This window comes from Natator depressus, chromosome 1, assembly GCF_965152275.1.
Source record: "Natator depressus isolate rNatDep1 chromosome 1, rNatDep2.hap1, whole genome shotgun sequence".
Classification (NCBI taxonomy): Eukaryota; Metazoa; Chordata; order Testudines; family Cheloniidae; genus Natator; species Natator depressus.
Window position 1 is genome coordinate 122349913 of NC_134234.1, and position 72089 is coordinate 122422001.

Consider the following 72089-nt stretch of genomic DNA (forward strand, 5'->3'; position numbering starts at 1 on the left):
CCCAATTTTTTCAATCTTTCCTCATAGGTCATGTTTTCTAGACCTTTAACCAGTTTTGCTGTTCTCCTCTGGACTTTCTCCAATTTGTCTACATTTTTCCCCAAAGTGCAGTGCTCAGAACTGGACACAGTATTCTAGCTGAAGCGTTATCAGTGCTGAGTAAAGTGAAAGAATTATTTCTCATTTCTTGCTTACAACACTGCTGCCAATACATCCCAGAATGATGTTAACTTTTTTGCAACAATATTACATTGCTGACTCATATTTAGTTTGTGATCCACTATGACCCCCAGATCCTTTTCTGCAGTACTCCTTCCTAGGCAGTCATTTCCCTTTTTGTATTTGTGGAATTGGTTGTTACTTCCTAAGTATAGTACTTTGCATTTGTCCTTATTGAATTTCATTCTGTTTGTTTCAGACCATTTCTCCAGTTTTCAAGATCATTTTGAATTATAATCCTGTGTTCCAAAGTACTTGCAACCCCTCTCAGCTTGGTATTGTCCACAAACGTTATAAATGAACTCTCTATGCCATTATCCAAATCATTTATGAAGATATTGAATAGAACAGAACCCAGGACAGATCCCTGCAGGATCCCACTCAATATGCTCTTCCAGCTTGACTCTGAACCATTGATAACTACTCTCTGAGTATGGTTTTCCAATCAGTTGTGCACCCACCTTGTAGTTGGCTTGACTAGGCTATCCTTCCCTAGTTTGCTTATGAGCCGTCATGTGAGACAGTATCAAAAGCCTTACTAAAGTCGAGATATATCACATCTACTGCTTTCCCCCATCTACAAGGCTTGTTACCCTGTCAAAGAAGGTATTAGGTTGGTTTGACATGATTTGTTCTTGACAAATCCATATTGTCTATTACTGATCATCACCTTATTATCTTCTAGGTGCTTACAAATTTGATGATTTGATTATTTGCTCCATTATCCTTTTGGTTGCTGAAGTTAAGCTGACTGGTCTATAATTCTCTTGGTTGTCCTTATTCCCCTTTTTATAGGTAGGCACCATATTTGCCCTTTTCCAGTCTTCTGGGATCTCTCCCATCCTCCGTGAGTTCTCAAAGATAATTGCTAATAGCTCAGCGATCTCTTCAGCCAGTTCCTTTAGTATTCTAGTAGGTGTTCCGTGAAGCCCTGCTGACTCGAAGATGTCTAACTTGTCTAAGTAATTCTTAACTAGTTCTTCCCTTATTTTAGCCGTATGTCCTACACCGTTTACACTGATGTTCATTATGTTAGTCATCTGAGGGCTGCTAATCTTTTTGGTGGAAAATGAAACAAAAAAGGCATTTAATACTTTGGATATTGATGCGTTTTGGTTATAATCTTTCCATCCTCAGTGAATAATGGGCCTACTCTGTCTATGATTTTCCTCTTGCTTCTAATGTATTTGTAAATGCTTTCTTGTTAGCCCATATGTCCCTAGATTTGTGCCTTGGCCTTTCTCATTTTGTCTTTAGTGCTTGGTTTTTTTTTATATATTAATCCTTTGTAATTTGACTTATTTTCCATGTTTTATATGACATTTTTGAGTTACAGGTTGTTGAAGATCTCCTGCTTAAGCCAGGGTGGTCTCATACCATACTTCCTATCTTTCCTATGCATTGGAATAGGTTGCTCTAGTGCCCTTAATGTCCCTTTAAAAACTGCCAACTCTCCTGCACTCTTTTCCCCTTCGACTTGCTTTCCATGTGATCTTACCTACCTATTCTCTGAGTATGCTAAAGTCTGCCTTCTTGAAGTCTATTGTCTTTATTCTACTGTTTTCCTTCCTACCATTCCTTAGAATCATGAACTCTTATCATTTCATGATCCCTTTCACTCACACTGCTTTCCACCTTCAAATTCTTAACCAGTTCCTCCCTATTTATCAGCATCAAATCTAGAACAGCCTCTCCTCTAGTCGCTTTCTCCACCTTCTGTAATAAAAATGTTGTCCTCCGTGCATTCCAAGAACTTGTTGGATGATCTATGTCTTGCTATATTATTTTCTCAACAGATGCCTGGATATTTGAAATCCCCCAGCACCACCTAATTCTGTGCTTGGGATGATTTTGTTAGTTGTTTAAAAAAAAGCCTCATCCACATAAGAACATAAGAATGGCCACACTGGGTCAGACCAATGGTCCATCCAGCCCAGTATCCTGTGTTCCGACAGTGGCCACTGCCAGGTGCTTCAGAGGGAATGAACGGAATCACCTCTTTTTCCTCATTAGATGGTCCATAGAATGACATCACCCTCATTTTTTACCCCTTTTATCATTACCCAGAGACTTCCAGCAGGTCTGCCTCCCACTTCTATCTCAACCTTGGTCAAGTGTATACATCTTTGATATACAAAGCAATAATTCCTCTCTTTTTTCCCTGATGGTTCTTTCTTCAAGCTGTACCCTTATATTCCTAAACAAGCTGTACCCTTATATTCCAGTATTTGAGTCTTGTGAATTATCCCACCAGTCTCTGATGCCCATTATGTCATAATTGTGATTAGTCACTAGTAATTCTAATTCTTCCTATTTATTCCCCATACTTTTTGAATTAGTATACAGCCATCTAAGATGTTCATTAGATTTCCCCACTATATTCCCTCTTGTCTCTCCTTTGTCCCTGCTGTGATTGCCCATGTTCTCTCCAGATTCCAACGCTTCTCTCAAGTGTACGGTGTAGTACACTGCATGGTGAGAATGGGCGGAACTCAGTGTAGCCTAATACAAAACCCACTGAAGACAATGGGAGTCATTCTATTAATTGCAATAGGCTTTGGATCAGGCCTCAAGTGAAGTGATGAGCACCCTGAACTCCCATTCACTTCAATGGAGTTTAATGTTGAGCAACAGTTTGCAGGATCCAAGCCTACAATCATGGGCGGCAGGTATCATAGACGAGAGAAGGCTGTGCCTCCCCAAACAGCCAGGCTTAAACCCGCCCATTCTCTGCCCCCAGCCCCGCTCCTGCTTCCCACTCTGTGGCTTACCCTGTGTTGGCTCGGACCTGGGCCCCGCCACCCACCCTCCCGGCGCTGGGGAGGCTGTGGCCGCACTGCCTGCCCTCCCGGGGCTCCGGGGCTGGGAGCGCTACCCTGGGGCAGGGGCTGGCGGCCACAGTGGGGGGGCTCTGGGCTCCAGTGAGGGGGGAGGCAGAAGGGGCAGGGCTGTGGGTGGAAGGGGCAGGGCTGGGGACTAGCCTCCCACAGCCGGCAGTTCACATGCTGCCCATGCCTACTATGACTGAATAGAGGGATGCACACTTTGTAGACAGTTTGGTTCAGTAAAATGCAAAAGAAATAAAAGAGAACAGAATGGGAGAAAACCACTGGAACTGTGCAATAGTGTTGTCATTTGATGCAAGAAAACTGCAGAATGGCAAAAGATAACAAATTCCTTCTCTTTCGTTTTTGTTGCTCCAAAATTATTAGCTTTAGGACAAATAAACTATGTGGAATATATCTTAACATATATTTGACTTTGTTACTTCTTATTTATAATGGTGAACCAGTTCTCTTTTTCACAGCTTCAAAGCCATGATTGCAGAAGTAAACAAAAAATGAGCAATCAATTTTAAACTGATTTAAACTTAAAACTAAACAGTCAGAAATTTCACTGAATAAATAAATAAGATACACTGAGGTTATTGGATGAGAGCAAAATGGGGAAAAGCTAACTTTTGTGCTTTTCAAGCACTTCTAATTAAAATAGTAGGGTTTATTGGGTTTTTTGTTACCCACTTATTAAATAGTAGTGTGTGTATATATGTATGATATATGCAGATAATTTAGTTCTGGATATGTGATGGGTAAGAACAGTTGCATCTATCTGCTAATTGTAAGCCATGGGAACTACCATTTTGGACAAAATGCACTTCATTGCTCTTATAAGTACACTTCCAACCAGGGGCGTGCACAATGGGGGGAAAGCAGGGGCACGAGCACCACAAATAATCGTCAGGGGCACAGAACTCCTCAGGCCCCAGGGCTGTGGCAGGGAGAGTGAGCTCCTCCGGTCCTGGGGCCACGGTGGGGGCACAGAATGTGCCCCTCCAAAAGTAGTCAAATTTAAATTCCTATGCACACTTTGCTCCCAACTTTATCTTTTCCTCTGTGTCCTATCCACACTTGCCTTTCATATGTAGATGGACCTGTCTTAATGTCAGGGGCTAAATTCTGTGGTCTGATGTGCACATTGATTTCAATGGGCACTCTGCTTGCAGTTATAAGGACAAAATTTGAGCTCTTAGCTTTTACAGCCATCAGTATCTGTGTTGATGTGACTCTCACATTGGTTTGTGAAAACTATGGCCTCTATGCTTTCCGGCACTGCCCAGTGCAGATGGGAACTAAATCATGGAAAAAAGCCACTGGAGTTCATGGTGGAGGAGTATCTGGGCTGCATGTCTCTCTCCCCTAGACTTTTTTCCTGCCCCTCAAAAAAAAAAAAAAAATCACACGGAAGAAGGAGGCCTGGCCAACAAGGAGTATGGAGGAATTAGGGATCAGTTCTTCTAAGTGTTACGTTTCCCCTCCTCCTCAGATTAAAGTCCATGTTAAAAATCTATTATCCTCTATGTTTTTTGTTCCTTACAGTGGGAGTTGGGTGTGTGTGGTGGGAATGCAGGGTGAGGTGTCACAGAGCCTGAGTGATGTTGCCATTGCTTGGGTGGAAAGGGGCACCTGAAAGGTGCCTCTGTGTGTCTGGCTAGCGGTCTGTAGACCTCTGGCACATGGTCTACCATGGATCCCTGGTTTATGCAGCTTGTTTTAGGCCTGACACCTGTCTGCACAGAACCTCTGTCAATCAAGCTGATTGGGGGAAACGGAGAGAGTGCGGGCCAGGTAGGATTTTGATTTACCTTGTTCTCCTCTACACATTTTTGTGAGGAAGAAGACTGAAGGGATCTAGGCCTTCTCAGTATTGACACAAATGGATCGCTTTTCACATAGGGCTGACAGACACATATGAGGCCTGATCTGAAGACCACTAAAGTCAGTGGGACTTTTCTCATTGACTTCGATTGGTCTGGATCAGGCCCAGGTGCTATAAAGTTACTTCCATCATTTATATTTTAGCAAGTAATCGGGCAAATTCTGATGTCTTTACTCAAGCAAGAGGTCTAAGTGAAAGCTGAGTAAGGTCTTCTGGGTTTGGTCTAGAGGATTTATTTGCATATAGCACAGGACCCACGTTAAATTATACATTGTGAAAAACAATGCAAAATGAAATTTTAAAAGATAAACACAGTTACGTAACTACTGGAAGGTTTATGTTATAATCTTTCTGAGAATGAGCTGTCAAAAAAGTATTAGAAAAAAATTCACTAAAATAAAAGATAATTTATTTTTGTGCTCTGGTCTATCAATCCAAGAGAAATAGGTATGTCCTTCTTCTCTACTTGACAGGCAGATCAACAACTGATAAGAATCTCCTGTTGTGGTTCCCACTAACCATTCAGGCCAGACCCCGCTTTTCTTTTCTAACCTGGATGACTTCCAGAGCTGCAACTCTACCTTGCTTTGGTAACAGCATTACATACAACTTGCATAACCACAAATGTGCAATTTTTGCCTGAGTGAGGGCTGGGGGTGAATTCCTGTATTGGGGGAACTGGAGCATAAAAAGAAAATCACTGGGTAAAAAGCTCTCTGAAACTTAGATGACATGAGAACAAGACAAATAGGATCTGTGTAGCATCTCCCAGAGATAAAATAAAATATACAGAGGGTGTGAAAAAGCAAAAGGACGAAGCTAACCAAACCTCATTCATACTACAAGGTCCCGCAGCAAATACAAACAGCTGCCCTGACATATTCTTGACTATAATGGAAAGCAGGGAAAGAGGAAGGCCTAGTAAGAAGCTCTGGGGAACTCTCTTCCTTGCTGCCTGGGGGCCACACTGTCCATTGACTTTATCTGTTGAAGAAAGAACATTGAGTTGATAGTGCTTAAAGAACATGTCCAGGGGCAGCTAAGTGCCAGCTTTGCACAGTTTCTCAGCTGAAACCTCTCCATATTTCATCCCAAAAGGCTGAAATGGATCTAACTGAATGAGATTTTCTATGAACAGGGCATGAAATGTCCACCAGCTTGTATGCGTCTGATCCAGTTTTATTCATTGAACTAACACAGACCTTAAAGCTTCAGCCCCTTGCTTCTTACTCTCGGGAAATGAATGAGGATTTTCTAAATCTGGTTGTTCTAAATAAGAAGGCTTTCATGGCTGCATGCACGTCACAATGGTACCAATTCCCTTTCTACCTTCGGTACAGTGTAGTACCCTGTTGGCTTTAGAAGGCTCACCAAAGCTGGATTTGCTCAATGAGTAGTTCCATATTGCAGTTTCTGTGCATGGATGGAAACACTAGTCGTCATCCTGAATCTCAAAGGATACGGTGTTTGGAGCCTGCAGGAATGAACCTCCGAGCCTGGATAGACAGGCTTGTTCATGCTAGAGCTCTAAATATAGCTGTATTGACAGCACTTTGCAGTTGTGACTCAGGCTGGAGCTTGGGTTCTCAAGCTCACCTCCTCCCTAGATTCAGAGCCAAAACTCCAACCCAAGCTGCAACTTCAAAGCACTGCCTTTATAGCTATTTTTAGAGTGCTACTGTGGGCCCTGGTAACCCAAGTCTGTTAACCCGGGCTGGGAGTCTTGCTCTCATGGGCTCTAAAGCTCTGTGTAGACATAACCTAAGAGCCTCCCAAATTAGTTATCTTTTGAGAGGGAACAAGAGAACTCTGATCTGTCTGTTACCAGGGTCAGCCCCTTACACAGCTCCTGACCTTCTCAATTGCAAGGGAGATTTGCTGAAATATAAGCTGCTTGTCTAAATAATGTATTATACAGATAACCTCCTTCTGCAGAGCTGATGCAACAAACACCAGGGTTTTCCAGGCAATAGCCAGCTTGAGGGGAAAGATCATGTGCTGGAAGTGTTTCTGATCTGTCACTAAAGCAAAGGATGTTCCATAGAGTGGCAGCAATTTGGATGTGTAAATTTGCATTCTGCATGTTGATTGATGCCATGAAGTCACAAGGAAATATTGCAGAAAATGTCACATTTGGGGTTTACACTTTGAACTTGCAAGAACTCTAGGTTTGTCTGGTGTCTACTAGTTTTTTGAGAACTAGAAACAACCTGAAATACAAAAAATGAGGGAGAGGGAAAGATCCCTGTCCCTTCTCTTACCCTTGTGTACCCGCCTAGGACATGGCCTGTATATCCCACATGCAGTCGTATGGGTTATGGAACTGAAATGGCTGTGTGGTATGTTTAGAATAATAAATCACACCTTCAGCACTTCTTAAAAGCTCTGGCCATTTGGCTGTAGACTAGACCTGCTCTTTCTGTACAGAAGTTTGTAAGTGACATCAAATACAAAAAGAACAAAGATAAGTGAGTATAGTTAGAAACTTGTGAGCAGTTTTACCCTTCTGAGATGCAATAAAATATATGTGTAGATCAATATGTTATACATTCAATACAGAAAGGAATTCAATAGCTCTCCCCACAAAATGAAATAAAACAAATAACATATGCTATCCCCAGAACATAAAGAGGCATATGCTACTTTATCTTGCAGGTACTTATGTATGTCTTATTGTTTTCTTTATTGACTTAAAAATCTGCAATGCTGTTTGTTTTATGAACCCTGATTTCAGAAAGATGATGGGTTTTTGAATAGTTTGGGGTGACTTGGGTTCAGATATAATTTGCCATTTCAGTCCATTACTCTCTTTGTTTCTTCAGACATAAATGGGCTTCAGCCGGCTTGGAATCCAGGCTTATGTGTAATTCTATGATTTACCATGTCCTTGAATTTTAGTGCTATTTTGGAGGTGGCTGCAGAATCATGCATTTATGGTAAATCAGCAAGCTGATGTGTCAGACACATATAAAGCCGTCTTGTATAAGCACTCATAAAAGCCTTTTCTACTGGAAAAATGGCATCTGTGTCTCATACAGTGGTGTATGGTTTGTTCTGAATATCTAAAATGAAAAACAGAATTGTACAGAGAAAAGATCTTTGAACTGGATGCACTCAAATAGAGGTCTGTGCTAGTTTTTGTCTTCTGAAATGCAACACTGATATAGGGTCTCCACTGAAACATTTTTTTCTTTCCATTTTGTACTGTTTCATAACTCAGCTATAAAAGGGAACTTTACAAAATTCCTGCAAAATGACACTCTCTCATAATATTAAGTATAGTCCACTACTGTAAGACACAAAACCTCTCAATAGAGTGCAGTGCAAAATTAAACCAAGATGCATTTGTGAGAAACTTTGTCAATCTGAACAGCTTTTTGTTGCTGGTGCAAGCTTAAGGGTCTGCTGTATGACTCTTTACTGTTGTCTCTGAGTGTACTTACTAGTTAATCTAAAAGTAGTTTCTCATCCTGTACCCTTGGAATCACTGTAAGTTTTGCCATTGACTTCAATGGGAACAGGATAAAGCCCTACATGAGGAAATAATAGAAAATGTCTGTATTTTCTTGGTAAATGAAGATATTTTGGAAGGAATATTATATGTAAAAGAAAACCAAAGCTTTATTAAATAGGAAATTTACAAATGACATTACCGTTACCTGTCAGGAAGTTAACAAATATTTGTGAAATATGAAGAGAGGAAACTGGTGGGCTCAGAGAAACTGGTGGGCTCAAATTCCAATTTTGTTAATTAGTTTCATGTAATTAATTTTGGCTAACAGCAATAAACCTATCTTTGGGAATAGGTCATACAATAGAGTCTATAGAGTATACAAGACCATGGGCTTGTTGACACAGAGAGTTTGTGCGTTGCAAGCTTTATTGTTATTATTAGTACTAATGGAATTATGTGTGTGAAACTCCACTAAGGGATCCTCATTGATTTTTCCTCATCTTCAATCCCTTTGCATGTGTTTTATCAGAGAAGGGGGCGATCCATCCCCAGGAGTCTAACTGTACAGGGCTCAAAGGCAGACATAAAAGTATCTAAAGGTGACCCAGGGTTGCCTTTCAATACCTAAAAATATCATGTCTTTGAAGTCCGATATCTTGAGCCCTTCCATTGCTAGGAGCAACTATTGTGTATCCCATTGGGAAGCTGGGAATCCCCCCTTTCCAATCTTGCAAAACTCTCATTTCAGGTTCCACAACATTTCAAGATGATGAACATTGAAGTGCTGTCTGGAAACCTGCCAGTCACCAAGTACTAAATCTAGCCTGTTCTGGGCCTTCTGCAGGTGTAATTTGGGAAGAAATTCCATATTTTGGGGGAGAAGGAGGAAACATCTGACCAGCTGATCTAAAAAGAAATGGGTGCTATTTAAAAAGATGCTCAGAGGCTTGGAATATTAGAATAAATCCAAAAGGATGGATTGGAAGGGCAGAGGGCAGGAGAGGCAATTAAAGGTACACAATAAATTAATATATCACATATTTTTATCTCTGCAACTTATTGCAACTCCTCATATATAATAGTATTATTATTATTTATTGGCTCACTGATGATGAGAAGGACAGAGGAATAGTTCACTGAAACCTGTGTGAACAGGATCATAAACTGTACAGGAGAGGATATAAGAGAGGAAGAAGGAAAAGTCAGACACTATGTGTTATGTTCTTCTCTTTCTCAAAAAAACATTATATCAAGAGAATATATCACCAAGACTCCTTTCTCCTTGAGTGAACTCCAAATGAGTAAGTCTGGTTAAATTGTTTCCTAGGTAGCACACCAAAAGCTCTGCTGAAGGGAGCAAACAGAAAAAGCACAGAATTGTTTTGCAGGGATACAGGAAAACAGGTCATTTTATGTCATAGTTTCTAATTGACTTTGCAGCATTCTCTGAAGCAGGGAGTGTGATACGTAGCACCAATGTCCAGAACACGAATATGTTACGATGATAGTACTGTAGGCTCTCATGCTGAGTATACTGAATTGGAAATTTTTAAGTGTTGGCTGTCATTGGCATCCAGTTGACATGCCACTGAGAGCGAGATTCTGATGTCTTTACTCACTTTGAAGAGCTCCTTTACTCCATGAGTAGTACTATTTTTTTCCAGTGGGACTGTTTATGAAGTAAGATGCTATTCAATGTGTGCAAATATACCAGAGTCTGCTCCAGGAAAGTCGAATGTGAACTGAGCGAAGCTGAGGACCATCTAATCTGGTTATTATCAGAAGGTTTCTGCAACTGTGTGTTCTGCACAACTAGCTCTCTTCTGTGCAGAATTATATAAAGGAACGAATGTAAAATGACATGTTGTAACTGGAATAACTCTAATGGCTCACCATCTGGGAAATGTAAAATGATCAGGAGCCCACCAGGTCCCACCTGGTATATGACATGGAAGGGGGGTGTAAGTTATATATAATTATCTAAAAAGAAGTATAAGTTACATCAGAAAAGATTCTGCCTTAATAACCTGGGGAGCACAGGAGGGCACAATGTAGTGGGCATGGCCTGCTCACTTCTCAAGCAAACTGTAGAATATACTCTAAGTGGACTTGACCTAGCAAAGACAAAAGTGCCATCAGAGCCAAATGTAACTCAGTATTAAAACAAAAACAGTAAAGGGAACAAGTTAAAGTAACTTTAACTTGCATCTTTGCCATTCTGCGTAGGAGACTGAAGCAGATATTGGTCCAACTTGGGGTTGTTGGGAGAATTTGAATGCCTGGAGGACACAGCAGCCCTTATTAATGTAATATAAGCCTCCGTTGTTATAATGATGTCACAATTGCTATTATACTCACAGAGGAAACTATATGAACTGGGAGGTGGGTCAGTCAGTGTTCAGGTATGCATAGCTGACTGTGGGCCACTGTCTACATTACAGATTTGTTTTTGAATGAGTCAGGTACCTTCCAGGAGATGTGAAGTGTTTTTGCAGCATTTAGCCAAACCTTGATTCTTCCTTATATGCTACATCCACCCTCACACAAACCACATCTGTTGCTTGTTGCTCACAGTGAAAATTTGCATGGATTTCAGGGGATGTTGGGGTGCCACTTATTCTTTCTTGTTTTTAAGGATTTTTGGAGGCTCTTTTTTATTCTTATACAGTCTTTTTTAAAGCTCTAAAGGGGATTAATTTGGCCCTTGAATTTGTAGATAGTTTCTCACACACACACACACACACACACATTAACATTTTAAAAAGATTGAGTGACATACCAGAAATGACCAGGAAACACCCATTTCTTTAGTGAAGCTGTGCATACCTGGTAGTCCTGATATTCTATTCCAGTTAACGGATATTCTGTTGGAAACTGAAGTCATGAGATACTCCAGGGAGAAGAATTCCCTTGCAACAGCTGCAGACCAAACCCTGTGCCCTACAGTAGTAAATTATTGGGGTGACCTTGGGAGGTACTCTCATGTGCTACTTTAGTGCTTGTCTTTTCCTTTTTTAATGGTGCTATCATGAAATACAGGAGAAAATGTTCAATAGACTATATACAACATTCCATGGAGGAAAAAATACAACCAATTTTTGTTATATCTTCCTATAATCTTTTTTATTGCTGTATTTCTGCCGGCATGAATCTGTCTCATTCCCCCAACCAGCAAAACAAGTGACTGCAACAGCTTTTATGGGCCAAATCGTGACATCAATTACACCTGTGCAACCTCACTGAAGTCAATAATGGTCTAACTAGAGAATGGCAGAATTTGGCCCTATATTAGGAAGAAACACATTCCATATCAGATTCCCCTCCAAAAATGTAGTTAATCTGGTGCAAAGTAGTGGTGATGCTAATGTGATTAGAGCTGTCTGAAAGGCTCACAATGAAACCTCAAACCAAGTAAATTCATTTGGTTTTGGGTTTCATGATAGATCCAAAACTTAGACCATATTCACCAAAATATTAGGGTCCTTCAAAATGAACATAGCCCACTTTGTGGTTTTGCATCAAAAGCTGTGGTTTGCTGACTCATCAGTATAAACTCTTTGATTTCATTTTGTTCTGATGACTGGGACACAGTTAAACCTAAATTTCAAAAGAAGACTCCTGGAGTGTGAACCTGCCCAGATTGAAATCAAAGAGAATGATTGCATGAACAGCTGGAAAGCTGGGAAACAAAACTATCAAGTTTTGTACATCTCTACATGTTATTGGGGAAACTGGAAAGACACGAAGGAGACTGGAGAGGCAATTTAAGGAGGAAAAGGGAGAAAAACTAATGACTAATGATATATTTAGGAATTCAGTACTGTGAGGAGTGAAACCTTGGAGAGGTCCTGTGAGGAGGAAGCTGCAGAGATATTGGAATGATGTGGGGGAAACTGAAATAAGATGGATTACAGGATGAGGCGAATTAGACTGAATCAAGTTGAAATGAATCAGGGAATAAAGTTGAAATGAACCAGAGAATCCAATATTTCATCCTTAAAGCAATCTCTTAATAAAGGTCATAGGGCCCAAATGCTGGCCCTTATTTTATTGTCTGTACTACAACAATAAAGTTAGATATGCATTTAAAATTGGTCTGATATATAGATGTCCTTTATAAAATAAAACCTGAGTCAGCATAACCTTGGAGTAACATTCCTTTATCATTTTTCAAACTCAAATCCTATTTTCTCTTGTGAAAACTAGCTGCCAAAAATACAGTGTTCCTTGGGGAAATTTTTAGGAAATTCAGATTGTGTGAAATGTATGGCATAGTTTTAAGGATAAAATGTAAAGCTCGATATATTGTTGGTATTTGTAGATCAAGAGCAAATTGGACATCCGTGCCATGTGAAATGTTTAGTTTGTATCAGTCAGTTCCAACAGGATAGAGCAAAGCAAGACTGGCAGGTTGTGACTGCTCTAGGAATCTGATAGTCTGCACATAAATTAGAATTTGTGTCATTGACAGGTAGTTATTCAGAAATCCATTTGGCTTCACCTCATTTCCTTATGCATGCGTGTGTATAACAATGGCCCTATTATATACAATTACATAATAACTATGGCTCTATAAAGATACAGAATTATATGCATCAAGTCTAGGATTCAATCAGATTCAAAAGCCTGTAATAAAAGGACAATCTAAAATAAATTATGCATTATTGAAAAAATAAATCAGTAGAATAGATACATGTCAGATTTATAAAAATACATACAGTTTACATGCTTTACCTGTGCTGTTCATGGAAAAAAAATATTTGATAAGTGCTAGGAATACCCGAAGTCTTGCACAGGTGATCCGTACTTTTCAGTTTTGAAAGCATTTCTTTTTAAAATGGTTGTTCTTAAACAAAAACCAAACAAAAACCAAGTAACAACCCCCCCGCAACAACACACATTTAACCTCCACTATTTTTAGCAGCTTTCTTCCCCTCCAGCAAAATATGTCACTGTATTTACATTTAATTTTTTATGTTCACATCTTGTGATGAATTACATTCAGTTATCTAGGTCAAGTCAGATTAGTTATTTATATTTAATCTGTTTAAAAAACAGTTTGAGCATTTGGTATGTACATTTTTCCACAGGTAATAAGCAGAGTGGCTATGCAGATACCAGACAGATCTGTGGTTGTCATGGCACTCTGTTTAAAGGAACCTGTGTTAATACTAAACTATTCAGACCCTGTGTTGGGGCAATTAAAAATGAAAAAAAAAAAAATAAAATAATCCTACTTTCTTTGGGAAAGCCAGTGCTGTATTTTTAGTGACTTTAAAAATCTTCCAAAAAAGGTGTTATTTAGAGCTGTCAGCATTTTGTTGTGTGACAGGCTATTTTCCGGCATGACTGTGCTTTTGTTTATAATCCATCTTGATGCTCTAGTGGGGTATAGTGTTTCAAATGACATGTGCATACATGTGCTGAAATCACTTGTGCCTTGATGTCATGAGTATGTTTAACAGCTGGATTTTTGTGGATCTAATTTAAGCACAAGATAAGGATAGCATTCCTTTCAGGGTAGTGGGCAGAGTGGAACCAGGAACATTTTCTCATTTCCATTCTTAATGCCATATGTGTCTGTCTATCCATCTACAATGAATGCCCTTGCAAACTTGCCATAGATAAATAAATAAGGGTATTTCAATCTTATAAAGTATACCCTATATGGAGGTAATATTATTTAAGGCAACTGGTAAGTTTTTAAAGGCAACCACTCAAGGTAATTATGGATGCAAAGACATATTTGCACTGGGACAAAGTTCAGGATTTATCAAGCCTATCTACCACCTGTATTGCTATGGGTCAGAAACCTGGAACTGCTGATAGGCAGACTTGTAGTAGCTAGGGATATTCTCTATGTGCTGTCAGCATCACATCCTGAGTCTAAAGTGGTTTGACTTTGTGCAGAATGTCACAATCTTGCAAAGATCTGGCATTTCCTCAATCACTCATTATATTCAAAAGTGGCATTCCAGGCTCTTTGGCCATGTGACCAGGATGGACAAAAATACTTTACCACACTGTGTTCTCATTGACAAGCAAAGGGGTGCACGCCCTGACCCTACCTGGTGCCACCCAGAGGGCCACCCCAGAGATTCATGGATTTTCAGGATTGAACCAGATCTGTGAACTTCACCACACAATGCCTGGTATGACATCATCAACTGTCATCACTCTGGCTGGCTTAACGGTCCTTTGTAGACTACATGTATTTGATTGACTCTGTGTAATCTATCATCTCTTGCTTACTCTCTGTTCTTCTGTCCTCCATCATTACTTAGCTTTCTTCCTAAAGAGACCATCCAAAGTATCCCCAACCATACTGGGCCCAATTCATGGGTGTACCCATGATTTGTTTGGCACAGCATTTGAGAGGTGTGTGGATGACTCTCAGCCACTTTTGCTCTACCCAAATTCTTGGGCTGTCTATGGTCCTACTTAAAAGCGGCAAAGAGTCCTGTGGCACCTTATAGACTAACAGACGTATTGGAGCATAAGCTTTAGTGGGTGAATACCCACTTCGTCGGATTGCTATGGTCCTACTTGGCACCCAGGTCTGTTCACAGCACTCTGGACAGTGGGCTTCATACTGAAAATGCATGCCTACTGCTCTCTTAGAAAATGAAATTATCAGTAAATTTTACTTTTTCACAAATCAGTTATCTGTTTACTTCTAAGATATCTCTGAAGGAGCATTTATATACTGGCTGGGACATTGTTCAAGGGCAAAGAGTAGTGTGCTTATATGACCAATGGACAAGGGGCAGGGAACTAAGGAGAAATAAGACCTTGCTCTTTGCCTGTATGAAGATCAGCCAATATAGAAGACTTTATTCTATTGGGACCAATTACCTTGGTAAACAGAGAAAAAAATATAACACGCTACCTGGTGTCTTATCACAGAATGAATGGAGGAAAGTTGATCTAGTGGATAGGGTTTTGGACTGGGAATTGGGAGACCCAGCTCTATTCCTGGCTCAGTCACAGGCTTCAAATGTGACTTTGATATAGTTACTTAATCTACCCCATATCTCAGTTCCCTATCAGTACGCTGGGGATAATATTTTTCCAAAACAAAACAAAAGCAATAGCATGACTCCTGTCCTTGGGAGTCGACCAGATCTGATACTCAAAAGTAGGAAATATTTTTTATAAGAGATAAAACCCCTCATGCTTCAGGGCATCTGCCAATCTGTAATTGTTGGAAGCTTTGAAGAAATGCTCCCTATGGAGCAGTTACAAAAATCCGATAGTACATAGTTACAGAGTATCTTCCTCAGAGGCTTCTGATACTAACCACTGTTGGAGACGGCATACCAGATAACAGCTGGTCTGCTTTTTATGGCAATTGATAGTTTCCTATGAAGCCAGGGTCAAGTGTAACCATGGCTAGAAGTATATAATTAAACAAGATCCAGATCTAGGACCATACTTGTTAAACAAGAGGATAGAACAAGCACATGTAAGCATAGGCATTGGATTGGCTATACCCCTTCATTGTGATCCTTCCCATCTTAATTCAGTTTGTTTCACTAGAATATAGCATTATTCATATATTTTTTCTGTTTTTGTTCTCTAGAGCCCACTACCTGACACTCCATTCCTACTGCTGATTTGCTGAAGCTTTCTCTGGTTCATCAACTTTCATACATATTCTAATACTTCATCCCTTGCAGTGGGAAGGACTGAATCTGAAACCATCTGGTGCTGGCCACTATTGGAGACAGAATACTGGACTAGACAGACCTTGGGTCTGATCCAGTCTGACAATTCCTATGTTCCTGTGTAAAAGTGAAGGAATAAGGATAGTGTGATTAGACTTATCACCTTCTTTGAGTGTACTCAGTTGTCTTAGTCGTGTTTCAGGGTTTTTCTTAAGCTAGGCTAGATGGCATAGAAATCCCTGAGAAACTACAGGTTTGAACCCCCTCCTGCATCTATCCTCGGGGCTTGCCAGAAAACTGATGCAGAGGTAAGGTGCAAACACAAATGATTTATTAAAACAAGGACCCCCCAAACTATTAAACAAATAAACAAAGCCACTCAGTCATTGAATTAACACAGGCCTTAAGTGGGATAAAAGGTATAACAAAAGATTAACTACATCACCATGTTCTCAGGTGAGGATCACACGGATACAGGACCAGAGCTGGAACAGGACACCAAGACAGCTAGGACCAACGAAGACACAGGATACAACAGGATGGGTCTTCAGGTGGAACAGGTAGGTAGAAGTTCAGGTAGGCTGATTTTCTTCCACCAGGTGTTCCGATGCTTTGCGTCGTCCTGTGTGGGTGTATGCGGACGCTAGTCTGATTAGATGTTCTGTCAGGTGACTGGGAGCAATGCGATAGCGGATGGAACAATGATGGGCACTGGCTGCCTCTCAGACAGACAACACGTCAGGGGAGTGCTGCTCAGCCTTAAATATTTTCTTGTTGCCAGGCAGATTAGAGGGTCAGATGACCCTTACCTTTCCCACCTTTGCCAGAAAGGGCGCCAAACTGGGCAACAAGGACACCCAATATGGAGGAACAACAACTACTCCATAAATTCAAAATGGCTAACTGACGGAAAAATCATAAAACAGAAAAATTCTCTACAATTGGTGTGACAGCTAACATATGAGGACAGGCTCATGTGTGCTACTGCAGTAAGTTCTGTCTCTGCAATAATAATATGGGTTTGTTGTCAAATTATAGAATGTGGGTATTTAATACTCTTTGGATGATGAATTAGGATTGTGGTCTGGGAATCTTTGGCCTAGAGTCTCCGTTACATGAGTGTCTCCAGAGGTGAGGATCAAATTGGCCACTCTACCAGTGGTGGTTAATAAAACATGGGAGTCTGTTTTTTAAATGACCACTATCATGGCACTTCATATGCAAGAAAGGGAAATGCATTAAGAGAAAAGATGCTCTCAAATGCCCTCTCATTTGCAGTTCTTTGCCATTATATATTCATTTTCTTATTGGCTTTGAGAAAGCATTATATAGTTAGCAATACCAAGTACTAGTGAGGGGCAGGTATTTAAAATGCCAGCATATCTTTTCCATTATACCAAGATGAATCATTTAATTAAAAACATATCAACACAGATCAGAGTTCAATCCTGGAACCCCATTCACATGTGGGACTACTTGTGTGAAGGAGGTTTTGCAAGATCTGACCCTTTGCTATACATTTAGGGCCTGATCCTATTCCCATTGAAGTCAATGGCAAAACTCCCATTGACTTCAGCAGTGCAGCCTGAGGCCCTTGCAGAATGAACAGGACACAATTTTATTTCCCACTGAATGTAAAAAAGAAAAAAAGCTAACTAAGTACCAAAGTCTTAAATGAAAAAGAAAATGAACACCTTTTGCAGGCTTTTTAATAACTTTTTTTCCAATAAAAAGAGCAAGGTTTGTCTGAAATTATTACCTGTTTGAACAGAAAGTACATTTTGTCCCAGGCAAAGCAATTATATCATTGTCTGTGCACACAACAATGTAATATAAAGTAATAAAAAGAAAATGCAATATATAATAAGATTCAGACATTAAATTGCTTAATGAAAACACAAAAGAAAAAGAGGACAGGAAATGTGGTTTGCTTTATTGAGAGAAATTCCTTTTCAAATGTTTAATCAATAATAAAGTTCATATTTCCTGACTTACGACTTGATTAAAACATTCTTCCCTCCTTGAAATAATTCATATGTGTTTTTGAGAAAATAATTAAATAGCTGTAATGTATACAGATGGTGTGGCCTGACAGCATCCTGGGCAGACTGTTCTGTGTTCAAACCATTCCCCCTTTGCACTTGACTGCTTAGATAGGTGCACTTTGTCGTTTTGTTTCAAGATCATTCTTTTCACTGGATTGTATAATGTAAAACAAACATTTGCAAATGCATTTGGAAAAAGGAAATCCTGCAGGATCACAAAACTGGTCATATGGAGATGTATCCTACTTGCATCTTGCATGGTACACACATTGCTGTTGTTAACAAATTCTTTTATATTCCTGAACTATCTGAAAAGTAACAGGCAAAAAAGTACAACAAAATTCAAGCTCCATAATTTGAGTACCTGGTTCTCCTGCATGGCACCACATGGCTAACCTAAGCTAAACAAAGCCATGAGTCCATCTTGAGAAACTGACCATAATGCACAGAAAAATCCCTCTGGAAATAAAACCTCAAAATGAGAGCTCCTCTCACATTGGAATGCACCTTTCACATTTGTTTAGTGTCGTTGTCAGTTGGAGACCTATGTTAAATTCTTCTTCCCTGGGACACCTATGCTTGTTGGCTTGATGAGGTGTAACTGGTTTGTTCAGTCATTCATGCTACTGAATGTCTTGAGGACAAATTCTAGAGCCAGTGAAGACATTAGCTAAATTCCCATTCATAGAATCATAGAATGTTAGGGTTGGAAGAGACCTCAGAAGGTCATGTAGTCCAGCCCTCTGCTCAAAGCAGGACCAACACTAACTAAATCATCCCAGCCAGGGATTGTCAAGCCGGGCCTTAAAAACCTCTAAGGATGGAGATTCCACCACCTGCCTAGGTAACCCATTCCAGTGCTTTACCACCCTTTTAGTGAAATAGTGTTTCCTAATATCCAATCTAGATCTCTCCCACTGCAGCTTGAGACCATTGCTCGTTGTTCTGTCATCTGCCACCACTGAGAACAGCCGAGCTCCATCCTCTTTGGAACCCTCCTTCAGGTAGTTGAAGGCTGCTATCAAATCCCCCCTCACTCTTCTCTTTTGCAGACTAAACAAGCTCAGTTCCCTCAGCCTCTCCTTGTAAGTCATGTGCCCCAGCCCCCTGATCATTTTCGTTGATCTCCGCTGGACTCCCTCGAATTTGTCCACATCCTTTCTGTAGTGGGGGGCCCAAAACTGGATGCAACACTCCAGATGTGGCCTCACCAGTGCCAAATAGAGGGGAATAATCATTTCCGTAGATCTGCTGACAATGTCCCAGAACAGCCCAAATGAAGGGAGAAGCGGAAGTAAAAGAACTCTCCCTCCCCCCTCCCCCCCCCCGAAAGGTAAGAAGGTGAACAATAGGGAATTAAAAGAAGGAAAATGTGAGTGATTTTTAAAAAGCCAAAATCAAGCCAATGTGTGTCCCATAATCTTTAGGATAATTAGAAGTTAGATCTACTTCTATAAAGTCTCTAATGAGAGAACAGAGAAACTAAAAATCAACAAAGCTGTTGCCTAATAAAACACATGCAAAGCCAACAAGCTGACTTATTGATCTATTAATTGCAATGCTACTACACTGTGTCAGAAGCTGGTGTGAAGCATCTAAACGGTAAAAATAATCTATCAGGTTTTCCTGAAAGACAAGCGGGAAAAGTCCCCAACTTGGTTGTTACATATTTTGGCTAAGGCCATGATATCCCTTAATAAAGAACTTTTTTGAAATTTCCCACCAAAAAATTTTGGCAATTTTCAGTCAGCTCTAATTGACACCTTTATATATAACCTCATTGTCCTAGAAAAGTTGCTTCAGAAAATAAGAAGCACTATGACGATGAAAAATGATCACCTAAAGTAATAATGGTTGGTGAGGAAAGAAGCTAGCTCAACAGAAGCATGTTCTTATTTCCAGTCATCTCACATTCTTGTCCTGATTGCTAACTCAGATTCTATTTTGCCAGGTCTGCTTCTGAACCAGCCAGAACCTGAATGTCCAGGGGCATGAGGAAAATAATAATAATGAAAAATCATTTAACCAACCAATCAGAAAATGTTTGGTTCCAGGGATGGAGTCTGACAGGAAATGGCGTATCTGAAGCTCAGGGCTGCTCCATATTCCAAATTAACAAATCCTCTAACTATATACTTCATGGAGGCAATTGTACAAAATACTGGATTTCAGTCTAAACACTTTGTGGCAATCTCTGGGTATAATTAAGAGTCCTTATTATGTTAAAAAAAACACAAGGTAAATCACAGTAGTACACAATAGCCAGGAATAATACATATAACCCTGTCAGGTTTTGGATCTGAGAAGCTGAAAGTCAGACTACCAGCATATGACTAGAGGGATATTGGAAAAGATTGTGACAGGATAGGTTCAATCTTCCATAAAAGCCTTGGAAATAAAAAGTGGCAGAGAGAAACACAGGATTAAATACCTGAACAGAAAGCTAACCACACTGACTTCAGGTACAGGATTTGGGTCCTGACCATGCACCAGCCAATGGGAGTTTTGCCATTGATTTCAGTGAGATCTGGATCCTCAGCCTTAAGGCTAAGCCTTAATGACTGCATTAGGGGTATCACCTCACAAAACAAAGCATTAATAAAAAATAACACACTGCTGAAAAAATGTACAGATATCCTTGAGAACCTAGACATGCTCCCAGAATAATACATGTGATGGGTCCCTGCAGCGAAAGAAAGGTCAGGCCCCAGGGTATATATGCAGCAAAACTGGCTGAACTTCTGGGTGTTACTATTAAAGATTATATTTGTATGGGCTAAAAATATTGTATTCTTGTAAAAAAGACAGGATGGTAGAAAATGGCCCTGATTTTTTCAGTAAGGCCTTTAGAGATTGGGAACTAGTATTAGTAGCAGAAAGAATAAGAAAGATATGCAATTTGGGGGTGAACAGGCTGTGTATGCTTTTCCTGACCTCCTTCCCAGGAAGAATGCATCTGCTTAGCTTTAGGCATGTGCTTAAGTCTACCCCTATTCAGCAAAGCTTTGAATCACATGGTGAAGAGCCATAAAAATTAAGCATATGCTTAAGTGTTTTGCTAAATCAGGGCTTGGAGACGTGAAACAAAATTTAAATGATGTGAGAATAGAGGCCACTCTATTCTCAGTCAAACTTCAGAAAATTTGTAACAGAAACTGTACATTTCCAGGGACCAAAAATCAACAAATGGTTTTCTGGAAAGAATATACAGGCCCCTAACCATTGAATGCTATAGTTGCCGTTGAGAGAAATTCAGATCTTTGGCATTGCTGTCATTCTTACTGTGTTGTTGAGAAAAAAAATAGGGGTGTGTGTGTGCACATTATCTAAAAAATAATATCCTGACAGACACTAGGGATGCATCTTTACATTTCAGAATACTTTCAGTTGGAAGATGTGATCTTTGTTTGCAGCACACAATCAGGATCTGGAGAATGGTAAATACAACTATCCTTGAACTCTAAAATCAGCTAGTAAAACCTTATCCCCCAGGAGTCACCACACTCTTTTCAAACAGAGGGTGGATTCCACAGATAACCTGAATTTTTCTTTTTTTTTGTTTGTTACACCCCGAGGCAGATCCTCAGCTGGTGTTAATTGTCAAAGCTTAACTGACTTCAAAGCAGCTGAGGATCTGTGCCCTAATGCTTTCAGTATTAAATTGTATTGTGACCTTCTCTGTTTCCAAGGGAAATTATAGAAAAAATATTGAAACTCTGATAATGTTTTTAAGGATAGTTTTGTAGCTAAAGGCACTGGGCTGGTATTACAGAGATGTGGGTTCAATGCCTTGCTGTCACAGGTTCCCTGTGTGACCTTGGACAAGTCACTTGATCTCTCTGTGTCTCAATTCCCGATCTGTGAAATGGGAATAGTACTTCCCCTCCTCACAGAGCCTTGCAAGGATAAATTCACTAGTGTTTGTTAGGCGAATAGATACCACTGTGTTTGGAGTGTGCGCGCATATGATTCATAGACGTTAAAGCCAGATGGGATCATGAGAGCGCATATGAGTATTGAGATAGCTATGCAGATGGATAATGAATTAGATAATGAAAATGCTGTTTAAAAACATGGCTTGGGTCAAGCTATGGTGATGGTTTAGGTCTGTTTTGGTTTCTCAGAGACTGATTTGTCCTTCTCTAGTATTGCGTGATATATAAAAGCTGATGGATTGATATAGAGGCCATGGAAGTGTCTGCTGTATCTTCTATTGCGTATCTTTCTTCCTTTCCCTAGCTCCATGGAAATCCTTCACACGCAGATGCTCACGGGGCTCTGGATTTGCAAGGCAGGCTGTCTAAATGAGAGAGGAGTCTGATCTGAGATATTTGAATGCCTGTGGGGTAGATCATGCAGTGGCCATAGGCAGTGGGAAAAAACAGGGTGGCTATATGCATGGCGCTGGCTCCAGCAGGTCCACTGAAAGCATGGATCTCACTGGGGTTCTTGGCCAATCACCTGCAGGCCTATGGGCAAGCCCTACCCTTCTAACAGATGATATGATGGAGACTGTGCGTTGTATATACAACACTGGCGAGCTTCCGTTCCCTTAGAATATGGCTTCAAGTAATTTGCAGTGTGGAAGAATAATCCCCACTGGAGCTGGTTGATAAAGAAGAATGTGTTTAGTAAACATTTTGAGGGAAAATTCGTCCCTTTTTTGCCAAAAGATTTCAGAGTTTGAAATTTTCCAACCAGCTCCAATCCCTACCCCTGGCTGAAAGTCTGGGTAGTTTAGACAACATCTCTGTTGCTTAACTGTGCTATTACTTTCCTATTAGGTTACAGTGACAATCCATACAAATAATCCTGAGCACCCAGAGTGCTACATTCTAGTGAATATGTTTGCCAGAGGAGACTTGTTTGTCCTAAATAAAGGGAGTGTCATGTCAGCTAATCCTGCATCTGGTAATAGGTGCCACCTAGTGGGCTTGGAGAGAAAAAGTGCTTGGAGACCAGCTAAGAAGGCCGCTGTGTGAATAAATATTTCTGGCAGTTTGGGTTGGTTAACTGATATCACAATAGTCCTACAAAGCCCCATAGCACAAATTAGGTCACAGACACAAGAGGTCCACCCACGCTATAGAGGAAACGTCCTGTGTGAGTCACTGTGTCGCTGACAATGAATTGTGCTGTTGTACTGAAGATGCAGGTGCTGACCTGGCTGCGGAATGCATCCTGTATCATTGCTTGGGGAAAGAAAAAGAAGACCTAGTTGGCCTTCCCTGCTTAGAAAGGAAATCATATGCCTCACCAGGAAGATAAGGACATTTCTTTAGTATATTCAAAAGTTTGGTAAACTTCCTTTTGAAAGAATAAAATATCATTGACGCTTAGGAGCAGATGGGAACTGGAACACTTCAGAAACACGTACGCTGTAGTAAACACACTTGAATCGTAGAATCATAGAATCATAGAATATCAGGGTTGGAAGGGACCTCAGGAGGTCATCTAGTCCAACCCCCTGCTCAAAGCAGGACCGATCCCCAATTAAATCATCCCAGCCAGGGCTTTGTCAAGCCTGACCTTAAAAACTTCTAAGGAAGGAGATTCCACCACCTCCCTTGGTAACGCATTCCAGTGTTTCACCACCCTCCTAGTGAAAAAGTTTTTCCTAATATCCAACCTAAATCTCCCCCACTGCAACTTGAGACCATTACTCCTTGTTCTGTCATCTGCTACCACTGAGAACAGTCTAGAGCCATCCTCTTTGGAACCCCCTTTCAGGTAGTTGAAAGCAGCTATCAAATCCCCCCTCATTCTTCTCTTCCGCAGACTAAACATCCCCAGTTCCCTCAGCCTCTCCTTATAACTCACATGTTCCAGTCCCCTAATCATTTTTGTTGCCCTCCACTGGACTCTTTCCAATTTTTCCACATCCTTCTTGTAGTGTGGGGCCCAAAACTGGACACAGTACTCCAGATGAGGCCTCACCAGTGTCGAATAGAGGGGGATGATCACGTCCCTCGATCTGCTGGCAATGCCCCTACTTATACATCCCAAAATGCCATTGGCCTTCTTGGCAACAAGGGCACACTGTTGACTCATATCCAGCTTCTCATCCACTGTAACCCATAGGTCCTTTTCTGCAGAACTGCTGCCGAGCCATTCGGTCCCTAGTCTGTAGCGGTGCATTGGATTCTTCCGTCCTAAGTGCAGGACTCTGCACTTGTCCTTGTTGAACCTCATCAGATTTCTTTTGGCCCAATCCTCCAATTTGTCTAGGTCCCTCTGTATCCTATCCCTACCCTCCAGCATATCTACCTCTCCTCCCAGTTTAGTGTCATCTGCAAACTTGCTGAGGGTGCAATGAACACCATCCTCCAGATCATTTATGAAGATATTGAAAAAAATGGCCCCAGGACCAACCCTTGGGGCACTCCACTTGATACCGGCTGCCAACTAGACATGGAGCCATTGATCACTACCCGTTGAGCCCGACAATCTAGCCAATTTTCTATCCACCTTATAGTCCATTCATCCAGCCCATACTTCTTTAACTTGCTGGCAAGAATACTGTGGGAGACCATGTCAAAAGCTTTGCTAAAGTCAAGGAATAACATGAAAGTCCACTGCTTTCCCCTCATCCACAGAGCCAGTTATCTCGTCATAGAAGGCAATTAGATTAGTCAGGCATGACTTGCCCTTGGTGAATCCATGCTGACTGTTCCTGATCACTTTCCTCTCCTCTAAGTGCTTCAGAATTGATTCCTTGAGGACCTGCTCCATGATTTTTCCAGGGACTGAGGTGAGGCTGACTGGCCTGTAGTTCCCAGGATCCTCCTTCTTCCCTTTTTTAGAGATGGGCACTACATTAGCCTTTTTCCAGTCGTTCGGGACTTCCCCCAATTGCCATGAGTTTTCAAAGATAATGGCCAATGGCTCTGCAATCACATCCGCCAACTCCTTTAGCACTCTCGGATGCAGCGCATCCGGCCCCATGGACTTGTGCTCGTCCAGCTTTTCTAAATAGTCCCGAACCACTTCTTTCTCCACAGAGGGCTGGTCACCTCCTCCCCATGCTGTGCTGCCCAGCGCAGCAGTCTGGGAGCTGACCTTGTTCGTGAAGACAGAGGCAAAAAAAGCATTGAGTACATTAGCTTTTTCCACATCCTCTGTCACTAGGTTGCCTCCCTCATTCAGTAAGGGCCCACACTTTCCTTGACTTTCTTCTTGTTGCTAACATACCTGAAGAAACCCTTCTTGTTACTCTTAACATCTCTTGCTAGCTGCAACTCCAGCTAGCAAGAACACCTGTAATATAGAAATACATTCCACACTAAGCAAACTCCTGTAGGCCATGAGAGGTTAAAAAAAAATAGATGTACAGCCCTACTTTCTCTGGTAATAAGATGACAGTGACATTACAGGACAGCCCTGTCACAAATAAACTGCATAGTGGAGGACAATCCATACTGGTGAATGACGGTTCTTATCACAAGACAATGGTCACATAGTCCTAATAAAATCCAAGGACATATTATTGATCCAGTTCTGTGGGAGGGGAAGCTGAAGCACAGACAGGTTGAGTGACTTGCCCAAGGTCAAAGAGGAAATTTTGTCAAAGGTGGGACTAGAACTCAAGCAGTTTCAATGCCGCAGCATCAGCTCAAACCACTAAACCACCTTTATGAATGTAAACAAGTAGCTTCCTCCCAGGCACCCCCACACAGCCTCAGGGCAGTCCTGCAAGTGGCCCCTCGCCTCAGTTTCTCTCTTGGGTCCCCATTAACTCCATGGAAGTGTATCCTTTAGTCCATAGACGTAGTTTATTAACAAAACATAGTGCAAAAGTCCCAAAGCATAATCCATATCAGCCCAGTGCAAGTAGTCCTTATTCTCACCATATCCCAGTGTCTTCCCTTACAGCTAGGCTCCTTCTCCATCCTCTTCTATCCCTCTGCCAGAACAGCCACCCTGGCCCTTCTTTCTGGGGTGCAATCCCACTTTGCCCAATGAGAACTCTCACAGCCTCTTACTGGGAGTATCCTTGCTTGGAGGCAAGTATCAGAGGGGTAGCTGTGTTAGTCTGGATCTGTAAAAGCATGCATCTGACAAAGTGGGTATTCACCCATGAAAGCTTATGCTCCAATACTTCAGTTAGTCTATAAGGTGCCAAAGGACTCTTTGCCGCTCTTGCTTGGAGGGTCTCTCTCACTCCCCCTGGGCCTTTCCTCTGGCTCCAGCTCTCCAGCAAGGAGACATCAGGAGGTAAGCTCCTCCACAGCTCCTCCTTCCTTCAGCCCTCTCTGACCCTAGACACTGGCTCTCCAGCTGAGAGCCAGAAAGCTTCTCCCTCTGCTGCTCCTCTTGCCTTCAGCCCTCTACAGGCTTCTGGCTCTGGCTTGGGAATGCCAGCCAGCAAGCCTCTCTTGCCACTCTTCTGCTTTCAGCCTTCTCCCAGGAACCACCTTCTGTCTCTGGCAACTCTCATCTCCTGCTCTCCCGCTTTGACTCTGACTGACTGTACCAGTCTGCTCTGACTCTCTGGGTCTTCTTCTTCTGCTTCTTTACAGGGAAGCAGACTCACCTACTGAATCGATGGCCGCCATCTAACTATATTCCTCATACATTCATGCCACTGTACTCTCTCAACCTGCTCTATAGCCTTAAGAAACACAGTAGAGCTTTTTTAATGTTACCCCATGTCATAAATATAAAGGGAAAATCCCTCCTGGCCAGAGGAAAAATCCTCTCACAGGTAAAGGGTTAAGAAGCTAAAAGTAACCTCGCTGGCACCTGACCAAAATGACCAATGAGGAGACAAGATACTTTCAAAAGCTGGGAGGAGGGAGAAAAACAAAGGGTCTGTGTCTGTCTGTATGATGCTTTTGCCGGGGACAGAACAGGAATGGAGTCTTAGAACTTAGTAAGTAATCTAGCTAGGTATGTGTTAGGTTATGATTTCTTTAAATGGCTGAGAAAATAGCTGTGCTGAATAAAATGAATATTCCTGTCTGTGTGTCTTTTTTGTAACTTAAGATTTTGCCTAGAGGGATTCTCTATGTTTTGAATCTAATTACCCTGTAAGGTATTCACCATCCTGATTTTACAGAGGTGATTCTTTTTTTACTTCTACTAAAAGTCTTCTTGTAAGGAAACTGAATGCTTTTTCATTGTTCTAAGATCCAAGGGTTTGGGTCTGTGGTCACCTATGCAAATTGGTGAGGATTTTTACCAAACCTTCCCCAGGAAGTGGGGTGCAAAGGTTGGGAGGATTTTGGGGGGAAAGACGTTTCCAAACTATGTTTTTTCAGGAACCCAGATAAAGTTTGGTGGTGGCAGTGGAAGTCCAAGGGTAAAATAGTTTGTACCTTGGGGAAGTTTTAACCTAAGCTGGTAAAAGTAAGCTTAGGAGGTTTTCATGCAGGTCCCCACATCTGTACCCTAGAGTTCAGAGTGGGGAAAGAACCTTGACACCCCATGTTCCCGATATTCTCACAAGACCCCTCAAAGTGTATTTTGTCACTTTAAAGCAGGGACGGGCAAACTTTTTGGCCTGAGGGCCACATCAGGTTTCTGAAATTGTATGGAGGGCCAGTATGGCGTGGCCCGTACCCCTGCCCCCATTCAAACCCCGTTCCTGCCCTCTGACCGCTCTGACCCTTATCCACGCCCCTGACCACCAGCCCAAACTCCCCTGCCCTCTATCCAACCCACCCGCTCCCTGCTTCCTTACTGCACTGCCTGGAGCGCCGGTGGCTGGCAGCGTGGCTGCACCAGGACAGGCAGCCGCATCGCGCAGCACAGAGCACTGGGTCAGGCCGGGCTCTGCAGCCCTGCTGCCCAGAGCACTGCACCGTGCAGCGGCGTGGCTGCGGGGGAGGGGCCGGGGGCTAGCCTTCCGGGCCAGGAGCTCAGGGGCCGGGCAGGATGGTCCCGAGGGCTGTAGTTTGCCCACGTCTGCTTTAAAGCATCTAAATTTTTCATAAAGAACCTGCCTTTCCTGGGAACATTCTCTGCATTCCCGTGTCAGGTGATCAACCGTTTCTTTCATCTTACATGTGTTACATAACCCATCTTTGTGTCTCTTTAATGCATATAAATTATTAAACCACAGTGACCAGTTAGTCTGAGTATGAGTACTTCACCAATTCTTTCATAACTTTGGCATAGTGCATTGTTTTCTATTTTTGGCCAGTACTCAGACCCAGAACCTTCCTGTAGGCTTCTCCCTGGCTCACACTGTGCTTACAGGCTGCTGCTGCTTGGCTTTCTTGCTGCCCCTTTCTCTCTTTGGTTCTGAGTTCTGCCTCCCCCCCTCCCTTACCCAAAACAATAATCAGCAAAAACCCCTCTGACCATACAGTTCAAAATTCCTGGGTGGGTTCATACAACCCTTTTGTCTTAGGTGTGGGTTTGTGATTAACTTAATCTTACAGGTATGTAAATTGAAGGATATGTTCACACCCACCAATTTCAATGAGATTTTAACTCAACCTATAACAAGTTGTAACCCTACTCATAATGCTATTGTTTATTATTTGTATTCTGGTAGTGCCTAACCCTCCGAGTGCATGATACCTTATCTTTTGCATTTCCTTACTATTGAATGCTTAACTTTGCAGTCTTTGGCCCTGATTTAGGAAAGTACTTAAACAGGTGCTGAAACACAGTTCTTGAATAAGGATGCTTTCCTGTATTGTGGCCACAATGTTCTCTTAATGGACACTTTAGTTTTCTTGTTTTATATAATTATAATTCAGGCAGCTCTACCTCAGGTACAAGATGAATACCTTGCACTTTAGGATAAAGCTGCTTGAATACTGCAAATATTCAGTAGTCTTCAAAACAGCTGTTCGGTGTGACCATGTTTGTGTCCCTTTGCATTTATTGTTTATTTCCAGGTTTATATTAACATGCATGTTTAGGAAATGCTTCATATGTACAAATGAACAGGCTATTAATGCAAAATAAAATGTGTGTAATTCATTATTTGCTGTTTGTATTTTTTATCCCTCTCTATATAGTTTTAGTCATCCACTCAAGGAGAAGAAACAATACAATTTGATGTAAGTGAGCGATCACACATCCTAAATAAGACATAACAAGTATTCAAAGGGAACCAACCATGAGAAACCCACAGGCTGAGCATTATTTGTCCAAACTATTTGGAGAATACTTATGAATAACAAAGAAATTAGAAGAACTCAGGATCGGTTCATGAACCAGGAGAGAGGCTCCGTTTGTCAGAAAACATATTTGTAATGCATAATCTGATGAGCAATTCTGCAGGAAAGACCCTCTCTCCTATGAATGTTAGGAGCTGTGTAGCTGGGAAAAGTGTTTTTTGCCTAAAGTAGACCTGAACTGGAACCTCCCCAACATTAGAAAGTTCAGATCCAAACTCTGCAGTTTTGGCCCTGAACTACAAATGCGTATGTGAACACTCCAGAACCTGGGAAAAATTCAGATCCTGATCTTCACAGTGCAGACCCATCTTTAGTTAGTTTTCAACTTATTGAGAAGCAGCCTTCATATGAGGTCAGCTAAAGTCTGGAAACTTCTTAGAACAAAAACCCACTGAGGAAGTCACTTTCTCTCTCTGCAGGGGATTTGTCCACCAGAGAAAAAAGTTGAGTTTCGGTAGAGTACTACCCTTCAGATGTCATGATCTAGTAATTAAATGCATCTGCTTTTAAGATCAATAGCTCCCTTGTACAACAGGAGAGTTCTCATTTCTGAAAAACTGAAGTAGTATGATGAGACTCTATGGTATAACTGTGGTACATAGTCATATCAGTGTAACTGCAAACTACAGTATGCTGATTGTACATCTGCACACAAGAATATCACATCCTATATAAACTGTTTTCAGTATATCCTTCATTAACACCTTGATGCTGCGTAAGAGAGAAAGGAAGGCCCAGTGCTTAGGCCATAAGCCTGGGATTTGGGAGACCGGGATTTGATTTCCTGCTCTGCCACGGACTTTCTGTGTGACCTTCAGCGAGTCATTTAAGCCTAGATCCTAAACAATAAAATGGGGATAGTATGAATTCCTCATCTCATGTCACAATGAAGATGGTGAGTGCTCAGATAGTACAGTGAGGGGGACCATATAAGTACCATAGATAGGTCTTTGTTATATATTTGTTAATGATCTGGGAACACTGCCACATTCCTGTTGTAGAATACAAAGTTATCATATAAACAATTTGGGCATATAGGAATTTGTCTACCTGTCAGGTTCGGGGCATTGCTAGAGAGGATGTGATCTTCTGCACTTTCCAGTTCGCCAGCATAACCAATACTTTTATTTCCAAGAGATTCATGGAGCAAATAAATGGCAACGTTTATTAGTGGTGGTGTTTTTTAAATGAAACTACTTCAACATTCAAATTGCATTCACAAATAGAAGGGATGTACTCATGCCCTAGACCAGTGTTCTTCATTGCAAGGCCCACAAGCCAGTGGCGGCTCCCATCAACCATAACTGCGGCGCCTTGTTGATTGCAATCTCTGGAGATCTCCAGTGGTGCAACGGGGTTGCCGCTAAGGTTCCCTGCCTGCCCCGGCCTCACACTACTCCCGGAAGCAGCCAGCATGCTCCCGTGTCCTCAGGCGGAGGGGGGAAGCAGAGGTCTCTGTGCACGGCTCCTTCCTTCAAGTACCACCCCTGCAGCTCCCATTGACCGGGAACAGGGAACTGTGGCCCATGGGAGTTGCAGGGGCAGTGCCTGCACCTGCAGAGAGGGGCAGCACACAGAGCCATGTGCCCCCCCAGGGGCCGGTTGGCCCCTTCGGGGAGCGGCAAGGGGCTGGGGCCACCCAAAGTACGTGCCACCCTTTCAATGGGCAGGTTCTGAATAGTTCTGCAGCATTAAGACCAGGAGTAGCATGAGTACAGCAGGCCCAGCTATGCTGGACCAGCATTTCTCTTCCACCACCCAATCTGCAGCCTCCTGGGGCCAGCCCCTCATACCCCCTCCTGTACCCCAAGCCACTGCCCCAGCTCTGAGCTCCCTCCCACAGCCAGCCCAAAAAAGAGAAAGGTACATGCTCTGGAAGATGAAAACCAGAAGTTTCAAGAAAAGTAGACTGAGTTTTTCTTTGTGCTTAATGAAACATGCAGGAAGCGTGTTTGTTTAATTTCATATATTTTCCTGATTTTATAAAAGGAGTATCATTTTATTGTACAAGTAGACTTTGTTTTAGTTACACGAGTGGCTCTGTAACATTAAGTAGTAAGCAATGTGCTAATTTAGTAGTTATATGGCTCTCACATTGAAGGTTTTTTGCCAAGGTGGCTACCCCTTCAAAAACAGTGAAGAGCACTGTCCTAGACAATTGCTACATATTGCCTTTAAAACCAGTTCCATCTGGGTCAGAGCTGGTGGGGGTGCTAATGTAGATCAGCAGCTGGCATTTTAACCACCATGTTGTCTACACCTGAGCCTTGATGCCATGACCATTATAGTAATATTAATCTACAATTATGCATCTGTAGCCCCTAGTGATCCCTGTGAGGGATCAGGGCTCTATTGTGTAAGGTAATGTACAAAAATAGAATATACAATAGTCTCTACCCCCAAGCACTTACAGTTTAAAAGTGCAACATTGGAAAATTTAGACTAATGCTAGTGTAGACACAGATTAAATGACCAGAAGAAGCCAAGCTACACATCATAATTTGATGACCAGCATCCCCTGGGGTGAGCTAGTCTTTATTCCTGCATTATCTAAAAAAGTGCTTGTAACTTAGAAGTTTTTAAGGTCAGGCTTGACAAAGCCCTGGCTGGGATGATTTAGTTGGGGATTGGTCCTGCTTTAAGCAGGGGGTTGCACTAGATGACCTCCTGAGGTCATTTCCAACCCTGATATTCTATGAACAGGGCAGGACTCACCCCTGCAGCACCTCCTGCTGGCTATCCAGGAATTAGCTCTTACCAGCACCAGAGCACCCTCTGCCAGTGTCCCGCTGTCACTGACCTTTGTGTCCCTCCCAGACCCTGGTGCCCTTTTACCTGGGGTGCTACCCCTCCAGGCAATACCCCACAGATCTGGATCTCCCCTCCCCAGGGAACTCCCACCTTGCCTCAACCTATGGGCTACTGCCAGTCACCATCTAGCCCCCTTTCACTGGGGCCAATTGCAGTCTGTACAAGCCAGTCATCATAGGGAGGTTTTGACCTGCTGCCATCTCCTGCAATCCAGTATCTCCAGGGGCCTTGTACAAGGCCCAGCAGCCTGGGGAGTTGCCAGCCCAGAGTTCCCGAGCTCCTTTAGCCTTATCCCCAGCCCTGCTTTACACCAGCCAGCCCCCCCACACCTCCTCAGCTAAAGAGAGACTGTCTGCTCCTAGCCCACTGCCCTCTTATAAGGGCCAGCTGGACCCTGATTGGGGCGTGACCACAGCTGAGGCTGCTTGGCCAATCAGCTTTTCCCCAGCAGCAGCCCTCTCCCAGGCTTCTTTTAACCCTTTTCTCCAGGAATGGGGCAATTGCCCCACTACAGTCTCAAGACAAGTTTTGCTCTTCTTGATAAAGTCAAGACACGTCATTTTGAGACTCACTGTATAAATTATGGAATTATGTAGCATAATGAATTTCTTTTTAATCCAGTCTGCTGGGATCCTCTGATCAGTGTCATTGTCTGTGGCTCTATTTTATCTGTGCTGTTAGTGATTTCCATATAATAAAAGTGTTCCAGTTTTGTACAGTGTGATTTGTTTTTTGTTAGAGAAATTGTATAATTGCAGATTGTTCTGTATTTACCAAAGCACATTCTCAAGCACACCAGTTTTATGCCATTGTGACTCCACTGACTTCATTGGAGTTACTCGTGATTTATATTAGTATAACAAAGAGAAAAATCAGGTCTGGTAAATCCATTTTTTAATGTTGCCACTTAGAATGGAACTCTACCATGTAGCTAAATCTAGTTAATCACCATAATGTAGACAGAGAGAGAGGAAGGAGGAGACAGAGAAGCATTGTGGTTAAGACACTGGACTGGGACTCAGGAGATATGGGTTGAATTCCTGGCTCTGCTACAGCGTTCCAGTGTAAGCTTGAGCAAGTCACTTAATTTCTCTGTGTGTCAGTTCCCCATTTGTAAAGCAGGGATAATAATCCTTTGTTTGGCTTGTCTATTTGGATTCTAAGGTCTTTGGGACTGGGACTATCTGCTACTATGTGCTTTGTACAGTGCCAAGCGCGATGGGGCCACAATCCTGTTTGGGTCCTTCAGTACTGCCCTAGTAAAAAAAAAAAAAAAAAATTGCAGAAGCAGACAAAATTCCCAGTGTTCCTTTCAAAATCTCCACCACTCTGCAAAGAAATAAAGCTGGAATTCTGAAGATATTGTTCCTCAGCTACATGTCTGGTTAAATAAGCAAAATGTTTCTTCACAAATCAGAGGGGTTTTTCCAAATAACAATAAAGTCTCATTGTGCAGCAGCAGAGGGATCTAGATCTAAATTCTCCCTCCCTCACCTGACTCTTGGCAGCCCCCTGAGAATACGAGCACTTGTTCTTTGCGTGATCTTTTTCTATTAATAATGTGAGATTTGCAAACTTGTTTTCTTTAAATGTTTAAGGAGCTTCATGGGAGAGCTGTTAAAAATCTCTACAGCTTATTTTTTTAAAAGCTAAAACTGACTGCACTGGCAGGTAAGAGTGACTGATATTTGCTGTCTGAATGGAAGGAGTACAACTGCAATGGGGCTTCAGTGGCATTCACAGCAACGCTCTGACTTTTCAACTGAAAGTGAGTGGTGCTGTTGTCTAATGCATAGGTCATTTAACTTGGACTTAGGAGAGCTGAGGTCTATCCCTGGCTCGGCCACTCACATGCTGCGTGAGCTTGGGCACCTCTCTGTGCCTCTGTTTCCCCTCCCACTCTTCATCTATTTAGACTGTAAGCTCTGTCGAGCAGGGACGCTCTCTGACTATATGTATACATAGCACCCAGCACAATGGGATCGTGCTCTTGGCTCAGGCCTATGGGCACTATTGTGATAATAAAAAATGTAATATTTGTAATTAAGAAGTTTATATAAAAAGTAAAGGTTAAAGAGTAAGGAGTAAGCAAGTGTCTTTTGCACAAAGCAGCAGAGAGAAGGTGCTGGCACAAACCACAGTAGAGAAACTCAGGGAAGGTGTTAGAGCTTCAGAAAAGGGGTCAGACCATAGTTCACCTTGGGAAAGAAGAGAAATCAGCAGAAGATGAGGTCCTGGACAGATTATTTTGGTATACTCAGAACCCCTGACAGGGTACATCTGAATAACCTATCTCTCTAGTTTATCTCGCGCTTGAAAACACTCAGCTCATCCGTTGACAGTAGATTATTGATGTAGTGATCTATTGATGGCTGCTAACAATGGAAGAACTACAGCTTTTCTTTGTGAATTTGGAGAGATTAAAATACATCTTGGTTTTGTAAAAGAGAGGCAGAAATGGCTGCTTTACTGGGCTGCTGAACTGAGACAAATTCCAGTCAGCAAGAGCATTTGGAATGAAGTAGAGCATGCATGTGAAGTGCAGCAGCTGCTTTCTATTAGCTTCCACCTCCTTGTGGTGGAGAGAGATCTGTGGGCTGCTCAAGGGTCTGAAAAGTATTAGGTACCAGCCTTATGTTTTCTACCTTCACTAATTACAATTTGAGAGCCTCTATATCCTGGAAGACTGGATCGCCCTAACAGACCATGGCCAGGCTTCAACTCTTTCTTTTGCTACATCTAAAGACCCATGCAAACTGTAGTTCTCCTGGAATTTTTTGTTAGAATAGCTCCAGACCTTGTTACAAATGTAAACATATAGAACTGAATTGAAAAAATAACCAAAGAATGCAATACTAGTTATTAGACTGGATAGCCGGAACAACAGACTACAGCTAAGGAAATATAATAATTATTCCTTTGATGTATTTTAAATTAGAATCTATTTAGCAATGTGTTTAGACATAATGCATTGACAGTCTGATGGACTGTGGCATGGCTATGAAGCTAACATGGCCTGCTGGCTAAAGTAAGGGATTGGGAATCAGGAGATTTGAATTTTATTCTCTACTCTGCCATTGAACTGTTGTGTGATCTTGGACAAGTGACAGTGGCCTAAATTTATAAAAGTGACTGCTAATTGTGAAGGCCTCCGTTTTGGGTGCTCATTTTGAGATGGCTGGGCCCTGATTTTCAGATGTCCTGGGCATCATTATCGTCAATGAGAGCTTCACCACTGAAAATCAGAGGCTAGCTGTCTCAAGTTAGGCACCCAGAACGGATGATCACTTTCGGAGAATGTTGGCTGAAATCTCACTGTGACTCTGTTGCCCTATCTGTAAAATGGGGGCAAAATACTCACACAATTTATAAAGAGCTTTTGGATTCTCACATGCAAAGTTTCTTTGCAAGGATAGAATAATGAAAAAATGAGTAAGTGGTCTTAAGATGCAATACAGTTTTAGAAGCAGTAAGTTAAAATAATTGCTCCCTCATCTCTTCCTTACTCTCCCTTATTTATTTATATACTTAACTACAGTTGAGGCATAACTGCAGGCAGATGAATCATATTTAATTCCTCTATGTATGATTCTTCTATGCCATCTTTCTAACCAACAGAAAAGCAATTTATGTAAAAAGAACTATGATAAAACTTCAGAACACGTGCTAATTCCTAATTTTGTGGTTTCTTGCTTGTAATTCGCTCTGTGTCAGATCTAAATTAACAATCTTCCACAGCCAATGTTGTTAATTCATACCGATATATTGTTTCTCTTATTTCTTCAATGATTAGCTAATATAGCTTAATTTTAGCAAAGAGTATGCATATTAAATGGCCTGCTGCAATCAAAATGCTTTTTAGTTTTGAAGTTTCTGTAATGTGTTTACAAATGCATTCTTTGTGATAATATGTATTTATACTACTGAGAATTCCTTCCTGTATGTAGATCATTTCATTTGCGCAAATTACAAAAATATAAGTATAAATAAATTACGGAAAGCTGTCTCTACTCATGAGTAGTGAAAGACAGTTACAGCCATAAAAAGAACAATTCACTGGAGGGGGAGAGGTGGACAGGATGGCTCAGGGGATGGATAATTGGATATATAGGTTTTCACATCTAGGACACTAGCACAAATCTAACCTAAAGGCCTTTTCTTGCTAACTTATGCATATAAGTAATTTTTACACAATAGCAGTCCAAGAAAGGAAAACAAAATATTAGGTTGCATGAGGAATAGAATAGAAAAGAACATAAAACAATGTAGCCACCTGCCTTTTCAAAAACTAACAGCAACCTTTTTGAGAGACCTCCAATTTGCATCAGTTTAGAGAGAAAGAATTTTTTTTCATTCCCAGTGCATCTTAAGCAGATGTTTTCTACGTGAACCACAGTTATAGCTACACAATGCTGAGGGCAGAATTTGACCATAGGAACATAGGGAAAAAACACAAAAGGAGTTCATGTCTTGATGTTTTAGTTCAGTGTTCCCCAAAGCTGATTGATCAGTATTTTAGAAAAGTGCATTTGGAAGTACAGTAGGTCCCTATTACCTCCTCACTTATACTATATCCAACTTGATCTTTGGCTGTATGGCTCCTCCAGTCAACCAACTGCTAATAAGATGTACATCCCCCTCCCCATCAAGTTGGGAAAAATATCATCAGCATGGCCCATTCTAAAGATTATGCAATATGCTTTTTCCATCTCCACTGCTACTGTAATCAAGGGTTCTGGATTTTCTGTGAATTTAGGCCCTCAGCTTTTACATTTTCATTATTCAGCAAGTAGGACAAGCTTGGCAGGGTTAAGCATCCTCCAAGTCAGGATCCTGCAGCAATTCTGAAGTTTTGGGGATATTTGACATCATTTTATTTCCAAATTTTCAGATCAGTGGGATTCATCAGGCACATATATATTTTCCATTAGTGTAGTGTACTCATTATATATTTCGTGTTCTTGATTATTTAGTTGTTTTAGATGGTCAAGGCCAGCGGAAAATCTTATGTAGATGCCAGTATTGAGTGCATTAGATAAGCCTCAAGTATTTTTGGATGCAAGTTTATTTAGCTACCACTAGATGACAGCATAATCTACTGCTACAATACCAAAGTAAGCATTTCAATCTATTAAAATACCATATTGTTCCCTGCACTACAAGTTGGTAAGCGTCATTTCATCGGTGGCCACTGTACTTCAGTGGGAAAAAATAACCCAAAGTCCTAGTCCTGAATTACCTGTGAGGATGAAAATATTACTAGCTAGTTCTGTAGTAGTGTCAGACAGAGGAGATTCCAGAAAGTAGAGACTCTAACTTAAAATGGGGTATCTGATATCAGAATCTCTCTACAGGCCCTAATTGCCCACTGCCTTGCACCTCAGGTAGTCATTTACACCTGTGCAGAGTGGTCATAAAATGCTGCCTTTCTGACTCAGTCATGATTTTACACCCAGGTGTAAATAACTGCACAAGATGCAAAAGAGTGACGAATCGGGCCAATTTCTTTAAATTAGTTGGAAATAAAACTGTCAGCATCCTAGAGTAAGTGGCCATTGGATTCATCCCTATATTTCTTACACAATAGGTCAGCTAATTCAATTGTTGATTATGTTCTTGCTCCTTTTGGTATTTTCACTACTTGATTTGAAAATAATTTAAAAAAAAACATGTTGAGTATGAATTTCTAGATTTTTTGGCAAACAAAAGTAATGCTGTTCTCTGTATGAACCTATCTGGCTCCTCTTCTGCTGAATGACATGCATGGAAATTAACTCTAACATAAGAGAGGACGTATAGAGGACTTCTTGCACTGTTTACAAAGTTTACTTTAATGTCTCTTTTTAAATTCCAGGTTTAGAAATGTATTATCTTGGTTAATGCACACCCTGCTGAGACTTATTGTAACGAATGGAATGTAGTGGAAGAGCCATACATACCACACTACCTACAACAGAAGTGTGATATTGATAACCTCGGTAAGCAGACTGCTAACTACCTCCAGCTGGGATAGTCAACTATAGGTTAGTTTGGCAGAGATAGATATATGTCTAATAGTCCTAGACTTCTCCAAAAATGTGCTCATCATTTCAAAGGCAAATGGCTCTTACATGACTAACACTCCTTAATAAATGTATCTCTGTTTGTAGCCACGATTTCTGTCTAGGGCTTTCACTGCTGGGAAATGATGCAGCCCAACTGGAATTTACAAAATTTAAGGCTATCCTTTTGTCACAGGAATCCCCGCCACCATGTTTTTCATTTTATTTAAAAACAAAAAACCAAACAAACCCAAGACTTCTGCCATTTTATAATTTCAGGTTTGAGTGAGCGGGTGGATGCATTGCGGTAAATAGTGGAACAAACTTGAGAAGGGCACAGTTAAAGCTTGAGCTACATGGTCCTCTGAAAGGGGATGATAGTTAGCTACACAAAGGACCAGACCAGTCGACTTTCAATCAAAGCTTTCATTTCCTAAAGTTGTCCATATGGAGCCTAACCCTGCTTTCCCCAGGCTAAAGTTTTTATTTTCTGAGTCACATTCAGTTTACAAAGGTCATCCCCTGTGTAGCAAATCCTCTGTTGAAAACACAAACACTAACGATTGAAAAATAACCATTCCTTTGAGTACAAAATGATTCTTGCCATTCATGATATTTTTTACCATTGAAGTCCTATGCTTTTTTTTCCTTCTAAAATATTGCCCTGGGGAAAAAAAATTACAGCCCTAACAATGTAGTTGTAGCCATGTCTGTCCCAGGATAGTAGAGAGACAAGGTGAGTGAGGTAATATCTTTTATTGGACCAACTCTCTCACCAACAGAAGTGGTGATGGTAGGAGATGGTATGATGGGATAACTTGATTTGGCAATTAATTGATCTTTAACTATTCACGGTAAATAGGCCCAATGGCCTGTGATGGGATGTGAGATGGGGTGGGATGTGAGTTACTACAGAGAATTCTTTCCTGGGTATCTGGCTGGTGAATCTTGCCCACATGCTCAGGATTCAGCTGATCGCCATATTTGGGGTCGGGAAGGAATTTTCCTCCAGGGCAGATTGGAAGAGGCCCTGGGGGTTTTTCGCCTTCCTCTGTAGTATGGGGCATGGGTCACTTGCTGGAGGATTCTCTGCACCTTGACGTCTTTAAACCATGATTTGAGGACTTCAATAGCTTGGACATAGGTGAGAGGTTTATTGCAGGAGTGGATGGGTGAGATTCTGTGGCCTGCATTGAGCAGGAGGTCAGACAAGATGATCATAATGGTCCCTTCTGACCTTAATGTCTATGAGTCTATGAGAAGTGGTCAGAGCAGGCATGCAACGACATTTCAGAATTTGTCTAAGCAATTCTTCATCCCCTTTTGATTTGCAAGTTGCCTTCTTGCGAATTCAACTTCAAGAGGGAAACTGTTAATCCAGATGGTGGCGGTGGCCTGTGTTTTGCTGTTTGTCTCGGTATTGATTTTAAACCAGGTTCAGCAGCAATGATTTGGAAAATGTCTTGTGGTGTGTGTGCATGCACTCCAAAGGGAGAGCAAGTTCTGTGCATTCTTAAGCTTAAATTCTGGTTACAATTCCTGAGAGCACTCTGCCAATATGTGAGGCTGAGGGGAAATAAAACACAGTCTTTGCCTTTCAAAAGTTTTTTTCACCTTGGAAAAAGGAAAAGAAAGCTCCATGTTTCTTCTCCATCAGGTGACTCCTTTACTTCGTTTTTGTAGGTGGGTGTAATTGGCCTGCTGCTGACATGTCATGGGCAGTTCTGCTTGCAATTTCCGGCAAGTTTTTGCAATGGGGCGGAGGCCATTTCCATTTAGAGCATCATGTGCTCTAAATCTTTCTAATTCTGGGTGCTAGGACAATATTTGAAAGAAAGCTTTGGTGCAAATGGCAGTTTCCATTTTGCAGGAATAGTGAGGATCACAAAAGGGAAGAGTTTTTAAGCTTGAAGTCCACACACAGCAACTGCAGGAACGGAGTGGGCCCACCTCTCTGAATGTCTGCTTGAAACTAATCACAACTAACCACCTGTGTGTGGCTACAAATAGCTTTTCTTCTGTCTGGGCCTGCAACAAAATATCATGGCTCATACAGAAGGGGGAAAAAAACTGCATGAAAAGTGAAAGTTCAGATTGGCCTGCTGCATTCTGAGCTGTTGCTGGTCCAAAGCTTTTTAATGGTTAAAGAGACAGTGTTCAGCAGGAAGCAACTAGGACCTAAGGTAGAAGAATGGGGAAGAGAGTCAGTAAGCGCTTTCCAGTGAAGATGTCTCCTTGAATATTCCTGGCAAAAGCAACTCTTCTATTCTTATTTATTGTCATATGAACACTGGTGTGCTTGGTGCTTTGCGACCAGCTAACCCCTCAGATAAATGAGAGGGGGAAAGGGACATCCCTAGAAAGATGGAAGGGAGAGGATGGAAGTTAAGCCTTCTATCAGTTGTATTCAGAATATTTGTCTGTGTGTTTGTGAGAGAGAAACAAAGCATGGCAATGTTCTTATTTTTATCTTTAACCTATTTATCCAACTCTACTGCATGTGCCCATCTGTTTTTTTTTAAACCTATACTCTAAAGTCTATGAAAAAACCCCTCTCATTCAAGTATTGTTTGCAGTGATGTGAAAAGCTGGTTGAGGCCACAGTCACATGGTCTTCACAAGCCATTTGTGCAAGTGGGTCAGAAATGATTGAATATCCCATAGTGCTGGGTGTCATGTCCCATTTTCTCGGTGAATTTAGAATGAAACTTGCAGATCTCAGAGGTGCACACACTCTGCTCTCACGGATGTTGACAGGGACATAAACCCCATTTGAAGAAACCATCATGGACAAGAAAAAATCTGTTTTAATGACAAAGAGTATACTGTATGTTGGTGCCTGCAACTATGCTACAGGTCAGAATTAGAATTCCAGCAAAGGGTGAAGTGCCTTGTAAAAGCTACATTCTAATTGAATTGAAAAGGTACAGATGTGGCCTTAAAAAAAGTAAATACCTTTAAAAAGCATGTTCACAAGTTCTCCAGCACTAGGGTTGCCAACCCTACAGGATAGTCCTGGTGTCTCCAGGAATTAAAGATTAATCTTTAATAAAAGATTCTGTCATGTAATGAAACCTCCAGGAACACGTCCAACCAAAATTGGGAACTCTATCCAACACAGGGCATCTTATTCACTTGTAGGATTTCTTGAAAATGTAGGAGATGCCAGGCCTGATTCTCCACATCCTTGCACGCTGTGCAGTCATTTACACTTGTGCAAAGCATGTGAAAAACAAACCTTTCTGAATCGGTATCATTTTTATACCTATTCTGCATTCACTTAGATGCAAGGGTCTACAGAAAGTACCAGGCAGTGGAGAATCAGGTCTTTTATTTTCATTTTCCATTAAATAGCAAAATGTCCTTGCTGGCATCCCAGCTCCCCTAACTCAAACAAAATATGTGCCACAGATCACCACTCTATAGGAGAAAAATCTATACAGCAGCTCGCAGACTGAAATCTTAACTACTTTTTATAGACCGTTGACTGTTGACCCAGCCTTACCTTCTCCTCATGACATAGGCCAGGGGATTACATGTTACACATTCCACATGCTGATCATATATGTGCATCCTGTCTGCCTTCTCACTTTGAGTACAGATCCAGGGTATCACGTTCATTTGCCCAGTAGTGGTCAGAGGACCCACTCTATAGATACATAGCGGAGATCAGTCTCGAGTATGTACATTGTAAAACCCCAATACCACACACCAGCTCACAGTAGTAGGTTGACATCTCCCTATATTTTATATAGAATGGGAGGAAAGGTGCAGATTATAGCATCACAGAATGAAAGACCCATTATGTTGCAATTGACATATTTAATGGGAATGACTGGGGATAGTGGAAGTTGCTGTAGAAACTGAATTTCCCCAGATTCAGTTTTTTTTTAAAGAAAACAAACATAACAATGCTGTACTAAATTAATTTCTAACTACTCAAACAAACAAACAAACAAAAACAAACAAACCAGCCATGTTAATATAGAGGGGTTTCCCCCCTCTATATTACATCACCCAATGTAGTTTAAATAACTCAAGCAATGGTGCTTCCACCACTTCCCTTAGAGACTATTACTTAATTACTAATTACTAGCAGTGTGTGAACTCTGCAAGGATTGGTTCATGCTGAACACTGTAATTCTGTTTGCAAAGGTTTGGCAGAAAACCAAAGCTTTCACTGTGTTCTGAGGTTTGAATTTACTGCTTCAAGTGTCTCAGTACATCCACTGTTACACACTAGCAGGCCCCCCAACTGTAATCCAGCATGCCTTGGGACTCCCCTGCTTGGCTTCAGGAGGCCCAGTGGCTTCCTTCCGCTTTCCCTCCTTCCAGGTGACTCCCAGAGAATGATTCCTACTTACTAGTTACCCCACGATCAGAGCAATAGTGTGTGAGTGGTACATAACATTTTTTCCTTTTATATGGCTCTGTTGCTGTCATCAACATGTCAGTGTATTGGTAAGGCTCACCTTTAAGTCAGAAGATTATGGGTTCCCTACCCGGATGTAGGCTCATGCCCAGTGTTGTTATTGCAATGAAAAACTAGAGGCAGGGTAACATGAGATCCTTCAGATGAGGTGTTAAACTGAGACCCTCTTTTGCCTGTTGCTCGTGGCTGTCTAGGTTACAGTTAAAGGGTATCTTCTTTGTGCTGCTCAAAATATTCTCAGTGAAATAGATTCTAATGTCCAAATGTGTGAGACTTATGATGCCAGAGTGATGTCTTTTTTAGAGGGATGAGGCCAATGTGGTGATTTTAGACCTTTGCTTAGCTCAGCTGGAAGGATAATAAGGTTTGCCCTGCAACGCTGATAGGACTAGTATCCTTCCCCTGGTATTTGCAGTTCTTTAGACATTTCATGGCAGTATAAACCTTTGAATAAAGCCCAAACTGAGAAACAGATGAGTTCTGGCTAAAGTCCAATGTTTTCAGAATTGTTGATCAAAGATCAGTTTTATCGCAGTTGGTCTTTCAGAAAAGGACTGACATCTCAAAAAATGAGCTGAAACAGATGGAATTTGAGCCATGGCAGTTTTAGCTGACTTGGTTTTTTTCTTCCTCTTTTTATTTTTCGCCCTATATTGTGTGTTTAGTGATTTTTGTGACATACTAGGAAGTTGGGGGTAATAGAGGTGTAAAAGTTACTAGAACTTGCAAACTCCTGGTATTTTTTAGAGAACAAGGTACATATAAAACCTGAGTGTGACCTTACATGTAACATGGACCAGTGGTTGTTGAGAATGAGTAATCCATTTTTAATGCAGTGAAAGCCAGGGTCATGCTCTACCTCTCCTGGAGCTCTGTAAAGGAGAAGCAACTATAATGAGTATAATAAATGTTATAAATTGTAGAAAAGTACAACCCAAAATAGTAGCTTTGTTGCCCACATGTCAGTTTTCAAATCCAAATTATTAATATCTAAATACTTCTTCTTGGATATGCATGTTTGGCTGCTGCTGTCTTGAAATATTGTAGTAGCTGCTCCAACTAATGGAGCTGTGGGAAAAGTGGGGGAAATGTACAGTGTGAACATATTGGGTGCATCTGACTCATGGTTCCATCAGTCCCTGTTACACATTTATTTTTCCATTTACATTTGGGTAATTGTTTTTTCCCCCTACATGTTACCCCCAGGGGAGTAAGGTAACGCTTCAGAGGAGAAAATACTCGAGAAATGGTAGGGGGAAAGATAGAAAAGGAAAGCCCCTTTTCTCAAAAGAGCAGACTCGGCTCCCTTCTGTGTCTGTCACCAGTGAATTTAGCTTACAATAAGGGTGTCCCTCCCTCCCTGTGTGATGTAATAAAAACGAAGGAAAGACAAGGTAATATGGTGCAAACAAAGGTAAATATATTAAGGGTAAAGGTACAGAGAACTGGAAAAACGGAGGGAAGAAACTCAAACTTAACCATACAGTAATTCAGTGACTGGCTTTAGAAACTTGAAGCTCAGACCCACAAAACCTCCCTAGGTATTCAGAAAAACAGTAAATAAAACCCCAATACAGAAATCTTTTCCTATGATTTAGGCGCAGTGGACATAGCATACAGGGGCGAAGCCCAGGACCTTCTACTCTCTGGCTGATGTGGAGCCTTTGAGGAGGACTACTGGGGAGTCCCGACAACTGTTGGATTTCGTTGCAGGCAGGGAGACCCTCCGGGATGATGGACACCAGGAAAGCAGGACCCTCCAGAGGTAAAATGGATTCAGTTCACTGTGGCAGGGATAGTGAGGACAGGCCTCTCCTTCCTCAACCTCGCTGTGGGATAGATGGTACTCTTCTCTCTAGCTCTGGAGCGTTAGGAAGACCCGACCGTGCACGTGCTGCCGCTGGAATGGACAGCCCAGCACAGGTGCTGAGCAAGTTCTTTTATAGCCTTTTTGGTGGGAAAAACTGGTTCAGTCCGGTTTGAGCCAGGAAAATCCAGGGTCTTTACAGTAAACAAGTCTGCTTACAGAGATGGAGTCTGAGAGTCACAGATGATATACACCATATTGGATTTCATTAAAACCAGTGATTTACATAACCTTTACCTTATATATACTATTAAAACAGCTAATTAAACACATATAAACAATACCAACACAACATTTCTTACTAACACACAGGAATAGTTGGATAGAATCTTTCATGCATGCAGATATGAGTATTTAGGGAAAAACAGCACATTCATGTCAAAAGGCTCATCATCCTACATTAACTAGCCATGCATGAGCAGGAGTTAGGAGGCAGGAAGAGAATACAAGTGATCTCTCAACATGAGCAGAAGGTTCCAGCTCTGGAACATGGAGCAAAGTGCCAGGCCAAAGTTGAGTGATGCTGTGATCCCAGGCATAAGGCCACAGTGCTCACAGGGGAGCTGGGCCCAGGTCTGTGGGACAACAGTAGCTTCTGCGGGAAGAGCATGGAGCAGGCTCGCTCTCTAGCTCACCCCTGGGTCTCTCCTCACCAGCCTGGGATTAGGGTTGTGGTGCAGGGGTGGAGGATTCTGCTGTGGGTGGTTGAAGCCTCCTCAGCAATCGAGTATAGTACACCCATTGAATCAAGAGTCTGCATCCATCCTGGCAAGATGTCTGCAAAAGGGCCAGATACTGAAATGTGGGGATTGGAACTTAGCGCAGCCGCACTATGGAACCACATCTGTACAGGACATATATATGGTCCTGTGGCCAAATAGTTGCACACTGACATGACACTGAAGAGTTGCTGACTGGTAGTGGGCCACCAGTTCTACACCATTGTTGTCAGGAGGACGTGGTGGGCTATCAGGTAGCGGCATTAGTCATGGAGGAAGGGGAGGAGGGCATAGCAAAAGCCACAAGGTGTGAGGGATCATGGGCCTTGAACCCAGACCCATGGGTCCTGTTGACCGAAATAGGAGCTGAAATTAAAAGTGGATCAGATCTTTCGGTCTCAGGTTCATCTCCTACTAAGGAGGGGGGGGGGTGGCAAGAACTCCCAGGATAAACAAGGTAAACAGATAACGATCAGGCAAATTACAAAATAAGGCAGGCTGTACCAATAAGGGAACTGTGAATACAACCAAGTGATGGTTACAGTACCATTTCTGACAGCTTGATTCACTGGTGTCTTCTCCTTAGGGTAGCACAGCACAGCAGGACTGCTAGATCCCTCAGATGGAACCAGGGAACCCGGAACAGGATCAGATGAGTGCTTCTTCAGGTAAATTGCTAAAACCCTCCCACTCCCTATCCTGCGTCGTTGTGCGTGTGGTGAGTGAATCCTATACAGGTGGATCAGGTGTGTGTAGGTAAGTATGACAAGTAACCCTTGTGGGGTGAATGGCCTACCCTTAATTACCGAGTTTGTCTCAACCAGACACTACCACTCAGATGGGCAGCCCCGATCTGATCTGAACACTGCCTTGTATAGACTTTTGGTCACTAGGCAGATTAAGTGATTGACAGCTACTGTCATTTCCCGCCAAAACAGAAAAAACGCCGAACTACAGCTAGGAGGGGACAAGAAGGGCTTACAAGATGGACGCTCAGTTGTCCTTTAGAGGAATTCAAGATGGCCTTATGATTTTATCTCTACAGGTCCCTAGGCCACAACCACCGCCCAGCAGCTTACCTGAGTAACCAAGGAAGGGTCCAAGAAAAGAGTGAACTTGCAGAGGGACCCATCCCTCAAACTCTCAATTGGGGGAAAACATCAAGCCCTCCAATTGGATGAGAGGCTCTATAAAACTAGGAAGTACCAATAGGAAGTTGTCTGAGCAACTAGAGGAATCCTTGGCTGGCTGCTATGAGGGCCCCCTTCTGCTTACCTGACTCCTGAGCCCTGTTCCTGCCCTCCTATCATAGGTTTGTATCTACTCCCAGTTCCTGCTGTCCTGCTCTACTCCAGGTCCCTGCTCCTCCGCCCTACCTCTGATGTTGTCTTTTGCTCTGATCTTTGGCTTGGCACCTGACACTATCTCCAGCTCCAGTCCCTGGCTTGGTACCTGATTCTGTCCCCAGCTCTGACCTTCACCTTGGTACCTGATGCTGTCTTCAGTTTGACTCATGGCTCTGACCACTAGGTAGGACTATCCACACCCTGGTCATTGCACAAGATTGTTCTATAAAATTTCTTAGGCCTGCTTCTCTCTCCCTCTCTCCTTAGAGTGATCACTCTCACTGAGAGAGTGTCCTATGAACTCTGAAGGTACTACTCCTGTTTATAAAGGGAAGTCATCCAATTAGGGAACAGAAACCATATCATGTTGTAACCCTTCTGCCTGGTGGAGCCAGCAGCAACAAGGGCTGGGTTAAGTATCTAAGGGTTCCTTTTCAACAATACAACACAAAACTGGCTTGAGCCCCCACCTGGGACAATTACACACCACCCCCTGGGCGCCTCGAAGAGGCAATACTTCCCCTGTCACAAGCACAGAGTCTGAGTGTAGCAAAAACTTTTAATAAAAGGAGGGAGGTAACTCAGCATTAATTTGGGAAAACACCGCAACTAGGGTTCATAAACATAAACCATGAGCAAAAGACCCACCCCCAAGTAAGCTGGGCAGTGTCCTTTTCCTCTCAGGTTCTTAAGTCCAGCAACCCAAAAGTCCTTTTAACATGCCTGTCCCTTCTCTGTACCTCACTCACAGTTGCTGTCCTTGGCCAGTGCAGCCCCAGAATTCAGAAGATCATCTGCAGAGTTCACCTCCCACTCTGTGTGGAGGAGGGCGGTGTAAGGAGGCACCTTACATACTCCACTGCTCGGGCATTCGCTTGTCACCCCAACGGCCAATTGCCATGCCTCTCTGCTCTGGCCCTCTCCACCAGCCGCCCAGCTGGCCACTCACCAAGATGTCTTCAGGACGCCCACTTAACACAGCTCTCAGTGATTTCAGCTGCTAGTGGGGGAGCCTCACCCCTGCTGCACACTGGGCAGTCTCTTGCAATAGAGACACTGTCCCAAAGTAGGTCTAATACTTAGACCTAGGTATCAGTGATTTCAGCTCTGCAGTGTGTAACAAGACTCTCAATTGAATCTAAATTAGCTCGTTTATTATACCACGGAGAAAGGAAGGGTCAAATGGTGTCTAGGACCCTTAAACAGGGTGAGTCCCTTCATCGGGGTATGCCAGGTACAGTTCTGCTGCCCTCAGTTCACACAACAAGGATAACAACCCTTTATTACTCCTGCCCTAATAACAAGGAGACTGGGGATCCACCACCAGCCACAAGTGATCATTTGGGAAGCAATCCCATCATGCTGAGCACCTAGGCAGGCTGGGTGTGTCCATGCAAAAGCAATAAGCTCCTGAAGTCTTTTTCCACAGCTCACCACTAGATGTCAGGGGAGAGCTCATCCAGACTGCTTACAATGTGAAAGAGGTGCCCAATTACACAGCCAGGAGGATACTGAATTCTAACTAGTGAATACACTGAGGGCCACTGACTATGATGATTTGTAGAAAAGCCACAGGCCCAAATATATTCATAAAAACTATTATCTGAACAAGAACAAATAATGTACAAATTCTGGAAAATTTTGCTCTGTTTGTGGACAGTTTGCAAAGGGAGAGAAAAGCGGGGGTGGGGCACAGTAGAGGAATACATTGTTTGCAATAAATAATTTGACTAGCTCTTACTTGGAGTGACATGAAGTCAGCAAGAACCACATGCAGATATCCCTAGGCAGAATTTGGCCCTGAATAAGATGGCCTTGCACTGAAAGTCTTTGGATATGCGCTCTTTATTTGGTGCTGCTTACAATCTCTCAGTAAAAATTAAGGCTAGTCAGCATGGTGATTTACTGTCAAACTCCTCTTTGCATTGGCATTTTGAAGAACATATTGCCCTAGATTGAGGAAAATAGCTATGGGGGCTAAGCAAATCAGTGGCAAACTGAGGAATGATACATTGCAAAAAGAATTGTCTAAGGACAAACTGATGATATATACCAATGATTGCAGAATGAAAGCTACTCTGATAATATATTGTATGCAATTCTGAAAAAGGAGTGAATGGATTTACTGTCAAAAGGAGAAAAGAGTGTGAAAATCCATCCATTGCCGTTTCCTCTAGTAGAAAAAAATATCCTCTTCCACTATGGGAGTGTTGAATCATGCTCTCTAATAATGAGCAAAGTGAATTTGAAAAGTGGTTTAAAACACACAGAGCTGCTTAGCTTTCCATTTTAGATCAGTTCCTTACTTCTTTCTATCACAGAAGTCAATTTCTGACTCGCTTTTTGGAAATTCATTATGTCAACACAAGTAGGTGAAGCTTATCATCATTTGGATGATTATTATTGTTAAGCTTTTTAATTCATTGACTCACATCCTGCAATAATTCATGCAAAATGGGCTCTGAACTTCTTTGCAATATGCAGATTTTTGTGCAAATGAGCGTTACCTATGGTGTTCGCACTGAATCGTTTTTCTTTGATGTACATTTCTGACATTCTGAGATTGTAAAGAAGAAAATAACTTTAAAAAATTTAAGAAACCTTAATTGAAGTTAACATAAAAGAAGATACATGGTGTTAATTGGTCTGTTTCAGGCATAATTTGGGCCTTTGAGACCATGTCCCTTACCCCCTGCCAAAGTGTCAAGACTCACATCTTTAATTCAACAATCTTTGTATTAATTACCTCTGGATAAGGTAAGCTTTGATTCGGAGTCCTTTATTGTAAAATTACAGTACATTGCCTATTTTAAGATAAATAAATTAGGGCGGAACTTGAAAAAAAATCTCCATCCAACTGTGAATGTGAAAGTGCATATGAGTATCAAATGCCAGATGAAAGAACAGTTTTTATCAGACTTTCTTAATGGGAGAAAAGTGTTTCCTTTTCTACTTCTCTTTTTTTCATTGTTTTTGCACATTGAAATATGATGCTTTGGTACATTAGAAAAGCAAACTTCATCAAAGAGGGAAGCACCTAGGTTGCTAGGGTTGCCAACATTTTCTCACATAAAAGGCCACCTTTCATCCCCAAGGGAACTCAGTGTTATCGTCGGAGAGTAATTCCCCAGTACACAGAACACTTGTGATAGATTATAAGTTAGTTAGAGGAATGAATAGAATGTACCATTTTATTCTTGCTAATTCCCTTTAGAAGGCTCCCTATTAAGACCATTACATGCTTTTATTTAAAAAAGGGGAGAAAGAGACAGAAAGAATGAAACAAAAATAAACTCTTTGCAAGATGGCCTGAGAGCCAAGATCTTGTGCATGGCTGCAGCTCAGGAGGAGTGTGTAAACGTGGCTTTAAACCATCTTTGCATCCCCTGGATCCTGAGGTCATCCAGCTGTCATACATTAGAGCAGAGTCAGGGCTGCTATAATTCATGCTGTCTGCCCATGGCCCCAGAGGCAGCTGGAGATTACTGAGATATAAGGATGCCCTGGCCATCCACTGTCCACATCTCCAATATTGGAGCCTGAGAGTAGCTGTGATATAGGGTCTTTTAAAGAGGCTCTAAACCACCGGAAGATTCCCCCATGCCAGGGGAAATCCAAGTGGTGGGATAAGCTAGCTTTGGGGCTATGCCAGACGGTCTTAATGGACTAGAGGATGTGGCCCAAGACCTTTAGAAAGGCTGAAGAAATTAAGAAACAGAAAGAGATCAGAAATATTGGGACATGCTAATTTTGAAAGGTTTTGAGCCAAATTCTGGGAGGAGGCACACACAGCCTAGATTCCCCATTAAGCCCACAGAGAGACTGCTTCTTGGCCTTCCACCATAGAAACTTCTGAGGTGGGGCCTGGTGATTTAGGAGATTGAGCCATATTTTAATGGATATGAACTCTGATTCAAGAATTGCAACCCCCCCACCCCACTTGCATGAGGTCAGTTAGATCGAGAATATGGGTGCACTTTAATACTGCTTTTGCAGCCTGTATGCCCAGTTCTGCTCTCACTTGCACCAGTGTAACTCCTCTGAATTCAACAGTTTGACTTCTGATTGATATCAGTGAAAGTGAGCTCAGAACTAGATACAACGCACGTGCCTATTTAGAGGATGATCTACCCTGTTTGGGCCCTTTCTGGTTGGTGCCCATCCAAGCCAAAGCCAGATTGCTAGGGGAAAAAGTGGCAGTATTATACCTAAATTCCACCCACCAACTCAGAGTAACTGGTAGGTTTTGCAAAAATAATCTCCATCTAAACAGTTAACAGTGTTGACATTTAAATTGCCTTTAAGATTTCAGAGATAACACTTCAGTGATTTTGACTGTCTTCTGACCTATTGTTTCAGCTCACCTGCTGACAGTAGGTCACATTCAGAGGATTTTCATCACACCCAAAAGGGCTACAGATGTGGGCTCAGAATCTTGGATCTACTCTTTCTGGGTCCAGCATTGCTTGACAGAACGTTTTTATCATCTTCACACTTCTGTGATTGGGTTCCTGGGACAATGTAGAGCTGCCACTTTACACTTGCTCTCTGTAGTTCAAAGGGTTGTTTTATCAACAAATGTCTGCCCGGGCATAGAGACACTGTCTGTATCCCTTTCCACTGGGAACAGCCCCGCACTGGAAGTGCTACATCAGTGCTAAGCCACTGGAGGATTCCACCTTCCAGAGAATCTTTCTCAGCTCATTAAGTCAGGTTTTAGGCTGCTTTTCTCAGCTGGAGTGGGAACCAGTATCTGGTGACTAGAGCCTGTGTCTTTCACTTACCTGAGAAATTAGGTTGAAGTTGATAGTTACACGTATAAATGCAGAGAATCAGATCCTTAACTTTTTGGAAACTCAAATTTTGTAGAACTGGCTGTCCTACCCTAGATGTGATGGTAGAGCAAGCCAGTGAGTACCCACTCAGTACTCCCCCTGGTCTGGACACCCACTGGTGACAGTGATACTTTGAAGATGTTGTGGGAAGTTGACCCAGGAGCTGTTTGTGTATGATGGTAGCTCATTGTGCAAGGCCATGCTACTTTTCTTCTTTCTAGGTTTTCTTGTTCTCCAGAGTCTGCCTTGTCAAGAACTCTTTTGTCTGGCACAGTGTTTTCAAATCCAAATTCTGCTAATTATCTGTGGTTCTGCTCCTGACTTGAAAGGCAATTGTCAGGCATTGAATCCACAATCTTTTCAGTGCAAAAATTAAGAGTAAGGAGAAGAGGCATTTCTGTGGCTGCTTCTTTCTCCAGCACTTGACACTGACTGTACATGTGAAGCTGACCGCCAAAGATAAATTAGTTCATTAGAAAAGAGCAGACACATACTTGGATCTAAGTGTAATACAGAACAAATCAGTAGAAAGTACAACACAAAGGTTTTGCATGGCAGACTGTGCTAATCAGAAGAGGTGAGTATTTTAGTATATTTAAACAAGGACAGGGCATCCACTAATCAAACAACAGAATCCAGAGTTACTGAAAGAGCATGAGAAAATGTGTTGTTTGAAACTTTTCAGCACAGATGAGGGATATTTAAAATACCATTAAATGCAATGATCTAGGTTTATGGAGGATAATGAGGTAAGTAACAAATGTGTCAAAACTAAAGCTTAAAAATTGTAATTATACTAGATACAGGCAGGTTGTCGGAAAAGTTTCCCATTACTGCAGCATAGCTGTCAGGAAGGTGTAGTAGAATAATGGATTTTCATTTCATTTGCTTGATTTAGCATCAGTTACTGTATCAAGTAGTAGCAAGAAAGTTTTTAACAGTTCCCACTGGATGTAATAAAAATGGATCTTAAAACTAACATGATTCTCTAATATAGTACATAATGCTCATATACCAAAAATACACACACACACACACAATATTCACTCATTTTAACACACATTTTGAAAGCTTTGTATCGTTTCAATAGATTTTTTTAAAGTTACCTTTGTGATTTTTCACGAATATTAGTCTAAGTATCTTTCTCCTCTTCTTAGAATTCTGTCCTATAGGATGTCATTTTCACTGTTGTTTCTATGATATATGCCATTTAGTTAATCAATCAGGAATGAATATCAGTTCTACATTTAAAAAATCAAGAGATATTTCTATAAAACCTACCAGAGAAAAGTGCGGGCTTTTTTACTCAGAATTATATAAATTTTGGCTATTTCTTAGGTTAAGAGACTATTGTCATATAAATATTACACAATAGTTACTTACCAGTAACTGGTTTGCTTGGAGACTATTGCCTTTGCAGAGGCATATCTCTAAGGGGAACAGCTTATTTTAAGCTGATATTCATTAGAAAGCTACTAAGCCACTAGAGAGTTGCTGGTTGCAAAATAGGGTATCTGAATTATATTATTTCTTGCAGGTAGCATAAGACAATATCCAGTGATCCAGATTAAGAACCCTCTGATTTATTATTGTGATAAGCCATGTTGTGTCACATAATTGAACTCACTCTCAAACTTTTTTAATGAAAAATGAATTTTATACATATGAGAGGCGCTAAATTGACAGCCCTGAAGACTGAATTCCTTCATTAATCAGAAAAACAGCTCCCCCTGGATCTTGGTCTTTTCCACCTGCTTTAGGTCTTCATCTGAGGCCCGATCTATTAAAGTCAAAGGGAATCTTTCCATTGACTTCAGTGGGTGTTGGATCAGGGTCCCATGTCCTGATAGGTTAAACAGGTGACAAATGTAGAGTCCTTTGAAGCCATGAGGAATATCTGGCTAGTATGTTGCCTGAATTGTTCATCAAATATATCTCCTTCTCAAGTTCCAACCAGGTGAGAAGATACGAGGTATTGGAAAGAAGAAATTAAACAGTACATGTTCTGACCAGCAAGATTCATATGGCTAAATGCACACACAGTTTAATTGGTTTGGATACTTTAGCTCAGAAAAGGAGCAGAGAAACAAAGATACCTTAATTAAAGGTTTTAAAAAGAAGTTGACAAAGAAAAACTGGAAAAATCTGTTGTTTTGTTGAAGACTATGGACTAAAGAGAAGAGGGCTTCCAGTTACTCACTAAACGCCTCTGTGGCAGAATTGCCACAATCAGATCTCAAAGGGCACTGGGGAAATCATGAATTTCAGTTGTGTGAAAGAGCATGTCCCACTGACTTTCAGCGCTAGGACTTGTTCTCCTAAATCCTTTGGGAAGCCTTCCCTTTAATGCACATTTTGCTTCTCTAGGTTATCAAAAGCATGGCAATACCTCTCTGCTAAGGTGGAACTGCACCTGTTCAGAGGATCATCAACAATGGTGACAAAGGTGCATTTAGAAAGACAACTATCCAAGCAGGAACATATATATTTCACTGCAGCATATCACAACTATTGACATGTATATTATCAGTGTGAATTTTAGGGTAGGAGAGGGTGGAGCAGGGATGAGGGAGCAGAGGACAAATGTGGAGGGAGCAAGTTGTTCTTTCCCTGCTGACCTTTGGGTCCTGGCAACCATGGAATTTTATTGTCATAGATGGTGCAGTGCAATCCATCTGGTGCCCCTTTCTGACCCCCTAAGGGTTGAGCAGTACAAGTCTAGAGGATATCAAATAAATCTATCACCTCGGATATCCAGACAAGTCCTCGTTCCTGACTTGGGCACAAACTTCCTGTGTAGCTTCTGGCAAGTCACATGAGCCCCTTCTCCCTTAGTTACCACAATTAGAACATTGATCTGTGCTCATTCTCCATAGGTTAAGGGGGCATTTTGGTGGGGAACACAGGAGGTGTCATTAGGAAAACACCTGTTTTAAGAACTGTGCAAGATCTTAAATTCCAAGGGGAAAGAGAAGACACTTGTAAAGGGTAGTCTCGGTCCTCATATTTGTAACAGAAAGGATCACAAATTTTAAACAGGTATCTCCCTCCCTCACATCAGCAGGCAAAGTACTTGGTTGTAGCAGTCACTCACTACACGGAGATCATTCACCTCGCCAATACTCCTGTAGGGACAGAAGAGGCAAAGGGAGGGCACTTTGATTTGCTAGAAGATGTGGACTGCCCACATGTTAATTATAATTCCTCCTGAAGATGGAGAGACTGAGGAATGCAATGTAGTGCCACACCATTTTATTCCACATATGCCATGTTAGCTTATATACGGTTCACAGCTTGAATCAAATTCTGCTCTACCTCTGACCTCCCTGTTCCCCCCCATTCATTTCAGAGTATGTGTGTAAATGAGCACAGAACTGGGATATTATCAACATTAACAACTGCTTGTCCTGGTTAGGGCAAGGACAAGCAAGAAAATGACTATTAGTTTTGAACAATGAACATGGTCTCATCCAGGAGAGAAATTTTCGATAGAGGATGAGCTTCCCTTGGAGACTGTTCATGTTCTGCTTGCCATGGCAAGTACTATCCATCAAGAAGCTGAGAGGCGTAGGAAAGCGACCATGTCAGAAAACCTGGGCAGGGTTCTGTGTGGGGCTTATAAAGAGCTTCAGCTGTTTCCTGGCTCTGCTGGTTTCCTCCCCATTTGCGGGGGGAAAAAAAAAAGCTTGGAATTCCAGGGTTTTCTGGCAATCTCCGTCTGCCCTTCCAGGCCACAGACAGAGAATATACCTGGTTGCATGACTATTATCTCTTAAATCTGGCAAAGGGGGTCACTTTTACTGAGTAGGAGCTGCTGAGGGAATGCACCAACAATGAGAGAACGTCAGCAGAGATAACAGCCTTAAGAAAATATGCTCTGGTATCAAAAAACCCTATCCAGGAGGTAAAACATGTGTGAGGAGTGCAAATACTATAAACTGGTCTCTCAAGGTGAGCTTAAATTTTAGCAGATTCAGAGTGAAATGAGTTGAAGGATGAGCGATTAAGAGAGACAAAGAGAAAGATGAATTTTTCAATAGATTATGAATCCTAACCGTACATGGGTTTAGGGGCTGTTTCTGGAGTAGCCCTTCCCCAAAGCATTTTACTGTCAAAAATAATGTGACATGATACTACCAAACGTTGTTGTGATTGAATAAAAAGAGATGGGGGAGTTAAATCTCGGAGAGCGTTTCTTTAAAGCTTTACTCAAGGACTCACATATCTGTCTTGAATTAAATTAGACTTTAGTACCTCAGGGCCTGATTCAGGCCCACTGAAGTAAATGGAAAGACTCATTTAGGAGATGGTTTGTTGGTAATGATACCCTTCAGATAGTCACCAAGGTGAGCGACCACCCATATCATTCACTAAGTGAAACATGGAACATTTTAAATTTTGATGATCAAGATTGGGTCTTCCACATTGTTATCTACAACATGACCTGAAAGATGCACGCAATTCATTTGCATGACTCACTTGTCGCTTCTTTTGCTTCAGCTCCAGCCGAGAGGGTTCAGTGATTTCAGTACAATATTTAAGACGCTATCTTGCCCTTCCATGAATGAAGCAATACTAGAATTCCACTCAGATATGTATCTTACAACTCTGCCTGCTGCTCAGAATGGTTCTGTCATTTCTCTGTGCAATATTTTGGGGGCATGTGCAATTCTGAAAGTATATTAAAGCAACATCTTTTTGATGATGCAATGATGGTTGGCAGCTTAACACTTCCATAACCAACTAGTAATGGGGAGTGTAGAAACCTCTTTGGATCCTGCTACTTTTGGATTGATGTCACCTGAAGATTTGAGTATCATTGTTTTGCGTAGCTTTTTAAAATAAAAATGTATTGCTAACTTAAAATTCTGTACTCCTTTGGAACTTGTACTGCAGATACACACAACTCTGTGACGTTCCCTAAAATGCCATAGTTTTCCACTTTAGCTTGGTCTGACTTTGATAAAATCGGACCAGGACCCTTTTAGCAATATTCAAGCACATGATGTTGTCACGCAGCTTTTAGTGATCCCTTGTTAAAAATCCAAATTGCAAAAACACTTCCTGATTAACACTTTGTGCAAAATCCACCTTAGTGGGGATCTAAGTTGCCTCCAACACCTGTTCCACTGGAAACAATAATTCTACATGTATTTATGCTTATTGTATATTACAGGTTGTCTGTGGTTTATTGGACTGACTTTGGAACTAGAAGCCAGAAACTCCCAAATTCTAATCTGGGCCCTGGTATTGACTTATTTTGTGGCTTAAGTAGTTTAACCTCCGTGAGTTTCACCATCTGTAAAATGGGTATAGTGCTTCTTACCGTTGTGGGGGCTTGTGAAAATTAGTTAATAGTTGTTCATCTCTTTGAAGAATGCAAAGTGCTTAGATGCTCAGGGTCAGAGTGGAGATAGCACCACACATTCTTTCTTGAGTTCTGGTCCCTATGTGTATTCCACTATGGGAGTACCCAGACACTCCAAGGACCTGAGGCTAGAGCATTCTTGCAAGCAGACTCTGTTGGTCCGTGCCTACACACCTGCTCTCCTAATGTTCCGCACTGATAGTATAGGGGGCTGAGCGGATTGACTGCCTCTCCAGTTCCTTCTTACTGCTACATGACCTCAGAAGGAATCCTCCAGTGTTCAAAGCTGACCCTTCTCTTCTCCTGTAAACATTCAAGTGATATTATTCTCAGTTTTTTATTGTTAGTGTTTTATAGTTCCCCAGTTAGTTACTGTTAGAATCCCCACCCTGGGGAACCCTCCTGGACTCCTGGCACAGGACTGAGATTATGCCCAGAATACCAGACTTTAAAAACTGCATGTCATGACCCCGCTCCTTTTCAGTCACTGATGACCACAGGTGCTGCCTCGGGGAAGTGCCTATCTCCACAAAGTGCAGTATCTACCACTCTTTTCCCAACCAAATGCAGCAGGTGTGAGAACTTTGGCTTTGGAAGCACATTATGGAGCAGGCAATGAGGCCCCATTCAGACCCAGGCTGGGGAGACCCCTTTTGTATATTGGACCAAGTTGGCAAGGAGGCCACCCACTAGTACTAATCTGACTCCGGGGTGGAGAGGTGTACAGGGAAGGAACTTTTGGCTCGTCCCTTTCGTGAGAGTAAGTGGCACTCTCACAAACATAAAAACAGATCCCCTTCTAGAGCTTCTAAGAGGAGACATTCCTCCATGACCCTGTCCAAGTCAGGTGAGCCTTCACAACCAGGCCATAAGGACTTAGGCCCTGCTCTGCTACATGGGCATGTTCAAAAGACTCATGGGAGCAAGGCTTCTTTGGTAACAGCCTCCACATTGACACCAATGATGGTGCCATCTAAAATGAAATACTGGGGTATGAAAGACTGGGAATCGCTGTTACTGTCCCAAACTGTGAGGTCAGAGATTCATTCACTGGTAATACCATCACAGCCCCATAAGGAACTGCCCTCTATGCCTACTCTGGTTTTACGGAGTGACAAAAGGCAACCTGCAAAGTTCCAGTGATTTATACCATTCTGGCTATCTTCATCCACCCAGAGTCTCCCTTGCTATCAGGACTGATCCTTATCAGGGAGATACAAATGCCCACTATGGTATTCATGCTGTGCTTGTTCGGTATATATGCTGTTCAGAGCCAAGCTTGAAGGCCAAGAAGGGGTAGTCTGTGAATGGTGTCATGAAAGTACATGATGCCATATGGCCCAGAAGGGTAAGGCATATTTGAATTGATGTTCCAGGGTGGCGCATAACTAGATCTTATCAGAGTGCCTGGAATTGGCTTGCATGGAAGACAAAGGCACGTAAGCCATCTGGGTAACACCTGTGGTATATGTGAAACCCCCTTAAGATGTAGCTGGACACACGTTCAGCTCTTTCCGTGATTCGACACAAAGAGTTCATGGAAACCTTCAACAAACAGCAAGTTGGAAAGGACCAACATTATTTTGAAGACGTACACATGAGAGAAAATCACCCTGTTAGGAGCACACAGTAAATGTACAATACAATGGTACGAGCTGGACCTCTACATCGAAAAATCAGGAGAACCAGCATTGTTTGGATGAAGTTGGCTGAAGAGCATGTGCTTGGATTGGCAATCCATCAAGGCTCTTCAAGTCCATCAGCATGCTAGCTCACAACAACAGCTGGAAGAAATTTTATCTAGAGCTGTGCTGGTGTTTCAACAATACTGGGCACCGGAAAGGTATTAAAGCCAATGTCATTCTGACAGAAGGGGCAAACCCTCAGTTCTTCAAGCACTGGCAAATATCACTTGCTGTCAGAGATGCCATTGACAAGGAGTTGGAATGTCTGGAAGAAAAGTGTGGGAATACTAGCCAGAGTTGACAGAAGTGAATGGGTGACTCCCATTGTTTCTGTCATGAAGAAAAACGGTGCAGTAAGGGTTTATGGTGACTTTAAGGTAACCATTAATCCTGTGCTCCAGACAGAGCAATACCCCTTATCTCACATGGAGGATATTTTCTTATCATTGGCCAGAGGAAAGAAATTCAGCAAACTGGGCTTAGCTCATGCTCACCTGCAAATAGAAATGGAGGAAGGGTTGAGGGTATTTCTCGCCATCAGCACTGAAAAAGACTTGTTCCAGTACAACTGACTGGTCTTTGGAATGGCATCAACCCCTGTAGTCTGGCAAAGGGCAATGGACAAGATACTCCAAGGAATACCAAGCTGTAGGTTTTACTTAGATGACATCATTGTCACCAAATTCAATGACGATGATCATTTGAAGAATCTGGCACAAGTTTTCTAATGATTGGAAGAATATGGATTACGGGTGAACTGTGATACACATGAGTTCTTCAAGGAATAGTCACTTATTGTCGACACACATCATAGATGCTAAAGGACTGCATAAGTCACCGGAGAAAGATGAAGCTGTTATGAGGGGACCTCACTCTGAAAAAGTGTCACAGAGTTGTTCATTCATTGGATTTGTTAACTATTACCAGCATTCTTGCCTAACCTGGCAACAATGTTGTAGCCACTGAATCAGTTGCTTCAGAAAGGGAAATGCTGGAAATGGACAAAGCAACACAAAGGCCTACCAGCTAGTTACGTCCGAGCGAGTGTTAACTCACTACAACCTGAAACCATCAATCTCCTTGTCCTGTGACGTATCACCTTGTGGAACTTGAGCAGTGATCTCCCATGTGATGCTGCATGGTTAGGAATAACCTATCACTTTTACTTCCAGATCCCTAAGACCATCAGAATGCAACTATGCCCAGAGAGACTGTGAAGCCTCGAGTCTGATCTGGGGAGTTAAGAAATTTGGACAGTACCTGTATGGTAGGAAGTTTACATTCGTGAAAGATCATAAACCCTTATCCATTTTTAATCCCAAAAGGGGCATTCTGGAAATGGTGCTGCTCATGTTCAGAGATGGGCTTTATACTTGGGGCCCTTAACTATGATGTCATATTTAATGGAACAGCTGAACATTGTCATACTGAAAGGTTATCAAGACTACCACTGTTGGATACAAGTTCCATGCAACAACAAGATGAACTTACAGCTGTTGAAACGTTCAGTGTGGCACAAATTGGTGTACTTCCTGTTACTCAATACTGAAAAAAGAAATGAGCAGACATTACCTGATCAGAGATATATGAAGCTACCTTAAAAGGCTGAAAACAGAACCAGTGGAGAGCTTGGATATCAATTTTCTAAGAGCAGTGGTCAGATATTCCAAGTGGCCATAAGTTTTCTGCATGTCATCCATGATTTCTACATGTACCATGCAATTTCTATGAAGCCTTTTTCTTGCACAGGATCACCAAGACAAGTTGTAAGTGACAATGGTCCAAAATTTGTTGTAGCAGATTTCCAACCTTTCCTGAAAAATAATGACATCAAACATGTTACATCCACACCATACCAACCTGCAACAAATGACTTAGCAGAACCCTTTATTCAAACCATGAAACATGAGTTGAGAGCTGAAACAGAAAAACAAGTTCATTACAGGCCAAACTTGCAAACTTCTTGTTGGGATATCAAAATGCCGTGCATGTGGCAACAAACCACCTGCAAATTTGTTCCTAGGACACAACCACCAATTTTGCCTGGATTTGTTAAAACCTGATCTGCAAAGGGAGGCAGTTAACAAGCAGCCCGATCACGCAAAGGATCTTGGGAACTCTTCAATTAGAGAGTTACAGATGGGACGTGTTCTTGCTTGAGATTACAGAGGTGACCACAAGTAGATTCCTGCCACTATCCAAGCTCAGAAGGGATCTTAGTCTTATGTCATTGCAGTGACACCAGATGTGATATGGCATCACCACAATAAGCAGATTTGGGATTTAACCCCAAAACAAAGTGTTGCGACACTGTCTGTGCCTGATCTAGCTGATCCATATTCTGAAGCTCAGGAGAGTGAGTTTGTGTGTGTGTTGGGGGCGGGGGTGAGAAAACCTGGATTTGTGCTGGAAATGGTCCACCTTGATTATCAGGCACATTGTAGGGAGACTGGTCACTTTGGATGAGCTATTACCAACAGGAGAGTGAGTTTGTGTGTGTATGGGGGTGGGGGGGTGAGAAAACCTGGATTTGTGCTGGAAATGGCCCACCTTGATTTTCATGCACGTTGTAAGGAGAGTGGTCACTTTGGATAGGCTATTACCAGCAGCAGAGTGAGTTTGTATGTGTGGTTTTTGGAGGGGGGTGAGGGGGTGAGAGAACCTGGATTTCTGCAGGAAATGGCCCACCTTGATTATCATACACATTGTGAAGAGAGTGGTCACTTTGGATGGGCTATTACCAGCAAGAGAGTGAGTTTGTGTGTGGGGGGGGCGGAGGGTGAGAAAACCTGGATTTGTGCTGGAAATGGCCCAACCTGATGATCACTTTAGATAAGCTATTACCAGCAGGAGAGTGGGGTGGGAGGAGGTATTGTTTCATGGTGTCTGTGTATATAATGTCTTCTGCAATTTCCACAGTATGCATCTGATGAAGTGAGCTGTAGCTCACGAAAGCTCATGCTCAAATAAATTGGTTAGTCTCTAAGGTGCCACAAGTACTCCTTTTCTTTATAGTTCCATTGATTCCTAGCACAGAGGAACAAGAATAATTGTCTTCTGAACATCTGTTCAAGTGTCTACTCCAAAACGTGAGAGACACTACCCTGTGTGTCTTGGAAACCACCTGAGCAACTAAATCTGTAGCCAAAATAGTTGATAGTTAAGGCTGATGGGTGGTACAGAGGCAGACTAATCTTCTCACCGTGGAGTGCTCAAATAATCTATTCTGACCTCTTTAGTTATAATTGCAATTTATAATGTTAGGTTAGGCATGTTTTGGGGATAATAACTTGGAGGGGGAGACTGTAATGTATGCGATGTAATTGTGCACATTTCATGCCTAACCACTAGAGGGCATCTGTATGTATACAGATCCCTAGTGGTGGAGCAGTAAAGCGAAGCAGAGCAAGAAACAACTCAGCAGCTGAATAAACAAGCAGGTTACTTAGCTCACTGTCTGAGTATTAATTGCAGACATAACAAATCTAACAATCTTCATACCCTCAAGGTGACAGGAATTTCCCCTAGCTTGCTATGGGTTCAATTGGCGTCAATTAGTGCCTTACCTGCCAACAGACAAGTTATTAATCTTTACCCTCCTGGTAACAGCCAAGTTCTTGAAGCTGTATCATCTCAGAGGATCTCTAAGTGGATCTCTAGCTGATGCTACTCAGGTGACACAGCTTCCTCCCCCACCCTGGGCAAGGGGTCATTTTACAAGGGCACAAGTAGCCTCAGTAGCATCACTCCAAGAGGCACCCCTGCTTAATATTTGCAGGGCAGCTACATGGAGCTCCATCCACACATTCAGGAGACATTACATCTTGATCCAGGACTCCACTGCTGACACGTCCTTTGGGACAGTGGTTCTGCAAGCAGCCATACCACCTGCGTCCTTGCACCCTACCGCTTTTTGAGTACTGCTTGTCAGTCACTCACAGGGGAATAACATGGGGACCAGCTCTTAAAGAAGAAAGGGAAGCTACTTACCTTGTTGTACCTGCAGTTCTTTAAGATGTGTGGTCCCTATCTGTATACCACTACCCGCCCTGCTTCGGATCATTACTAGATTCAGAGAAGGAACCGGAGAGGCTGTTGGCCTACCCTATCCCTTTAGCTCTTGGTCCGGAGCATTTGGAGAGTGGGATGCAAGCATGGACCAATGGACACTACTTGCAAAAACTCCCAGTCTCAGGTGCATGGAGTGCATGCATACCCACCGGGGACTAAAGATAGGGACCACACATCTCAAAAATCTCCAGTTACAACAAGGTAAGTAACTTTCCTTTGCCAAAGTTGTGGGCTTTGTCCAGATTTTGAAGATTGGAGCTAAGTATTATTCAAGCTTAGAAGAAGCTGTATTTTGGAACGTTCAGGCAGTTAAGGAGCTTGCCCAAACCACTCACACAGCTTATGGACCAAAGGGAATGAACATAATTGGTTGTCAATCATTTAGAGAAGCTTTTTGTTACAAATGAGGCAGCAGCTAAAGATCCAGAATCCTGCCACAAAAATGTTTGTAGAGTCTTCCCACATGCAAGAGCAAGACCTTAGAAATGGTACAGACTTTGCCCATGGATTTGCTGGTGCCCTTCTTGAACTAGCAAATGAGCATTTGCAAAGAGACTTTCTTTTAAAAATCCTTCCAGATTTAGCATGCTGCTCCACAAAGAACCTTTGCGTCATCGGAAAAGTGGCACATTTCCTGCCCATTATGGTAACAAGCAAGCAAGATGGCAGTGGAATCTTCCTGGCAAAACTTATTGCTCAGGGATGTGAATCTGTTTCTTCCTGCTTCTGGCCAGTGCAGTGTTGCTAGTCTGAGCATGCCAAGTGTTTGACTCTGCTATATGTGCCTCTTCAGTATTGTATAGTATATTAAAAAAAAGAAAAGTAAGGATAATAGAATGTTGTCAAAAATAAGAACATAAGAACCTAAGAATGGCCATACTGGGTCAGACCAAAGGTCCATCCAGCCCAGTATCCTGTCTACCGACAGTGGCCATTGCCAGGTGCCCCAGAGGGAGCGAACCTAACAGGTAATGATCAAGTGATCTCTCTCCTGCCATCCATCTCCACTCTCTGACAGAGGCTAGGGACACCATTCCTTACCCATCCTGGCTAATAGCCATTAATGGACTTAACCTCCATGAATTTATCCAGGTCTCTTTTTAACCCTGTTATAGTCCTAGCCTTCACAACCTCCTCAGGCAAGGAATTCCACAGCCCAAACAGCAGTGTATTCCTCTCCTCATAAACTGAAAGAGCACTGCACTGAGTCTTTAGAGTCTCAAAATATTTCTGCAAGAGAGAGGAAGGTATAATGGATGCTCAAGCCAAGGCCATTGTTGATGCTAAATCAGACATCGTGACAAAGTGGCAGCCAATTTTTTCGAATATGCCAAGAAAAAGATGGTATGCCTTATGATAGCTAGATTGGATTTAAAGTGGCATCTGAATTGCTTGTGATGGTGCTATAGCCTTTTCCAAATGGACTGCATCTATGCTAGACTACACGAGAAGAAACGGGTCACTCTTGCAAAATTTAGGCCCTACACCATTTAGGATTTTGTAGGTCAAAAGTTTCAAAATCAACACCTTAAACTCTGCCTGGAAACCCAGAGGCTGCCAGTGCTGATCACAGAGCCTTGGTATGCTCACAGCAAGCTACTCTGCTCAACGAGTGGGTACCTTCATTGAGCACCAGCTTCAGTTTCCAGATGATATACTTGAACTCTTTGTCACTGAACCAAATCCTGGTCTCTCTGAAACGAGTGGGACCATTGACTTCAGTGGGACTGGTATTTAGCCCACTGACTCTATAGTAGTTACCGTCAAAGCGTTTGACTGAAGAATATTGATCCGTGGATATGGGGTTTAAGGGCAGAGATTTGAATAGGAATGTTTCACTGAGATCCAAGTACCAAATTTATGTCACAAAATATGCAGTCCTGCCAAAAATAAAACTAGCATTGAATTGGGCGGGTGTGTGATAATCTTTTATTTCAAACATGGGGAAAGGTGTGTATTTTGGAAGTGGATCAAGAGAAGCCTTTATTCTTCAGTGATTCTAGTGAATTAAATTCTAAAAGTGTACTGGTTACAGAAGTACTTGCCTGATCAAGGCAACTAATTTTGAATTGTCCTATTCTGATTTAATGGCTTCATTGTTGTTTGGGGTGAAAGCTTTTGTCCTGCCAAAAGAATCAAGAGAAATGACTGCCTGGCCAGAGTCGAGAGAACTACTACATTTGTTTCCTTCAGTGTGCAGTAGCTGATTAAAGAAACTGGAGAGGTTTTCCAGAAATAGCCTCAGTCAGGTCTGGGCCCCTGTAATTGAATAGATTGCTTAATTACTTTTGGACAACAGAAAAGGGGAAAAAAGTCTGATTAAAATTCTGTTCAAAAGAAAAATGAACACCTGTTTCTGTGAACACTGCAGACACTGGAATTTCTGTAAGTGCTTGACTGAGGAAGAATCACCCCATTTGGTTAGGCAGACAAATGCTGGGCAAGAGAATCGAGCAGTAAAGAAAAAGTGGTACCCCTTAACTTACAGAAAAGTTTTCCTAGCTTTTACGTCAGGTGTTTTCCTAAAGGTGAAGGGATATGAATTTTCAAGTACCATTTGGGTACTGGCAAAAACAACCCTGTTGCCAGCTGGTATAGAACTGAAAGTCAAGTCTGTTGAGGTTTTTCAGCTGGCAGTTGTATTTTATAACCAGGTATGAGCTCAAAAATGCTCTTCTTGTCCTGCTGATTGTGACTGGCGCATCCTGTTGGTTTAAATTCAGTTAGTAAGACGCAAATACAGTAGGGATGAGGGAGTGAAAGCAATGGAGAGAAGAAGGGAAAGCATAGGAGGAATGTGATATTGAAAAGCATCCAAAGCAGGCGTGTCAAATGCTTAGCCCATGGGGTGCGACCATCCTGTTTGATGTATTTCTGTGGACCACATGGTATGTTCAGACTCTGCAGAACCAGCTTTCATTTTTTTAAAAGGAATATTTCCTTTACAACCAGGAGGGCTAGAAAGTTACAAATGTAAACTGATGCAGTGTTCTCTTTTTGAGTCTGCTTGCAGCCTGAAACAATTACCCAGACTGATGTCAGCTCCTCTGTCCCCCATTTGTCTCACTGGGATATTAAACTCTTAAGTTCACCAGAATGTTTCAAAGGGGCATGTGGCAGTTCCTGGGACTCCTGTCCCACAGGGCTGGCTGCTCTCACTTCCCTGCTCCAGGCACTGCAACCTCTGGGGTCCCAGCGGCACTCAGGTTTGGCACAGCTGTCATGATGATGGGAGCCAGGATAGGCCAAATTTGAGTGAGTGGCACTACAACTCCATGAGCCAGGTCACAACTCCGTTCACGCAAATTTGGTCCATTGAGGGGAGGTGGGGCCAAACCTGAGCAGCGCTGCAACCAATGCCGGGAGCGGAGAGCCAGGCCCAGCCAGCCCCACAGCACGGGAGCTGCAGGAGCTGTCACTGTGGGGTGAATGCTGGGCAGGACCCGACCAAAACCACCCCAAGGGCACTGCCCCCCATACTATTTACTGGCTCACGACTAGTCATAAACATTTACAAATGGGTCCTCAGCCCCAAAAGGTTGAGAACCACTGCTTTAAACTTAGTGAGGGTACTCTTAATGCAAGCATTAGCTTTGAATTACTTATCATCTTAGCAGATGGGATGAGTGAGGGGGTGGGTCTGAAGTGGAGAAATAATACTGGGAGGAAAATGCAGAATGAGGAACAAAGACAAAGAAAAAAAAGATCAGCAGAGATAGGAGTATAGGAAAGAAAGCCAACAAAGGGCAGAAGTAATGTGGCTCCTAAAACTGAGCATATTTTCTTGCCAAGCGATGCTTAGTGTGACAATAAGACAAACAAATAACTAAGATGTAACCACATCTTACCTGGTCCAACATCAGCTCATGCATGTCTTAGTATTCCCTTTATCTTGGGGCCTCAGTTTTCCTGTCCTCCTTTAGGGGCAAAAAGCAGTTTCTCTGGGGCACAGCTTCATTTCCCACCCCTTCCTTTTCTTTTGCATGAGTTTCCATACCAGTTGGCCCCACAGGGAAGTCCAGGTCATCCCTCTGGTCTAGGCCTGGTCTGGGATTCTATATCACGGGCAGCTGTGTGCACTCAAACTCCCAATCTTGCTTCCCTCTTCCCAGGGTGACTTCCTACATTGCCTGTTCCTGGGCCATCGCCCAACTTCTTTCACACAGTTCTCTGCCAAAGTGCCGCTCTTCCCTGGGCCCATGTGGGAAGACCCTAGTCTCTTCCAGACCAGCCACAGAACTTCCTTTATATAGTCCTGTCCCCAAGTTCTAGAATGCCTGTCCTGAAAGGGGCTTGGAAAAAAGCTGGATGGATCTGGACCGGACCTTAATGGGACCAAGTTCCCTTGCAATTATAATAACCATTTACTGCATAAAGGCTAGATCCACCTCTTTTGCAAACCTTTCATTGACATCACTGGTAGATCCACTGTAGGTTGTCGGTAGTGTAGTATTCCGAAATTTATACCCCGGCCCACAGCTCTTGAAAATGAATTGAAAATGGAATTCAGAGTCCTGCAGAATGTGTCTGACACTCACTTAAAGTACGCACACTACGAGTCAGGTTGTGTCTGGTCTAGGGCTGATGCAGAGAGGATGTGAGGAGGATGCTAGGCAATGCCCCTTCACTTGGTGCACCAGGCACAAGGGACAGTCATGCACAGTCACTATCCCTGTGCTCAGATGAGTGCATGTCACCCAAAAGGCTGCAGGAAGGAAGCTGTGGTTATAGCTCCATCCGTGGGGCAGCCTTGTGCACACCTTTGACAGTATTGCCAACTGGAAGCATTCAAACATGATGAGTCAGGATCCTGAAAACGATGAGATTGGCTTGAATACCATGAACGTTGAAAAAAAAAAAAAAAAGATATTTTGGGTTATTTTATTTGCCTTCTGTTTCCTAAGCCCTTTAGCATCCACTTGGGTCAGGTTGATAAGCTTTTGTCCACACCCAAGAGGGGTGAAAAGGGACTAGAGCAGGGGTGGGCAAACTTTTTGGCTTGAGGGCCACATTGGGTTTCCAAAATTGTATGGAGGGCCGGTTAGCAGAGGCTGTGTCTCCACAAACAGCCAGCCGTGGCCCGGCCCCTGCCCCCTATCTGACCCCCCCACTTCTTGCCCCCTGATGACTCCCCCGGGACTCCTGCCCCATCCCCCCCTCCCTGCTCCCTGTCCCCTGACCACCCCCAGACCTCCCACCCTTGACCGCCCCCTGCTGCCTCATCGAACCCCCCCTATTCCTGACTGCCCCCCGGGACCCCTGCCCCATCCAACCCCCCTGTTCCCCGCCCTCTGACTGCCCCGACCCCTATCCATACCCCCCAACTCCCCTGCCCTCTATCCAACCCCCCCGCCCCCTTACCACATTTCCTGGAGCACTGGGTCAGGCCACGGCTCTACAATTGCACTGCCCAGCCGCCCAGAGCGTTGCATCGATGGCACAGTAAGCTGAGGCTGTGGTGGGAGGGGAACAGCAGTGGAGGGGCTGGGACTACCCTCCCGGGCCAGGAGCTCGGGGCCAGGCAGGACGGTCCCGTGGGCTGGATGTGGCCCCTGGGCCATAGTTTGCCCACCTCTGGACTAGAGGATGTTAGATACTGAAAAACAAAAAGGAACGTTTCTTTTTTACTTAGAATCTGACTAAAGAAGAAACAGTAGCAGTGATCCCCTCTAGAGGAGACAAGCAAACCACAACATAGAATAATAATGCTCCAAACTTACGATGTTTGCCGTATTAGATGATACAGCCAGCATTCCGCTAAATGTCACATGCCTTATAAATGAGCGACATCCTCTTTCGCGAGGACACATCTCTAGCCATCTTATAGCCAAGAAAGTGTCAGTCATTTGAACTATAGTTCTGACCCCTCACTATTAAAGGGCTTCCTGAAACAACAACAACAAAAAATCCCTAATACCAAACTCAGTGGAACTTTAGATGTCCTGGCACCATTCTTAATTATTGTCATTATCATATTTTATTATATTTGTATTAAGTAGTGCCAATAGGCCCCAGCAAAGAACAGGGTCCAACACAGTAAGAGTTTATCATCAAAATAGACAAGGCAGACGGACTAAGGGATGGGAACTGGATCCTCAGGTTTTAAAAAGAGCAAAAAAGACACGGGGGGCTGATCTCCTCACACAGTATAAAACAGAAGCAATTACACTGAGATTAGTGGACCCCACCACTGTTGTAAAACTGGTGAGACAAATTAAGCCCAGTCTCTTTGGCGGCTTCCATTGAAATGCAGTGACACCCATTCAATGGCCATCATGAGCATCGCATGAGGGGGAAGGTTGTTAAAGTGCCCAAAAGGCATGCCTTCAAATGTTTACTAGCTGGTCCACAAGTTCCTGAAAGATGGTGATTTTTCCATGAATCACAGCAGAAAAGGCCCAGATTCCATGCTCAAAGGTTCCCTCCTTTCATCCCAGTGATTGATCGTGTGACTTTGTACTCTCACAAAATGGACAAATGTTCTTCCTGTTCTTCCCTGAAGGCAAAGGCCAATCCTACTCAAACCATTTTCAACTGAAATTTAATGTTTTGTCTGTGTGCCATCAGGGAGCATCAAGAGTAGATGTCAAACCGCACCCCAGGTTGAGGCCACTGAAGCCCCAGTGATAGTGAGGAGATGAGCAGTGCTTGGAGCAAGAATTCGGAATCCAGTCACCTTGAGTTAGGAGTGGCAGCTGGGAGTCAGCAGACAGGAAGCGAATGCAAGCTGCTTTGTACATGAGTTGCAGTTCTTTCTGTTCAGAGTCTAGCAGAAGTTTTTTAGTGGGTCTGAAGCCCTGTGTGTGGTTGTGTAAATCCTATTAGCATATGTCTCTGCAGTGGGTTTAAGTGGCAGAGCTGCAGTAATTACTGTTCATTAGTATTCATTAGTACCAGGTCTTGCCTGATCTTGAGTTCATGTTGAATCAGCTCAGCTGTAACATTTTTGATATGGGGCTGAATGTAGAGGTCAGTGCGGAGGCATTAATTAGGCCGGGTAGTCAGAAGTTATTTTTGTGGCTCTTCAAATAGGGTTTGCTTTGGATACGCCATGGCTTTTGCTTCTGAAGTGGAAAGCATATATGCAAAGTGGAGTAGTGGTGAGCCCGACACACCGTCATCTCAAGAATATAAAAACGTGCACCTAAAGAAAACCCTAAATTCACTGTCTGGAATTATCTGTTTGAAAATCCGCAGTGGTTTCAGGGGCTTTTCTTCACTGTTGCTGCCACTTAAGAATGTTGATATTCAGAGGCATCTTAAGGTGCAAAGCATGGATGATGGATGACAATGTGACTTGAATTTCCTAACATTCATTTCTCCCCAGATGAGCTGTTGCTGATTAAAAATGTGACCAAGAGCTTTTAAAGGTGTACCCTTCTGATTGTTAGAAAAAGAAAGAAAATCAAAGAAATGGAACAACAAATCTACTAGTGTCTTGCAAAAAAAATAAATAAATAAAAATCCTGTACTACTTTACTAAAGAGACATGTTCAAGATACAGTTGGAGCCCAGACTTACTTTTGAGAAGTTGCAGAAACTTCCTTGTGAAGAACTGAACAGAGACTGAATGTTTTTCTGGGTGCTACTTAAAAAAAAAAAAAAAGAGAAGCCTTTCCCATGCAAATGATCAGCTCTACCTAAAAAACACATTTCCTGGGGAAAATTTTAAACTGTATCTTTGTTTAAATATACAGCGATATTTGGCTTTCATGTGCTTCATTATTTCCCTTGACTCTTTTGGAAATCATGATCCTGAACATACAAACTCTTACCCCACTTGTACTAGGAACTGACTTAAATGGGACGTACTGAGGTGAATCAGAACTACTTGTGTAAAGGGTTTGTAAATTCAAGCCCTATCTGAGATATTTTCATTTTCAGAGCCCATCACCTTCCCTGCTGCATTCGATCCTGTGGTATAGATATGATTTGTGACTAGGGTCAAGGTTTTTAAATTTTACATTTGTTTTCATTCCAATGCAGAGTGAAAATTGAGACCTTTTAAAATATTTTTGTGACTCCCTCCCACTCCCAAGAGAGACCTAACCCATTGGCTATGGCACTCATGTGTGAAGTGCATGAACAAGCTTCAAGTTCCTGGTCTAAATCAGGCAGAGCAAAGACTTGAAGCTGGGTCTCAGGTGAGTGCCCTAGGCACTGAACTAATGGCTGTTTTGGGGGTGGTGCTCTCTCTCTCTTTTGGTAGTGTGGGGGTTTCTGAGAGTGAGGGTGTGTTTGATTTGTACTGTGGACACTAGCTGTGTTTCTGATAGTCTGTTTTTGTTCTGTTTCTCGCTGTTTCTTTGTTTTAGGGGTATTGTTGGCTCCCCCTTTTTTTCCCGGGGGTGGTGGGTTTTCTCCATGGGGTCCACTTCAGATGGCTTTAGCAGTTTGACCCACATGCATGGGGTTTGGCGTGTGCCTGTTGTCTCCTGCACTGTGGAGGATGTGTTGCTGAGTGTAGGTAAGGTTGTTGGCTGTGATAATATAAAATCTGCCTCTCAAATGAGCAAAACTATAGTGATTTTCCTGGCCAAGTTTGTGAATCATTTGGTAGAGGAGGACCCTGGGTCAGAGTCTTTTGTTCAAGTTTTCCCCTTGTTTACTCCTACTGCTAAAATAGTTTATTCCACTGTCCCCCCCGGCCCTTTCCTTCACAATGAGATGCGAGTGTCTGATCTCTTCAGCTATGGGAAGGTAGTTTCTGCTATTAGGATGATTCCATTAGGCTGTGAGAACCCAAATATGAGGCATGTTATGTTGTGTGCCAAGTTTATGTGGTTCTCTCTTTCTCTTTTGACCTGAGAAACCTTCCTGACAATATTTTCATCAAAACCAATACATTTCTGTGAAACATTTCAGTTTCAATAGAAAAATGTTTTGTCAATTTCTTTTTTGTCCAGCTCTGTTTGGGACATTACAATCATCTGTATGGCAATACACTAGTAGGATGTCAAACACACAGAATGTTGAATTTACTACAGGATTACACATGAGGAGGATCTGGCTGGTGGAGAAGAAAGTTTTTCTTTAGAGTTTCCCCATTTTCAACAATTACCCATGTTTAAAAGGAAACTAGAGAACAAGTTAACAAAGTAAATTTTATGGCCAGAAGGGACCATTATGATCATCAAGTCTGAAGTCCTGTATAATTCAGGCATATGAAAGACTGTACTTTTAAATACAGATACAATTTAAGGAATCCAGCTACCCAGAAAAATCTTTCCCTTCAGGGGATAAACAGAAGAGTCCAAACGATAACAGACAAGTCCTTCCACCCCAGCTTGGGTTCAAACAGCTCCCCCCTTGATGGCAGGTGTTTTTCAGCTCTTGTTCCTGCCCCTTGACTGTGGGGGTAAATATCAGACCCTGGGTACAATTTTCAAAAGTGCCCAAGTGCCATTGACTTATGGTGAGGCGCAGGTTATTAAATGCCTACATCACTTTAGAAAAATGCGACTTGGGTTCCTAAGTCACGTAAGCACTTTTGAAAATGTTACCCCTTGTCCCTCCCCAGGATCAACAATCCATTCAGCCTTCTTGATGGGGGGGGTTATCATATCACCTCTCTACATGGTGCGCTCCATGGAATCTGTGCCCACCCTCTACCACAAAGTCCACCTCTGGAATCTTAAATTGTGCACAGCTTTCTCCTCCAAGCCCAGGACTGCCCTG